We start from the raw sequence: 72,089 nt of genomic DNA, 5'->3' as shown, positions 1-72,089 counted from the left end.
TGTCTGTAAAATATGCCACAAATTCCAGAAAACACTCAGTAAATAAAATCTCTCTCTGTGCTGAAGAGGTGAAACTCTTCCTGTTAATTCTAACAAAGGGATTTTGAGGGTTGGTGTTCCCCAGTCTTGTCCCCCACCTCAGAATATGAAATAAACAAAATAATATGGTGCATTTCAGAGGCAGCAGCTGAAAGAGGGGCAGGGGAGGGAGAGCACCAGGCCTGGCACTATAATTCTGTTTGCGGGCCAGGAAGATATTAAATTTGCAAAGTACAGTTATGGGAATCTATATGATCCATCTTCCCAGTGAATCATTAGGAAAATAGCACATAACTGTTTCTTAATTAGTAATTAAGCATGGCTTTATATATATTTCTCTTTATCAACTAATAATGCAGTAGAAAAAGTATTTGACTGCAACCGAATCCTTTCCATTTTTATTCACTGTTCACAAAGCCACTACAAGTCATTTTGGTCCAGATCCTGCAGTTAGGTCTGTGTGGGCAGATCCCTGCTCTTATGAGGAGTCCAGCTAGTGTCTTTCTGGATCCTATTGCAAAACTGGGGCCTTCCCGGTGTGAAGGGTTTGTCTCACTCCTGATGCCTCCTTGGAGTGGTGTAGCAGTTCTCTCCCCACGGGATGTCTCCTGCTACCGGCTGCGGCACCTCTGCCGAGACATTTCTCTCCCTGTGGCTTGGCCCTCCAGTTAGGTCACTTAAAAGCCTTTGGTAGTCCATGAACAAAAGCCATGGGGAATTAATGCAAATAAACTCAGTTAATAAGAACTAGAGGGGAATGATTCCTGCTTGGGGCACATCAGCATCAGCCTCTCCCTTCTCTGGGCAGTGGTTATCTGGGAAGCACCTGCCTTCGGTCAGCCCTTTCCTCACGGGCTGAAGGTCTGCTCTCTTCCCTAGCCTTCACCCAGGGGAACTCCTCTGCTCCCCTTTTAACTCCTCCTCCAGCCCATGCAGACCGTGCAGGTGGGGTGGGGTGGGGCTGCCTGAGCCCAGAGCAGCTCCTTCACCCCTTGTTGTCCAGTGTGGGGTTTGCATATCCCAGCACACCTAACTTCAGAGTTCAGCCAGTCAGCACCTTGGCAGATTGGAGTTTGCCAGCTTCATGCTCCAAACCGAGAATAATTTTAAAAGACGAAGGAGTTCTTCTGTGCAGTGCTGCAGTTGGATAGGACACCTCCGTCTTAGAGTAGGGAGAACAAGGCCGACTTCACTTCTCGGTGTGTATCTCAAACTGTCTTGCGTCTCGTTTCAACGAAGCATCTCAGCATGTGGATAACTCTAAGCATGTACGCTGCTGCTTGAGCTAAAGTTTCCTTCACTGGGGCTAATCAGGTGCTTAAAGTTGCACAGGTGCCTAAGAGCTTTGGACTGAGTTCTTAATATGCTATTAAATGAAGCCCTATCCTGGCTGGCTGGCTTCTGGTTCAGTCTACAGCCTCTGGTGTAAATGTCACCAAAACCAAATTGGTCAGCTTCGCATGCTTTGGAACTTTGGATACACAAAGTGTGTGTGCTTGTACATGTCAAAATCCACATAGGATTGCCAGGTTTGCCACGGTTATGTGGAAACTCTGAAAACAAATCAGCACAATAATGGAAGCCAAGCGACAGGAATGAAATTTTTTTTTTCTTTTTAATCCATGACTAAGAAACATTCCCCTGCCTTGATCATTCTAGCCGCTCAAAAACCTCCATGCTTGGTGTGGATAAGCATAGAAAAGTTCAGACCCTAGACATTCCAGAACAGGCTTTCCTTTCCAGGTTTCCTTTACTCCAGGGCCACGTTGGAGCCCTTCACATGCTGCTTCACAGCTTCTGGAGCCAGGATGTGTTGAGGGGCACAAACGAACAGGAGAAGAGAAAATGTGACCAGATTGTTTGGAACGTACAGTGACTGTGAATTTTGAATGGAATCTCATCTCAGCACAGCGTCAAGGGAGCAGCAGAGCGAGACCAAGTAGATCTGTCTCCAGAAACCCAGCTGCAGGGGTGTTACTGCTATGGGTCAGGGAGATAAATGTATTGTCACTCTGGCATAGGTATGTTTCACCATGCTTCTTCTCCCTCTGTAGCACACCCTCCATCACCTGCAACCACATGTGTTGCTGGTTTCCATGACCATCTGTGGGTATAAAGAACATCTACACAAAGAACACTTTCTTTTGGAGCTAGTTCTGAAGTGACTTTTAACACAGCTGTCGCGGGGACACTCCAGAAGCAGTCACAGACTGCTGAATTGGAATTAATTTGCAAACTGGACACCATTACATTAGGCTTGAATAAAGACTGGGAGTGGATGTGTCATTACACAAAGTAAAACTATTTCCCCATGTTCATTCCCCCCACCCCCCCACCCCACTGTTCCTCACAGGTATCTGTCAACTGCTGGAAATGGCCCACCTTGATGATCACTACAAAAGGTTTTTTTTCTCTCCTGCTGGTAATAGCTCACCTTACCTGATCACTCTCGTTACAGTGTGTACGGTAACACCCATTGTTGCATGTTCTCTGTGTATATAAATCTCCCCACTGTATTTTCCACTGCATGCATCCGATGAAGTGAGCTGTAGCTCACGAAAGCTTATGCTCAAGTAAATTTGTTAGTCTCTAAGGTGCCACAAGTCCTCCTTTTCTTTTTGCGGATAGAGACTAATGTGGCTGCTACTCTGAAACCTCTTTTAGATTGTCATTATCTCAATTCTCCACCCTGTCACTACAAGTTTAATGGTAGCTCAAACCAGTTCTTGTAGCTTTGCAGTTACTTTATTTTTTCCCCTCACGCATATGATTACTCTGCAATTTCTTACACATGCACAACACCACTTATACTCCACGGCTCTTCTTTACCAGTCACTGTCTTAACGCACAGTCCTTGAGTGGCATCAGTACGATCCTTTCTGTTTACTTGCATTCAGATTGTTTCCTCCTAACCTCTTTTCTTAAACCATTTTGTATTGCAGGTCATTGGGACAGTTTATGAACTTTCATTTACTTCTGACAGCTGAGCCTACAATTAGGGTCAGTTTGCAGGCCCAGTTTTCACAACAGGGACCATGGACATCTGAGGTAGCCAGTGGTCTATAGGTTCGACCCAGTTCCATTGCTTCCTGCCTACACAATACAGTCTCCCAAGGTAGACCTGCCATTCCTCACAACATGGTCACTAACATGGAGGCTGCAGTTGCACAGAAAGGCCTAGCAGTGTGTTGAAGGGCCTGTGAAGGAGCGCACAAAAAACGCCTCCGTGGCAGCCACCACAACAAATGCTGCTCACGGGACATTACCATTTGCGTACTCGGACCTCCATGGCGTACGCTTGCCTCCTCACCGAGTCTGGTTCTGTGACACTGCACGAGAGAGTTGCCGTCAGCTTGGGAGAAGCAGCAAGAGCTCTTGTGTGACATGATGCTGATATGGAGCAGAGACGGAGCGCTGCAGCTGGGTGCAGAGATCTGTGATTTTCCCCCACCTATTCAAACATGGAAGTAGATAGGGGTAGGAATATGGAGCTGGGGAGCAGACATGACCCAGTGGTAGCTGTCTGAAACCCACAATATCTATTATTAATTATTAGCTATGAACAGGAATGTGCGGAGTGGGAGGATCCCATAGGAATCCTAGTGAAATGCTCTACAGGAGAAGATATAGAGAGTCTATTATTTAAATCATGGTTCGCTACAAGGATTAGCACAGGGGAGTGCGTTTTAAACGAAAGTTTATGCTCAAATAAATTGGTTAGTCTCTAAGGTGCCACAAGTCCTCCTTTTCTTTCTGCGAATACAGACTAACACGGCTGCTACTCTGAAACCTGTCAGGAATGCATCCAATGAAGTGAGCTGTAGCTCACGAAAGCTTTTGCTCAAATAAATTGGTTAGTCTCTAAACTAAAACATGTGCATAAGAAAAAGATAACACGCATTATAATCAGCCGAACAAAGAGAAGCTGAAGCTGTGTATGTGCAATGCTGGAGGCGACTGTGTGGTGTTGTCCTGATCTGCATCGCGCTTGTGAGTTAGTGACCATTGTTTGCTGAGTCTTTTTTGCCTCAATAAACTTTTGTTAAACCCCTCTGCTGAGCGAGCCAGCCAGTTTGCAAATTGAGATAACATCCAATTTCCCAGGGATTGCCATCTCCACCGCTTTTGGCTAAATCCTGAATACCACCTGGGAGGTGAGATATTGTTACTCCCCTTCCATCCCACCTTGTGTGTTCTTTTCCTTCCCCACCTTATTTCTTTTCTTTTCTTTCCTGTCCCTTGTCTTTTTGTCTAATAAGAGCTGGCCAAGACTGTGTATTTTTCAGCGGTGCTGTAAGCCAGTGACCAGAAACAGGCAGCTAAATTCAATATCCTCAGCTGGTCTCATAGTGGCTGATCAGACCACGTGCTGAGCCGGTGTTTTTCCAGCACTGAGGCTGGAAGTGAAAGTCAACACCCGCATTTTCTATCTTTGCTGTTCTTTTCTTCCCCCCCGGTGTGTGTGTGTGTGTTCTGGAAAACAGAATTGAATTTTAACAACAGCTTCAGCTCTTTCCCCCAAACCAAACAAGACAACCATTTTTAATACCATCTAAAAGACTGTCAGACAAGGGGCTTTTTCCTTCTAAAAACTCCCTCCAGCTAAAGGGAACAAGGGATGTTGTTACCATGAAAACCTTCCTTAATCATTTAGATTTCAAATGATGTAACTGTTTTTCCTTCTTTTCTGTATCATTAATAAAAGGTTTAAAACTACTGTTAATGGTGTGTTTGCCATGGTACTAAGCAGGCTGGAGACTCAATCCTTGAACCTTGTTTAAAATTGTTTAATGTTGAACCAGGTCATGTTAACCCCTTTGGCTCTTTGGGCCCAGACATTCCCTCTGTCACCCCCAGCCAAAACAATCAGACGTTTTCTGTACTCAAGGGGCAAGAGCAGCCACACACTAGTCTAGCGGGCAAAAGAGATTGATAAACTCACACTGGCCCCTCCAGGCCTCGTGTTCGCGGGGGTCCGTACCTCTGACAAACAGCTGCTGCTCAGCATATGCTGTAATAGGAAAAATATAGCACTACTTTGTGTGTCCATTACTCAGAGATTCAATGTCTTTTGGGAAAAAACCCACACCACAGTGTTGCTGAGTAGCTTTCGGCGAAAGCTTCCAAACCATGACTAGTGATTTTTGGATGCCTTCGTTATTAGATGCTATAGCCCAGAGGGCTGATTTGTCTTTATTATATTCACTGCCTGGCCTTCGTTATATTCTGCCTTTGTTATATTCAGCAATAATGCAAGGAATAATGAGAACATAAGCTAACATCCTCAGCTACCTAACTACAAGAGTGCCATGGTAACCCACACACCTCCTCGATGTGGTGTTCTGTCCCATCGAGAGGGGGTGGGGGGGCTTATGCACTAAGAAGCACCAGGTTCAATCCTGCCCGCCGATGACTGGGGTCTGCCAGTGTTACACCATGGCAATGAATTGATGTATATAATAAAAAGTTGAAACCATTAATATACTAACCTATAGGAGAAGGACACCCCAACATTAGTAGGGTGAGGAAATACAAATAAGGAGTAGGGGAAAAACCCTGACTGAATATGTATTGGATATAGTGGCATCAGTGTAAACATCATATAAAATTTGCATCCCAGCCTCTGGGCAGTAGGATAGAGAGATGTAGGTGGTGGCCTTAAACAGTCTATTTTCAGCTTCCCCAATACTTGGGGTTTTCCGTCAGGCCTTTTATCTGTGCTGAAGTCATAGGACTCAAGACCTATGCTAACTGCTGAAGATAATGTCTTACAGCATACAGGCCTCTAAGTTTCTTGCATGACTGCTGCATATAATAAAGGCAGAATATAATGAGGGCAAGGCAGCCCTATGGGCTACAAGGCCTAATCTGAGTCGTCTTAAAGGGCCCTCATTTTTCAGCAGAAATTGAGGCACCCGGAATCTCTAATCACTTTGGACAATCTTGTCTCTTGTTCCTGTGACGCCGAATAAGAGTGGTGGTCATTATAAAACCCAGCTGCACCAGTTCTGAGTGCTCCCAGCCCCTAGCCAGTGAGTCTAATACACTCAGTCTCTATTAACAGAACGGGATACTGCTAAAAAATGCAGATGTCCTTCTATTAATGAAGAAAACCCCCTGACATGCTCTTAACTGAGGGGGAAGCAATTATCATTTAATCAGATGAATCAGCTGGCATTCCAGCCCACCTCCTTCTCTCTCTGCAGCTAATGAAAACGTAATGCATGTTGAAGTCATCAGCAACAAATTTGTTTTTGAATTGCACATTGTACCCGGCTCACTTTAATACCATCTTCCTGGGAGATGACAGGCAGAAATAAATGTCCTTCAGGATGATTTATACCCTGGATTAGGTGCAGGTTGTAAAAATACACCAAGTTTAAATCACTGCCAACCTTGAAACAACAGCAGAGAAGGTGATGACCCCAGTTAAAAAAGAAAACAAAACTATGTTTCTCAACAGATTGAGCTGCGGGCTGTCTTTAAAAAATAAAGATCTGTGACTTCAATGTCATTTGCCTTTAAATTAAATTGGGAGTGGGGACAGAGTGTGCATTTCACCATTACAAATCAAAACAACTAGATGAGGAAGCATAAGAGACAACGAAGAATTGCAGCCAAGGCATATCATTAATACATAGCCATTATACCGCTGTTACCTGGAAAGTATAGATAAGTCAGGAAACAAACAGTGTTAGAGCTGGGTTTTTTTAATCTAGCCACTTGTCCATTATTTTCTCTCCCCCTCCCCCCCCCCCCCCCCCGCTTTTGGGGCCAGTTCTCAGACTATCGCTATTTACTGGAAGCTGGAGGAACTCGGTGTCTGTGATCTACATACCAAACAGTTCAACTGCAACGAATAGGTTTACAAGGATTCTCATTCTTCTTTTCTCCTAGGAAACTTATACCTGAATTTTTCTTCCTTACTATTCAGTGTGTGCCTACACAGGGTCCAACTGGGCCACGGGTAGGGGTCAGTTGTGCCACTCTTAGGTTGAGTAATATCTTATTCCATCAGTGGCCGTATCTGGCTTGCTATTCAGAGGTGCTGAGCAACCACAAGTGCAGTTGAAAGTGCTGAGAGCTGCTCTAAAAACCAGACATCTCAAGTTGGGCCACCAGAAATTGACACATCCCTGATTCTTGGACTCTTGACCTGATTTCCCAAGCTCACAGGGTGAGCAAAGGTCAAAGCTGGGACTCAAACCAATGTCTCCTGGCTTGGAGCCCCAGGCCTGATCCCCTTGGCCACACTGTCTCCCTGCATACCTAGAACTGCTAGTGTGTGTTATGTACTTTAATACCTCCAGTTTGTACTTGGGAATTGATTTTTGTAACTTGCCTGACTGTCTGGAGAAGTCTCTTCTCTTCATAATCCAGAGCCTCTGGCAATAGCCTATCATTGTGAATGCAAGAGTGGTACTCTCATAAGCTGCTTTCCATGGCCAGTCAAAGTGGAACAATCAGAATCTTCTTGCTATGGAAATGTAGTATCCCATGTCCCCTCAAACACAGGGGATTTGTTTGATTAAAACGTTTTCTTCTTACACAATTGGGCATAATAAGAGAGCCATTACTACCTTTCCTGGCAACTTCAAATTAATATTGTTTTGCAAGGTTCATTAATTTTATCATCACCATCAGAAGAAGGACAGCCTGAATACATTCCACGAAGTCTCTGCAAGTTGAACATTTCCAATTTTTAAGGATTTCATCACAGGGATGAGAATTCCCCAAAAATTATTCTGAGAGAGAAATGTTTAAAGTAGGGTACCCCTCATGCACCCACAAAAATAAGCACATGCACTGGCTGAGACTACAAAAGCCCTTATTTGCACTTACAAATCCAGTGATGACATGATACGTTGTCTTTCTCTGCGTGTATTATTACTTCATTTGCCCATGCATGCACAATTCCACATTTGCGTGTACACAAGAAAGGTTGGGGTGAGTTGCAGTCATGATGGGTGAATGTGCATTTTTATGATTGCGTCTGCTCAGTCCTCTGGAAAATGAGGCCCTTAGTGGCTGAAGAAAAATCATCCTCCTATTGCTATTAATGGTCACATTGTGGGAACAGATGGCAGGGTTCAACAATACTTGCACCCTCAGGATATGCCACCAATAGCTGGAATTGAAGAGAAACATCCTGAGACACCCTTGGCTTGGGTACTCGGATCTTAAATGAGATGTCTTGATGTCTTGGGACCCACTCATACAAGGTTTCAGTCATCATTTAGGGCCTGTGATCCTCCCATGAGAGTGGCGCTTTTGTCACCCATGCATCTGCCATGAGATTTGACCATACTTTAGCCGCTCTTAGATGGCTGTTTGTAAATGAAGGTGTGGACGTGAACATGGCCATGGAGAAGATGGTACAGAGAATCGGGCAACTGATTGTAAAGTAAGGAATTCATATGGCATGGGGAGCGTGTGTAACCCACATGCCTCCTGGGTGATGTGTTCTGTCCCATCTAGTGGCACCAAGGAGAGAGAGAGAGAGAGAGAGAGAGAGAGAGAGAGGAAAAAAAAAAAAGAGTCTGCTTTACAGCCTTAGCTAACAGGCAGCTGGCTTTTAGCTCACGCGGTAGAGGCTCATGCGCTAATCTCCAGAGGTCCCTGGTTCAATCCCGCCCACCGACGTTACACGTGGTTAGTAAGGGAGGGGTTTGCAAGGTGCCTCGCATTGTCTTGGCTCTTTTTGCACTGCAGTCAGTGAGGGCTTTACCTCTGACTCTGGTGGGAGAAGAGTTAGCCCGATGCTGAATGCTTTTGAAAATGTCGCCCAAGAACATGGGGAAATTATGAAGGTGCAGTGCCAAGTGACTCTGCATTAGATTATAATCTGATCCAGCATGATTTAACGATCCAGAAAATCCGTGAGTAGCATAGTCACTAACAGACTGACAGGAGGCTGCTCTTTCTATTCCAGGTATAACAAGCATCAGCGATTTAACACTGCGGTGCAGAATTGTGTTACTATGAGTGAACCATGGCACAGTCCTCCCTGCTGTTCCAGAAGTGAGCATAGGTTGCCATTTAACTTCTTCTCAGAAGATGACTGGTCCAGCCCCCATCTGTGTCATACATAGCTCGCCTCTCCAAGTGGAGAAAATGGTCAGTCATGTGACAGTCGGTGCATGTGGCTAAATTGGTCTTTAGGGATGGAGATAAAAGAGGAGCTTGTGGAGAGCCAAGAGGAAGAAGGGAGGGGCTGCAGGTAAGAAGCCCTGGGTGTTGCTGCTTGGTGGTGAGCTGGGAGATACTCAGAGTCTGAGGGGTGAAAGCAAAGCCCAGCAGGCAGGCTGAAGCGTGTCTGAAGTTTGATGAGGGAGAGAAGCCTGATCCTCAGGTCGGATGATCTGCACCCAACTTGAGACTGGGAGTAGGAGATTTATGTGTGGGGTTTGTGCTTGGATAGCGCTATATTTGGACCCAGCAGAGAAGGAGATTGACACGCACAGAGAGGGAGCTGATAGAAACTCAGCTCTCTGCTGTGGTAGCTTTTATTGTTCTTGCTGCAAAACTTGCACTGGAGAGGTGTGAGGGCTCAAACATTTAAAGGGACAGGACATCACATTCCTCCACCCTACTTTAAAGAAAATTTCCAAGCAGATATACATGATCGTTTATGTGGCTGACATGAAACACAATAGAACCTAACTAAAAGTTGCAGGTGGACTTCTGCAGACTCTTAAATTGCAACTATACATATAAAATGATGGGATCTAAATGAGCTGTTACCACTCAAGAGAGAGACTGTGGAGTCCATTGTGGATAGGTCTCTGAAAACATCCACTCAGTGTGCAGCAGCAGTCAAAAAAGTGAACAAAATGTTGGGAATCATTAAGAAAGGGACAAATAATAAGACAGAAAATATCATATTGCCTCTATGTAAATCCCTGGTACACCCACATCTTGAATACTGTGTGCAGATGTGGTCGCCCCACCTCCAAAAAGATATATTGGAATTGGAAAAGATTCAGAAAAGGGCAACAAAAATGATTAGGGGTATGGAACGGCTGCCATTTGAGGAGAGATTAATAAGGCTGGGACTTTTCAGCTTGGAAAAGAGATGACTAAGGGGGGGATATGATAGCGGTGTACAAAATCATGATTGGTGTGGAGAAAGTAAATAAGGAAGTGTTTACTTCTTCTCATAACACAGGAACTAGAGGTCACCAAATGAACTTAATAGTGAGCATGTTTAAAACAAACAAAAGGAAGTATTTTTGCACACAATGCAGAGTCAACCTGTGGAACTCTTTGCCAGGGGATGTTGTGAAGGCCAAGACTATAACAGGGTTCAAAAAAGAACTAGATAGTTCCTGGAGGATAGATCCATCAATGGCTATTAGCCAGGATGGACAAGGATGTTTGCCAGAAGCTGGGAATGGGCGACAGGGGATGGATCACTTGATGTTTATCTGTTCTGTTCATTCCCTAGGGCACCTGGCATTGACCACAGTCGGAAGACAAGATACTGGGCTGGATGGAACTTTGGTCTGACCCAGTATGGCCGTTCTTATGTTTTTTATATTCTAAGGGATTATTCTGCCCTGGAATAACAAATCTCTTAGTAAACAATTTATCAATTCAGGAGCACAACTGGTTTTCGCACTCTCTTGGGGGTAATGTGGGGATGCAGGTGTGGCAGTGAACAATAGGAACAGTCAGTGGTAAGGAATCAACTGGATCTGGTAACAAAGTTTCTCCCAAGAAGTAATCAAAATTAGGAATTGTAATGGAAGGAGGTTTAATTGGAGTAACAGAAAGTCCTACTGGAACCAACCTGGACTCCAGTACTAGTTGAGGCTACAAGTGGTTCATATATCATTTCCACAAAATACCATTGGACAGTTTTATCACAAATGAAATGGGCCCCATGAATTTTACAAGTTATCCAGGTACTCATTTCATGTCACACCCATAGTCGTAAGTCCACACCAAGTTTCCTGCTTGAAAATAACAGTGACAAGTCTCATATTTATCAATTTGCATAGCTTGGGATTTGGCGATATGTGAGACGATATCAGCATGCAGCCGTCCCAACAGATACACAAAGATCACCTCAGGAAAAGAGATGCAGGTGATTCTGGGGTGGTAGCAGATGGTGTTTTCCTGTAGACAAGCAACAAACTGTCCAGTCTCTGCTGATGGCTCAAAATAGACTGGTTAGCTTTTGAGGCATGCTCAAGTGTCTGTACAGAGTGTTCTGCTAGTCCATTCATAGCAATATGATATGGAGCAGAACATATGAGCTGAATCCCACTTGAAACTAGGAACCTCGGAAATTCTTCAGAACAGAATTGAAGTCCATTGTCACTCGCCAACTGTAATGGTAAACCCATTTGGCTAAACAAGGTATGAAGATGTCCAGTGGCCTTGGTAGCTGTAGTAGAAGTCATTCTGAAAACTTCTGGCCATTTTGAATGTACTTTGACTATGAACAAAAACATATAACCTTCTAATGATTCAGCAAAGTCCATGTGAATGCATTTCCAAAGAATCTGAGGCCACAACAAAGGGTATAGATGACCTGGGCCAGGGTCATTCTGAACTGCTAATATGTAATACTGCGCTTCACCTTCTTCTCAGTGTTGTTGTTGATGCCTAGCCACCAGATATGGAGTGTCCCATCTTGCGAGCATGGCCTACGTTCTTTGTTCCTAGGTGTATACATTTACATTTAGCTGTATTAAAATGCATATTGTTTGCTTGTGCACAGTGTCCCAAGCAATCCAGATCACTCTGAATCACTCTGACCTGTCCTCTTCATTATTTATCCGTCCCCCATTTTTTATGTCCTCTGCAAACTTTATCAGTGATGATTTTATGTTTTCTTCAAGATTATTGATAAAAATGTCCAATAGAGTAGGGCCAAGAACTGATCCATGTGGGACTCTAGGGGAAACAGACCTGCTTGATGATGATTTCCTGTTTACAGTTACATTTTAAGACCTATCAGTTAGCCAGTTTTTAATCCATTTAATGTGTGCCATGTTAAGTGAATATCGTTTTAGATTTTTAATCAACACGCCATGCAATCCCAGTCACATGGTTTACAGAAGGCTACATATATTGCATCAACACGATTACCATTGTCAACCAATGTTGTATTCTCATAAAAAACTATCCAGTTAGTTTCACAGGATCTATTCTCCATAAACCCATGTTGATTGACATTAATCATGTTTCCCTCCTTTAATTCTTTATTAATCAAGTCCCTTAAGTGCTGCTCCATTATCATGCCTGGGGTTGATGTCAGACTGACAGGTCTATAATTACCTGGGTCATCCCATTTACCCTTTTTAAATGTTGGCACAATATCAGCTTTCTTCCAGTCTTCTGGAATTTTGCCAGTGTTCCAAGACTTATTAAAAATCAACATTAGTTGTCCAGTGAGCGCCTCAGCCAGCTCTTTAAAAAAAAATCTTCCGGGTAAGTTTTCTGGATCTTCTGATTTTAAAGAGTCCAACTTTAGTTGCTGTGATTTAACATCCCTCAGAAATTTGAGTGGAATGGAAAGAAAGTTACCATCGCCATATGTTGAGATAATGTCTGCTTTCCCCCCAAATATTGAACAGATATTTATTGAACCCTTCTGCCTTTTCTGTATTATTATTGATAATTCTACCATTTCCATTCAGTGATGGACCCAATGTCAGGGTTCTTTTTGTTCCAATATATTTAAAAAACTCAGTCTGATTGTCCTTAACTCTAAAAAACTTTCAAAGGCTTTTTGAAAGTCCAGCTACAGTGTATGAACTGGATCACCGTTGTCCATGTGCTTGCTGACACCCACAAAGAATTCTCCTAGACTGGAGAGGCATGATTTTACTTCCCCAACATATCCTCTTTATCTATGTGTCTGATAATTCTGTTCTTTACGATTGTTTCAAATAGATCACCTAGCACTGAAGTTAGATTTACTGGCCTGTAATGGCCAGGATCGCCTCTGGATCCTTTTTAAAAAAATTGGCATTACATAAGATAGCTTCCAGTCATCTGGAGCAGAGCCTGATTTAAGCAATATGTTACATACCACAGTTAGTAGTTCTGCAGCTGTATATCTGAGTTTCTTCAGAACTCTTGGGTGAATGCCACCTGGTCCTGGTGACTTGTTAGTGTTTAATTTTTCAATTTGTTCCAAAACCTCCTCTATTGACACCTGTTTGGGACAGTTCCTGATTTGTCACCTAAAAAGAATAGCTTGGGTTTGGGGATCTCCCCCACATCTTGTGTAGTGAAGACCTAAGAAAAGATTTAATTTAGCTTCTCTGCAACAGCCTTTCTTCCTTGAATTTCCTTTAGTACCTTGATCATCTAGGTACACCGCACTGACTCTTTGGCAGGCTTCCTCCAACTGCCAGAAGCTGGGATTGGATGACAGGAAACGGATCACTCGATAATTGCCCTGTTATGTTCATTCCCACTGTGGTGGGGTGGCTTCCCCACACAGGAAGAGGTTAAAAGTAGCACCAGGGAGGCTGCGCAAACCCACTAATCAGGAAAGGGCTTATTGAGCCCACCAATAGGGGTAAGGCTTGCTGGAGCAGCCAATCAGGGCTTGCGAGGGCCATATATAAAGGGCTGCTCAGTGGAGCAGAAGGAAGTCTCGCCCTGGAAGGCAAGGGAGGAGGACTGGCTGTCTGAAGAAGTGCCATAGATACAGCAGTGCTGAGCAGGGGCAGCAGAGTGCGAGGGTGAGCTGCTGGCTGACCACTGCCTGGCTGGGGCCTTGCTACAAGGTCTGAGAGGATGCTAGGGCTATGGGGGAAGGGGCCCAGGGAAAATAGGCAGCAGGTTGGAGGAGGGCAGTAGGTGGCTGCCAGCTTTAGGGTCCCTGGGTCGGAACCCAGAGTAGCGGGCAGGCCTGCCCCACACACCAATGAAGAGAGTGGCTGGTATCCGAACTGCAGTTTGCCCCTGAGGCGAAGGGTGGGACTAAGGACAGCTGGTCCAGGGAATGACATGGGTTCAAACGGTGGAGATGGCAGTGGTGGCAAGCATGACACCACTAGCTGAAGGAGGACTGGAAGGGCTGAGAGCTAATTCCTAGGGCGGCCAGCAGGAGGCGCCGCAGTGGTGAGTCCCGCTTTGTCACACCCTCTGAAGCACTTGGCTTTGGCCACTGTCCAAAGACAGGATACTGGCTAGTTGGGCCATTGGTCTGACCCAGTATGGCCGTTCCAATGTTCTTAATGGAACTTTTCAGGCAGCAAACACAAATTAATCTCTTGGACCAGATCCTGTGTGCCACTTAGGACTAAATCAAGCATTGCCTCTCCGCTTGTGGGTTCCAGAAGTAGCTGCTCCAAGGAGCGGTCATTTATGCTGTCTACAAATTTTATCTCTACATGTACCCAGTCAATATGAGGATAGTTGAAATCCCCTGTTGTTATTGCATTTTCTGCCTTTATAGACTCTCTGATCACCCTGAGTATTTCATAATCAGCAGCAGCATCCTGGGCAGGTGGTTGGTAGTATATTCCCACTGCTTGGGACATGCCACCCTTTGCAGTCACTGGAGGAATTTTCTGCAGCAGCTACCTACACCCTTCCTCCCCAGTATTGTACCTGACATTATGGACCGCATCCCCACCCGTACCACTCGACACCAGGGGACATAGATTCACGTACATTGATCTATGAGAGCCTGGTTGGTGTATGTATAGTCAAAATAGACTGGAAAATGTTTTCTGCCTTTCTAATTTTAAAGTTCCATTACTTTGTGTTAGACATTTGTACTGTGTTGTTTATTTGCACATTGTTTTTTTTAGCGCTGTGTGACGGGATGTACCAGCTCCTCACTGGTGAGGCAAGGGTTAAAGAGCTCCTCTGGTCCCAAGAGGCCACACCCCCTCACCTCTGCTGGGCATACTTCCAGTGGCGGGAGCATTTAAATGGGAGCGACTCAGCTCAGCCTGGGCTGACCACAGAGGAGAGCAGTCAGGTGCAGTGGCCTCCAGCCGGGAAGTTGCCAGGGCTCCATGCCAACAGGATCGAGCCATGCCCAAGCTCTGGAAGCCACTGGAAGCCCATCAACGGTGGGAGCTGAAGGTGATGACTTGCTGTCGCCAGCACAAGAGACTCAGGAGACAGGTCAGCGGGAAACATTGGAGGGACCCCAAGTTCAGCCTGACACACCATCAGAGGGACTAGAAGAAGGGTAGGAAGTGACCTAAGGAGTGTATTTAGGGGTAGCCGGCCCTAGGCCCTGTACAAGGATTACTGTCTCAAAGGGCCCTGGGTCAGAATCCCCAGGTTCTCTTGTTCCCCCCTCACTTTCATTAGTGGGTAATACTACCCTGAGTTATTGCCACTAGGCAAGGCAGCCTTTGGACTCTTGCCAGTGGGCGACAGTATCCTGGGCCGTAACTGCCAAGGAAACTGACCCTGGGACTGTCACCATTCGGAGTTATGCCCTGGAGTATCGTCATTAGGTGATACTGCCAGCCAGGAGTGCATAGTTATTTCCCTGTTTGTGCTACACAATTTTTTTTTTTATTTTTTAAAAGAAACTCATCTTTATTAGTTCACAGACATACTGCAGAGTGTATTGCGGTACTCAAAGCACCCACTACTTGTAACTGGACAGGACCACAGAACACACAGGTCCAGTTAAGCACACAGTATACAATTATAAATGCACAGCAAGACCTGCAGAATTCAGAGGTTCAGCGACAGACACAGAGTAGTATTTATAAATGTACAACTAGCACGTCTAAATTCCTAAAACGTCCTGGCCAGACCACAGGGCAGTGCAGCACATTGTTGTGGCAGACTGTTAGTGTTCTTTTAAGGGCTCCCTCAATCACACAGTGCTACACTGAGCTCCTGTAGTGGTCCTTGTATCTGTTCAAAGTCAGCCAGCAGCTGCTCCATCTCCACCCTCCAACCTGGTGGCAACGTTTCCCCCTTTGCCTTACTGCTGTTATGCAGGGCACAGCAAGTAGCTATAACCGTGGGGTTATTTTTCTCACTGAGATCCAATCTAGTGAGTAAACATCACCAGCATCCCTTCACTCTACCAAAAAGCACATTCAACTGCTGAGCGAGTAGCAGAATCTTTCTTTGGTGCTGTCGTGGTGGCCAGTGTACGGCTTCATGTTGCAGAGGAGCAAGGGGTAGGCTGGGTCCCCCATGGCAAACTAGTGGTATTTCAATATCACCAGTGGCAATCCTCTGGTCAGGAAAGAACATCCCTGCTTGCAGCTTTATGAGCAGTCCTGTGTTCTTAAAGATGTGAGGATCACGCATCTTCCCTGACCAGCCTAGAGTGACATCATGGATACCTATCCCTGGTGCGCTGCACTGTGCATCAACACAAGTGCTTCTGGTGAGTACGTGCAGCACTTATGCAAGCAGCCAAGTACTCACGTGCTTGAGCAATATGCTAACTGTGGTGACCGTCCACTGCCGTAATGTGCATTGACCAAAATTTGTAGCGTGGACATGGCCTGAGAGATAACCCTAGGGGGACTGTGGGACCATTTGGAGGGCAGGCTTCAGAGGATCCCTCAAAGCCAGAAGCACCTATTGTTTATTTGGGACTTTTTGTTATGGACCTTTTTGAATGCGGGTTTATATTAAAACCAGCCCCAAGAAGAGGCTCATTGAGTCAAGCTTCAAGAGTGACTGAAGTGGGTTTTTTGCGTCCTGGGAAGGGAAACTGAGGCAGGGAGTATGTGCAGTTCCAGAATAGCTCAGTAGCGGGTGCTATGGGGCAGGCATGCCCTATGGCACTTTCCAAAAGAAATTAGATGAAAAAAACAACGTAGCAATTACATAATGGTTTTGATTTTTCGCAGCGCTCCACCAATACGTAGTGGAAAGTGGCAGCATTAACTACCTGAGATGGGAAATGTGAGAATGCAGGGAGCTTGTGACTGGCAAGGATTCACACACAATTCCCAGCAGAGCAGGGGTTAAACCTTTGGAGCTCCTGGCTCCTACACCTGTGCTCATCGTGCTGTGTCCCTAGAAAAAGTGAAAGAAAATGAGAAAGTTATTTGAAGCCTTAACATGGAGGGGGAGGAAGGATGAACGGATGGCCACTTTGCACCATATGTGGGACATTTGTGGGGTGGGGGAGGGGCAGAAGCATGAGAAATAGGTAACCATAACTGCTCTAACCATAATTATCTTTGACAGATTAGAGCAATCCTTAATTAATTAATGCAGCCTCCTTTATAAGAGGAGCTTTGTTGCCCACAAATAGAGTATTCTAAGATAACGTGCCTGTATTTTTACATGACTCTGTGGGTGCCTTTCCTTGAAGAAGGAGAATGAGAGCAGGCAGAGGGGAAAGGGGAGTGCTGAGGCTTTGTGGTGTGATGCTCCACTGAACTCGGACCATCAGATCCCTCTGAGGCAGTGCATTGGGCAGCTCTTTTGAACACTGGATGCGGTAGCTGACTGTATAACAGCTGCAATGAATATTAATATCCCACTTAATGATTTTTATTTTCCCATGGCACTTTCAGAAATTGTCTTAAATTAATTTTTAAAATTACTGTTCCTGGTTGCCTTTTCGCAGTTTTTGCACAGCATTAAGTCAGTTTACCGTGATGGCTAATGCTTTTATGAATGCTAATATGTAACTAAGCCCACAAATGAAAATTAAACATTGTCTTCTTGTTCTTATTATTTTAGCAATCAAGTCTTCATTGCACAGTCACCAAGAATGGGTGACATAGTTTTTATTTTTCTCATTCACATGAGGCACTGCCAAATTGCCAATCACAGTCCTTGAATGGCGAGTGGTTTGCAAACTGTTTTTCCTGTGTACATGCATCATTTCGAGACCCCTCTCACATGAAAGCACCTCCCACACGAAACTCTGTGAAATCAACAGGAGTTCTGTGCAAAGGGCCTAATGAAATGCCTGTTGAAGCTAATGGACATGACTTCCATTGACTTCAGTGGAGCCTGGGTCTAGTTTCAAGGAAGAAAGAGGCAGGTCCTTAACGGAGATGAGGCCTGGTATAGGAGGTCAATGGGACAGTCCCATGCTGGTTGTGACTTAATGCAGCCATGTTCATATGAGTTATATTTTTTCCTCTCCATTTTGAAAACTCTTACTTCCTGGACTGAGCAGATTTCTGTGTATACCCAACTAAACTCTTTCTAACTTCTCATTTTTGTTCAGTCAGAAGAACTTTGGGATGTTATCAAAAGTTTTTTATCACAATTTATATGCAGGATGACTGCCACAGTGTAGACGAGTCAAGTCTATAGTGTCCTGTCACAAATTAAGCTGCTATAGAAACATGATTCGCTAATTGCAGTTAATTACTTTGAAAACATAACACCCAGTCCAAACAGCAAGTATCATAAAGAAATGATTTTTGCCACTTCCTGTCTGACATGGTAACAGGGACATGATTATTTTCCTACAACTAATTCTTTGTTTGCTTAACAGGCTGATACCTGCTGATAAGATGGCTTTACTTTCAAGTGATAAATTATCTTAATTAACTTTAATTGTTTGCAGACAATTTCATGCAAATTGAGACATTTAAGGAACAGAAGCAAGGAGATTTAGCTGAAGTTTGGAAGGAGCCTAGGGAGTAGTAAACTCTGCTTACATCTGTGGTCTTCCTTCTCTGGAAAATAAGAACGTGCATCCTAAGGTCTAAAATGCTAAAGATTACTGCATTGAGCCATGCATACGGCTTTCACTGCGGACAGTGGAGGAGACTGAAATAAAAACTTCTGGGTGTCCTGTCATAAATATAAAGGGAAGGGTAAACCCCTTTGAAATCCCTCCTGGCCAGGGGAAAGCTCCTCTCACCTGTAAAGGGTTAAGAAGCTAAAGGTAACCTCGCTGGCACCTGACCAAAATGACCAATGAGGAGACAAGATACTTTCAAAAGCTGGGAGGAGGGAGAGAAACAAAGGGTCTGTATATCTGTCTATATGCTGGTTTCTGCCGGTGATAGACCAGGAATGGAGTCTTAGAACTTTTAGTAAGTAATCTAGCTAGGTATGTGTTAGATTATGATTTCTTTAAATGGCTGAGAAAAGAATTGTGCTGAATAGAATAACTATTTCTGTCTGTGTATCTTTTTTTGTAATTTAAGGTTTTGCCTAGAGGGGTTCTCTGTTTTTTAATCTAATTACCCTGTAAGATATCTACCATCCTGATTTTACAGGGGGGATTTCTTTATTTCTATTTACTTCTATTTTTATTAAAAGTCTTCTTGTAAGAAACTGAATGCTTTTTCATTGTTCTCAGATCCAAGGGTTTGGGTCTGTGGTCACCTATGCAAATTGGTGAGGCTTTTTATCCAACATTTCCCAGGAAAGGGGAGGTGCAAGTGTTGGGAGGATTGTTCATTGTTCTTAAGATCCAAGGGTCTGGGTCTGTAGTCACCTTGGCAAATTGGTGAGGCTTTTTACCAAACCTTGTCCAGGAAGTGGGGTGCAAGGTTTTGGGAAGTATTTTGGGGGGAAAGACGCGTCCAAACAGCTCTTCCCCAGTAACCAGTATTAGTTTGGTGGTGGTAGCGGCCAATCCAAGGACGACAGGTGGAATATTTTGTACCTTGGGGAAGTTTTGACCTAAGCTGGTAAAGATAAGCTTAGGAGGTTTTTCATGCAGGTCCCCACATCTGTACCCTAGAGTTCAGAGTGGGGGAGGAACCTTGACATGTCCGTTCACCAAATTTCTCTTTAGAAAGATAATTCATTTCTGTTAAGCAAAACTGTGTACTGGCAGTTTGTTCTAAGTGGCTAAAATTACTCGCATGATCAAATAAAAGGCCCACACAATCAGTGCAGTGTTCCTTTGCAACTTTGTTTTATGCCACAAACTTTGCTGAATTCCTTTAGTCGTTTGAATGCTGGTTTATTAGCTGAAAGAAAATTCTTATCCCAACACTTGTTTTCATCCCTAACAGGAACAAAAGGTCGAAATATCAATTTATTTAATGGAATGAAAGGATCTGAAAAATTTCAATTTGGAGCTATCAAAATGTTTTGAGCTAATTCAGCTTTAAATAGTACCTGTGTAAGGTGCCGTGGTGCTTTGGGACCTGTGGTTGAGATATCTCCATGCTCTCCTCCTTCCATACAGACGGGACCCTCCCTGGCCAGACTACATTTCCCAGAGGACACCATGGTCATGTGACTCCCATGATGCATGATAAAACTCAGTTGTGGGGGGGTTTCTCTGTGCATCATGGGAAATGTAGTCTGGCCTGGAATCCAGCCCCTATGACAGAATGAGGACATGAGGCACCTGAACAAAAATGCCCAGGAAAAATTGGGGCACCATATGAATGCATTTCAATATCAAAGCTATCCAAAAGCGAAATACTGCATTTAGATTTTCTCAGCAGCTAATGAGAAATTTTTGATTTAGCTGAAACTGCATTTTCCATTGAAAAACAACTTCGACAGAAAATTCCAGACCAGCTCTACCGTTTTTATTTCATACAGTGATGCTGCAAAGGAAACTTTAGTAGGTTTATTTATTTATTTATAGTTAGGATGTGCTCTTGTCTTACACAGCTGTGCAGAGATGCAAGGAGGAATTCAGGGCCCCTCCCCCCCAACTGGGCATTGCTTGGTGTATACTCAAATCTTGGGTTGTGATGTGGAGCATAGTCCCAGCATTCTGGACAGTGCCCCTGGGGAGCAAGGGAGGAGGTACTTGCCTTTGCCCCCCAAATACCAGCCCGTGTATGGAGGAGAAAGCTGCACCTTTTCAAGGGCTAGAGTGACTTGCCCTCTGGGCAGCTGTTCCTTCCCAGGGCGGGGGCAGTGCAGCTATGGTTACTCCCTTATTCAGGGCTGAGACTAAAGTCCCCATATAGCTCTGAACCGCTGACGGACATGCTTGGGTGTTAGCCCCATTCTAATTTTGGCCTTTTTTAAAACAAGTTCGTAGCCGTTTGTGTTCTTTAGGCATTTTAGCTGCCACCTCTACTAAGGGTCCACTGAGCTGCAGCCTCAGCTTCACCATATACTGGTCTGTAGAGATGTTGTACCCAAGGCAGGCCCTTTCGAAATTTTCTAAGAAGGCCTCTGTATCATCGCCTACCTTGTAGGTGGGGAATTTTTTGGAATGGGGAGCAGTACCTGGAGAAGGATTGTTAGGGTTATCTGGTAGACACAGCTTAGCCCTTTTCAGATCTAAGCGCTTTCGCTCTAACTCTGTATCCAAGCATTTTGCCTTCATTTCCGTCTCCAAGCATTTCACCTGATTTCTCTTCTTCGCTTCTAACTCCAACCGCTTTAAGGCCATCTGTCTTTTATGTTTTTTTTTTGTCTTTTTTCAGCTTCCAATCTGGCTAATTCTAAGGGGTTTTTGGACCTTACTTTCCATTATTCTAGCCTTCCCTCGCTTAGCCTAGCCTAACCAGAGAGCTAGAAAAAACAACAACCCAGTTTGTGAATTCCCTTGCAGGAACTTAACTACTCTGCCCTTGGGCAAAGAAAAAACTCCAGCTCCTCTTAGTGTCCTTTTAATATCCTGAGGTCTGTGCTTCTGGTTCAAAATGATCCCACCCTACCACCATGTCAGGGTTCCCTCCCCACTCTGAACTTTAGGGTACAGATGTGGGGACCCACATGAAAGACCCCCTAAGGTTATTTCTACCAGCTTAGGTTAAAAACTTCCCCAAGGCACAAATCCTTTCCTTGTCCTTGGATGGTATTGCTGCCACCACCAAGTGATTTAGACAAAGATTCAGGAAAAAGACCACTTGGAGTCCCTATTTAACCAAAATATTCCCCCAAACCCCTTCACCCCCTTTCCTGGGCAGGTTTGAGAATAATATACTAATCAATAGGTTAACAAAGTGAGCACAGACCAAACCCTTTGGTTTTTAGGACACAAAATCAATCAGGTTCTTAAAAGAAGAACTTTATTATAAAGAAAAAAGTAAAAGAATCACACCTGCAAAATCAGGATGGAAGCTAACTTTACCGGGTAATAAAAGATTTAAAACAGAGGATTCCCCTCTAGGCTCAACTTTAAAGTTACAAAAACAGGAATAAACCTCCCTCTTAGCATAGGGAAAATTCACAAGCTAAAACAAAAGATAATTTCATGCATTTCCTTGCTATTACTTACAATTTTTGTAATTTTAGATGTAGCATTTCAGGATCTTTTTAGGAACTGGTTTACCTGCTTGGTCTCTTTCTCTGTCCTGAGAGGGAACCAACAAAGAGAGCACAAACAACCCCCCCCACCCGATTTGAAAGAATCTTCTTTTCCCATTGGTCCTTCTGGTCAGGTGCCAACTAGATTAATTGAACTGATTAACCCCTTACAGGTAAAATGATTTTGTACCTCTGTCTGTATCTCTGGTCAGGACGGATTATATGTTACTGCATACATAAAGGTTGTTTCCCTTCCCTTTATGTTTATGACATAGCCCCTCGCTATTAATTACTTGGGGCAATATCTTCTGACTGATCCTTGCTAAGCACAACTCCCCCACTGATGTTGGCGGGAGTTCACTTTAACAGTGGACGGCACATAGTTTTCAATTCGATGAGACCTTATCCGCCTGATGAATGAGACAAGCATTGCCAAAGAGTCAGAAAGAGATGGTTCCCTCTGGTATCTGTCTGGTGGCACTCAGTATTGGGTCACCCGCCATGGATGGGGTTCAATTCTCTGTGTGCATTCACCACTGCTGTGGATTATGGCCCTAGTAAGCATTACAACAGGGTCACATTTCTTACATTTTCCCCCCTCTTTTAGTTTTTGCCACCCCATGTCTGGAATTTTAACTTTCACACTTTTCAGAGTAGCAGCCGTGTTAGTCTGTATCTGCAAAAAGAAAAGGAGGACTTGTGGCACCTTAGAGACTAACCAATTTATCTGAGCATAAGCTTTCATGAGCTACAGCTCACTTCATCGGATGCATGTGTGTGTGTGAGAGAGAAAATAAATGACTAGGTTTAATGCTGATAGGCTTAGCTCCCTTGGAACTTGCCTGCTATTGCACTAGGTAGGTGGTTTTAGCACCGGATTAGATGCCATTTGGGTATTACAGCTGATTCTCTGAAATTGAAGTCAGGCAGCTAGGAATGCTTTCTGCTGTGCTTTTTTTTTAAATGTCAGATTACAAAATGTTAATCAGTTGAGCCCACGGTGTATTACTACCCAGGGACTGACTGCACTCTTCAGGAGATAAACCTTCTAATAATAATTTCTGCAGAGTGAGAATGTATCATCATTTCATAATTCAAGAAGAAAGTACAATATTAGAATGGGAAAAATAAATGTCAATTGATAAGGACAGTCCAAAAACTGACATTGAACATTGCAGAGAAATAACATTGTCGTCTTCCCATGGTGAATTAGAATCAGTTTGCAACCGCAAGGGGAGGTGCATAGAGGAAAATGGGCTAATAAACTGCCATTAAATCTGAGCTTAAGTGTACAAACAATTTGTATATTAATATATGTAATTAGAGGGCCTTTACAGACCTTTTGCTAGTCACAATGTAGCAGATAAAATGTCTTTGACTTCAAGGAACGTGGCAGTTGTCTGTGTTTCATACAGAGAGTAATTTGGCAGAGCATGTATAGAACGGAGACATGGCACATGCTTTCAGAAACCAGCATCACTCGGCACAAGCTGCTAATTTGGGCTTGAACCTGCAGTTGTCATGCTCTTATCATTCTCATTGACGGTGTGACTCCCCAGGCTGGTAGGGCCAATGCGGCTGAATAGGCAAGCGTGGATCTGCTTTTCCTAAACATTTCTTGGTGCCTAATACCAGTCTTCCATCTTGTCTGACAATACCACTGTCACAGACATAGCTCAGTGCTTGGATGAGATCAATCCATGCATGAAGAGCAGCCAGCTGAAGCTGAACCCAAGCAAGATGGATGATATGCTGGTTCACAGAGGAAAGCACTTGGAGTAATTTGCAGCTGAAATGCAGTCTTCTTTGGTTGAAGGTTCATGCCCACAACTGCTCCATTCAGCCTGTCATTTCAGGAGATCCAGGATTCCTCACTGATCCTGAGCTTTCATGGTGCAGCAGCCCCAGGTAACACTTTCTACCATCTTTGGCTGGCTAAGTGCCTCTCTCTCAACCTGGCAGTGAGTGATCTGGCCTGGATTATTCACCTCTGTCTCGCCTCTCAGCTGGACTGCAGCGGTCCGGTGTACCTGGGCATGAAGCCATCAGCACCTAGGAAACTCCAGCTAGTACAGAATGCTGCAACGCCCCTCCTCAGCAGCACCGGCTACCGGCTTCACATCAAGCCTGTCCTCCGCTCTCTACCCTGACTTCCCATGGAATAGCGAGTGAAGAGAAAGGTCTCTGTTCTTATCTTAAAGGCTCCCACTGGCCTGAGCACCTATCAGATCGACTCAGAGAGCAGAGTTATCAACCATGCTCCTCCTGGCACAATGGAATTGTCCACCTCAAGGGTGAAACTCAATTGTGCAGGAGATGGAGACTTCTTGGGGACTAGTCCAAGGCTGTGGAATGAACTCCCACAGAAATGAAGGGCCATTACCACCTCATCACCTTCCTCTCCAAGATCAAGGCCTGTTTCTTCAACCTCGCCTTTGCTACTATAAACATCTGATGAAGTGAGCTGTGGCTCACGAAAGCTCATGCTCAAATAAATTGGTTAGTCTCTAAGGTGCCACAAGTACTCCTTTTCTTTTTGCGAATACAGACTAACACGGCTGTTCCTCTGAAACCTATAAATATAGAGCAGCAAGTAAGTATAACTTATATGTACATAACCCCCACCCCCCACAGCACACAACAAAACACTCCATTGCACCCATACGACTCCTCTTCTGCCAGGGAAAGGATACAATACAGAATAAACCACACATGGCAGATATTAGTCATGTAATTTAATGCACTCCTGAAAGGTCCTCAGATACTCTGGTTATGATGGCAAGATAAGAACCTGAGCCAGTATAGAATAGTCTAGACAAGGCTTATGTGAACCAAACCCAGTCAGCAAGAGAGACTGGTTTTGTTAGTGGGACTTGAGTGGTAGAATCATAGGGTTAGAAGGGACTGCAAGGGTCATCTAGTCTAACCCCCTACCAAGATGCAGGATTTGTTGGGGCTAAGACAGATGGCTATTCAGCCTCCTTTTGAAAACCCCCAGTGAAAGAGATTCCACGACTTTCCTGTTTTCTGTTAAAAGAAGAGAAAAGTGTTTGGTAGCCCTACGTTAAGTAGAGGAGCAAATCCTACAGAATTTCTTTCTTTGTACCACCACTATGGATCTCTCTCCATAACTGCCTTCTCAGTGAGAGCAGAAATACTTGTTGAACTGACTTTACATAGGGTAAAAATCAAATGAATTAATTATTTCATTATTTATTTGGATTGAGAAAACAATAATAAAAAATACCCACGCAAAAAAAGCTGTGAGTGCTCTAATTATTAATGTGACTTACTGTCAAAAACGATGAGCATCCAGCAGTTTCTTGTAGGATCTTTACCTAAACTTCTAGCACACGAGGAAGGCATTTGCCAACTGTTCCATGATGATAAATTGTGTGTGCAGCAAAACACCTGACTCTCACTCGTCACCTAGTCACTTCCATTTACCCAGCAGAAAAATGAAAACCAAAACTCCAGCCAGCCAAACAGGGCTGCAGGCTAGCGGCCAAACTGTCTTGTGCGGGCAGGCTGGTGCTTCGATAGCCAGAGGGTCTGTTCTTGGCTCTTCCAGAAGCTAGCAGCTTTTGAATCTGGCCTTTGCTGCTGACATTACCGGGCAGAAGGTTTGCATATGTTTATTCAGCTCAGTGCTACCAAGCATGGGGCTTTTATATGGTGGACACACTCCTTGTCAGTGGTGGGGTAAAAACCAGTCTCCCTTCCCTAGCAACTGGCAATGTGCACACACCATTATGGAGCTACAGCTACACTGCAAGCGAGGGGTGTGATTCCCAGCTCGCATTCGCTCTCCTCGGAGCTAGCTCTCTAAAGATAGTAGTGTAGCTAGCACCGCGGGGGCATGGGCATGGGCGCGTGGTGACACAGGTCAGCCCCCTGTGTGTAAACCTGCCTGATCCCCCTGGCCACACACTTGGGGTGGCTAGTGTGTCCTGCTGCTTCCCGTGCTACCTCGGCTACACTAAAAATATCCAGGTGCTAGCTCAGAGGAGAGCCAAAGCAAGTACATCTAGAGGAGCTGGGACCCTGACCCCGAGTGTGGACTTTGCCTGAATCTTTCTTCAGGCTGAGGTGGGCTAGTTAGCTTTTAGTTGGGTCGAAATTCATTACACGCTGCTTGAGCTGTCGCTAAGGTGACTTTGCTGGGGGTATCAGCACCTCGCCCGAATGACTGAAGTGTAGAGGAATGAAGATGAACCAGTAAAGGGTGAGCTTTTTAAACTAGTCCGTTTAAAGAGCTCTGTAATTTTCCAGGAGCCAGTAACATTTAAAAAAAAAATCAATGGGAAGCAGAAAGATTAATGTGTTTCTGGGAACATAGTGGAGATGCTGAGCTCTGTGGTTGTTTTGGTTACATTACCAAAATGTTAATGAACAGATTTTGATAACTGGGATAGGCCAATAAACAAACCATCAAATATTATTGATGGCAGCCCATTCACGTCCAGTTAAATACCCATCTGAAATGCAGCACGATAATGGTATATAATCTCCTAGCCCTGGTCTACACTAGGACTTTAGATCGAATTTAGCAGCGTTAAATCGATTTAAACCTGCACCCGTCCACACAATGAAGCCCTTTATTTCGACTTAAAGGGCTCTTAAAATCGATTTCCTTACTCCACCCCTGACAAGTGGATTAGCGCTTAAATCGACGTTGCCGGCTCGAATTTGGGGTACTGTGGACACAATTCGATGGTATTGGCCTCCGGGAGCTATCCCAGAGTGCTCCATTCTGACCGCTCTGGACAGCGCTCTCAACTCAGATGCACTGGCCAGGTAGACAGGAAAAGAACCGCGAACTTTTGAATCTCATTTCCTGTTTGGCCAGCGTGGCAAGCTGCAGGTGACCATGCAGAGCTCATCAGCAGAGGTGACCATGATGGAGTCCCAGAATCGCAAAAGAGCTCCAGCATGGACTGAACGGGAGGTACGGGATCTGATCGCTGTTTGGGGAGAGGAATCCGTGCTATCAGAACTCCGTTCCAGTTTTCGAAATGCCAAAACCTTTCTGAAAATCTCCCAGGGCATGAAGGACAGAGGCCATAACAGGGACCCGAAGCAGTGCCGCGTGAAACTGAAGGAGCTGAGGCAAGCCTACCAGAAAACCAGAGAGGCGAACAGCCGCTCTGGGTCAGAGCCCCAAACATGCCGCTTCTATGATGAGCTGCATGCCATTTTAGGGGGTTCAGCCACCACTACCCCAGCCGTGTTGTTTGACTCCTTCAATGGAGATGGAGGCAATACAGAAGTAGGTTTTGGGGACGAAGAAGATGATGATGAGGAGGTTGTAGATAGCTCACAGCAAGCAAGCGGAGAAACCGGTTTTCCCGACAGCCAGGAACTGTTTCTCACCCTAGACCTGGAGCCAGTACCCCCCGAACCCACCCAAGGCTGCCTCCTGGACTCAGCAGGCGGAGAAGGGACCTCTGGTGAGTGTACCTTTTAAAATGCTATACATGGTTTAAAAGCAAGCATGTGAAAGGATTACTTTGCCCTGGCATTTGCGGTTCTGCCTTTGCAAAAGGTTTCTGGGGAGGGCAGCCTTATTTCGTCCTTCATGGTAGGACACTTTACCACTCCAGGCCAGCAACACGTACTGGGGAATCACTGTAGAACAAAGCATTGCAGTGTATGTTTGCTGGCATTCAACCAAAATCCGTTCACGCGGTGGGAGGAGGCAAAATGCGACCTTGTAACGAAAGCACATGTGCTATGTATGTAATGTTAACAGCAAGGTTTACCCTGAAAGAGTGTAGCCACTGTTTTATAAAATGTGTCTTTTTAAATACCGCTGTCCCTTTTTTTTTTTCTCCACCAGCTGCATGTGTTTCAACGATCACAGGATCTTCTCCTTCCCAGAGGCTAGTGAAGCTTAGAAAGAAAAAAAAACGCACTCGCGATGAAATGTTCTCCGAGCTCATGCTGTCCTCCCACACTGACAGAGCACAGACGAATGCGTGGAGGCAAATAATGTCAGAGTGCAGGAAAGCACAAAATGACCGGGAGGAGAGGTGGAGGGCTGAAGAGAGTAAGTGGCGGGCTGAAGAGAGTAAGTGGCGGGCTGAAGAGAGGGCTGAAGCTCAAAGGTGGTGGCAGCGTGATGAGAGGAGGCAGGATTCAATGCTGAGGCTGCTGCAGGACCAAACCAGTATGCTCCAGTGTATGGTTGAGCTGCAGCAAAGGCAGCTGGAGCACAGACTGCCACTGCAGCCCCTCTGTAACCAACCGCCCTCCTCCCCAAGTTCCATAGCCTCCACACCCAGACGCCCAAGAACACGGTGGGGAGGCCTCCGGCCAACCAGCCATTCCCCCACAGAGGATTGCCCAAAAAAAAGAAGGCTGTCATTCAATAAATTTTAAAGTTGTAAACTTTTAAAGTGCTGTGCTTAAAGTGCTGTGTGGCATTTTCCTTCCCTCCTCCACCACCCCTCCTGGGATACCTTGGTAGTCATCCCCCTATTTGTGTGATGAATGAATAACGAATGCATGACTGTGAAGCAGCAATGACTTTATTGGCTCTGCAAGCAATGATTAAAGGGAGGAGGGGAGGGTGGTTAGCTTACAGGGAAGTAGAGTGAACCAAGGGGCGGGGGGGTTCATCAAGGAGAAACAAACAGAACTTTCACACTGTAGCCTGGCCAGTCATGAAACTGTTTTTCAAAGCTTCTCTGATGCGTACCGCGCCCTCCTGTGCTCTTCTAACCGCCCTGGTGTCTGGCTGCGCGTAACCAGCAGCCAGGCGATTTGCCTCAACCTCCCACCCCGCCATAAACGTCTCCCCCTTACTCTCACAGATATTGTGGAGCACACAGCAAGCAGTAATAACAGTGGGAATATTGGTTTCGCTGAGGTCTAAGCGAGTCAGTAAACTGCGCCAGCGCGCCTTTAAACGTCCAAATGCACATTCTACCACCATTCTGCACTTGCTCAGCCTGTAGTTGAACAGCTCCTGACCACTGTCCAGGCTGCCTGTGTACGGCTTCATGAGCCATGGCATTAAGGGGTAGGCTGGGTCCCCAAGGATACATATAGGCATTTCAACATCCCCAACAGTTATTTTCTGGTCTGGGAATAAAGTCCCTTCCTGCAGCTTTTGAAACAGACCAGAGTTCCTGAAGATGCGAGCATCATGCACCTTTCCCGGCCATCCCACGTTGATGTTGGTGAAACGTCCCTTGTGATCCACCAGAGCTTGCAGCACTATCGAAAAGTACCCCTTGCGGTTTATGTACTCGGCGGCTTGGTGCTCCGGTGCCAAGATAGGGATATGGGTTCCATCTATAGCCCCACCACAGTTAGGGAATCCCATTGCAGCAAAGCCATCCACTATGACCTGCACATTTCCCAGGGTCACTACCCTTGATATCAGCAGATCTTTGATTGCGTGGGCTACTTGCATCACAGCAGCCCCCACAGTAGATTTGCCCACTCCAAATTGATTCCCAACTGACCGGTAGCTGTCTGGCGTTGCAAGCTTCCACAGGGCTATCGCCACTCGCTTCTCAACTGTGAGGGCTGCTCTCAGCTTGGTATTCATGCGCTTCAGGACAGGGGAAAGCAAGTCACAAAGTTCCATGAAAGTGCCCTTACGCATGCGAAAGTTTCGTAGCCACTGGGAATCGTCCCAGACCTGCAACACTATGCGGTCCCACCAGTCTGTGCTTGTTTCCCGAGCCCAGAATCGGCGTTCCACAGCATGAACCTGCCCCATTAGCACCATGATGCATGCATTGTCAGGGCCCATGCTTTCAGAGAAATCTGTGTCCATGTCCTGATCACTCACGGGACCGCGCTGACGTCGCCTCCTCGCCCGGTATCGCGTTGCCATGTTCTGGTGCTGCATATACTGCTGAATAATGCGTGTGGTGGTTAATGTGCTCCTAATTGCCAAAGTGAGCTGAGCGGGCTCCATGCTTGCCGTGGTATGGCGTCCGCACAGAAAAAAGGCGCGGAACGATTGTCTGCCGTTGCTCTGACGGAGGGAGGGGCGACTGACGACACGGCTTACAGGGTTGGCTTCAGGGAGCTAAAATCAACAAAGGGGGTGCCTGTACATCAAGGAGTATTTCAGGCAGGACTGCACGGAGGGTTCCAATAAGAAATGGTGCACCTAAGTTATCGTTGTTATTGGAACAAGGAGGTTAGCCTGGCCTCTGATTGATACATGGCTAGATTTACCTCGCTGCACCTTCTCTGTGAGTGACTGCAGTGTAACCTAGAGGAATGAGTCCCCTAGACAGGGGAGGAGGCAAATGAGTACAAAACAAATCTGGTCTATTTCTTGTTTTGACCCACTCCATCTATCTTTTACATCTTTGGCTGGCAGCAGACGGTGCAGAAGGACTGCATGCCATCCACATCTCATGGCTGCTCGGCAGAAGATGGTACAGTACGCCTGCTAGCCATCCCCATCTCTTGCCTGCCTGGCAGAAGATGGTGCAATACGACTGCTAGCAATCCTCATCTCTTGCCTGCCTGGCAGAAGATGGTACAGTACGACTGCTAGCAGTCCGTATCGCCTGCCTGCTCACCATAAGACGGTTCAATAGGACTGACTGCAGGACTAAAGAGAATGACCTGGTCAAGTCACTCCAAATGTAGTCCCTGCGCCCATGTCTGCCCAGGCGCTCCCAGCCGACGCGGCCAGGAGCACCTCGGACACGATGAGGACGACTACCAGTCGTATTGCACCGTCTGCTGCCAGAAGGCAAGGGGTTACTGCTACTGTGCAGCAAAGCCGTACCGCGTCTGCCAGCACCCAGGAGACATAGGGTGACGGTTACCTGAGCGGGCTCCATGCTTGCTGTGGTATGGCGTCTGCACAGGTAACTCAGGAAAAAAGGCGCGAAATGATTGTCTGCCCTTGCTTTCACGGGGGGAGGGAGGGAACGGGAGGCTGACGATATGTACCCAGAACCACCCGCGACAATGTTTTAGCCCCATCAGGCATTGGGATCTCAACCCAGAATTCCAATGGGCAGCGGAGACTGCGGGAACTGTGGGATAGCTACCCACAGTGCAACGCTCCGGAAGTCGACGCTTGCCTCGGTACTGTGGAAGCGCTCTGCCGAGTTAATGCACTTAATGCACTTAGAGCATTTTCTGTGGGGACACACACACTCGAATTTATAAAACCGATTTCTAAAAAACCGACTTCTATAAATTCGACCTTATTCCGTAGTGTAGACATACCCCTAGACAATATCCCATAGCTTACTAGGAAAGAAATTTCTCTCTGTTCCCTCTCCCCATGCCATCCCTCCACAAAGCTTGAATGAGGAGTCACTCCCATCAGGGTTGGGAAAGGGGAGTTCACCCCCGACCCCTGAAAACCCTTGGCCAGGCTTGGGAGGAGGAGAAGGGGTGTGTTTTCAGTGCAGCCACTATGCCAGTCAATGGGCTTAAATAGCAGCCAGTGCCCCTCTGTGCTCCTAGGGTGAGAGCACTCGGTCATTGGAGCCATGCAATGAGATTGCATGGCCTGGCCCCCAGCCTATCTTAACCTACCCTCCATGTGGCCTATTTGGATCCTGAGCATGCAGGGCTCCCTATGTGGGATGCAGGAGCTTCATGGTGTAGTGACTGTATCCTACAAAGTCCCTTCCTTAAGTGCTGGCAGTGAAAGCGGGCTTTGGCCTTCCACCTCAAGGGGGAATTACACCCTCTATGAATGCTGCACACTTGAGTCAGTAGAACAGCGAAGGAAAAGCTCAGAACTCTGGCTGTTTAACTTCCCCTTGTTTACCACCACTGGCAATGAGCCGCCGATTTGAGAACTGAATTCATGATTCTCGCATAAGAAAAAGCCTATCAATGCGTTTCCATGATGTCCTTTCGGCTTAGTCATTTTGATGAGTTGACTAATGACTAAGCCATGGGGATTGCTAAAGTATTTATGGATCACTTCAGCAGACTAGTATTTGAAAAGGCGTGTGGCATCATACTGACTTGCCATCCTTACACAAAACAACCTCTCTATTGCCAAGAGATCTCCCATTCATATTAGAGTATATAAATGGAATAACAATCTGCTAAAGACTGATGTAAAGGAATCAAAGATGTAAGGATAGGTGTGAGTATTGGACCTTGCCTTGCTGTCTAAAGTTCCAGAAGGTCACAGGAAAACCACTACAGAAGCCAGATGAATGTGATCAGCAACGTTTTGGGGACAATTATCTATGTATAAAATAGTCACACGTAAAAGCACTTGTACTGAACAGCATTTATATCTATAGGTTATTTTTATGCATGTGCCTTCCGAGGTGTCAAACAGTGGTAAATTCAACAAAGGGTTATAAAGGTGCAAATAAGGTGCCTGCTCAGATATGTTGGTCACTCATAAAAATGACAAGTTTTGCTGCAGAGCTGTACAAAGCTTAGGGGTCTTGGAAGTGTCAGTCATTAGCAGCGTGTTGGGTACGTTGAGTTGGAAATCCAGTCCTAGCTTATTGGTAATGGGCTTGTGGGGGATAAACCTCTGAACTGATGCAAAATGGTTCATAATAAAATTAAGGTTATTACAAGTCAATCTTTCATAGAATATTAGGGTTGGAAGGGACCTCAGGAGGTCATCTAGTCTAACCCCCTGCTCAAAGCAGCACCAACCCCCAATTTTTGCCCCATATCCCTAAATGGCCCCCTCAAGGATTGAACTCACAACCCTGGGTTTAGCAGGCCAAAGCTCAAACCACTGAGCAATCCCTCCCTCCTTTCCCTCTTGTCAATGTTTGTAGATATTGACAGATACATGATGCTTGGAGAGCAGCATTTCTCATCCTCTTTTTAAGGCCTGGTCTACACCTAAATATTCGATTGACATAGCTACATCATTCAGGGCTGTAAAAATTTTGCACCCTGAGCACATAGTTAGGTTGACCTAACCTCCACTGTGGATACAGCTCGGCTGACAGAAGAATTCTTCTGTTGACCTAGCAACCGCCTCTTGGATAAGTGGATTCCCTAAATTGCTGGAAAACCCCCTCAGCCAATAAAGGAAGCATCTGCAATACAGTGGAACAACTGCAGGGAGGTAACTCTGCTGCTATAGTGTAGACACATACTTAGTTGCTTGTTTGATCAAATGAAATGTTCAGACCAATTAAAAGAACTCCCGGGGAATCTCCGCTTTCTCCCACTAAGCGACAGGTTCAAAGAGTTTCAAAGAGAATACTTCCTCCTTGGCCATAAATCTGCACTTAGCACCTCTCAGTCCAATTGCAGACTCTGCAATGCAGCGTTATCACTCCTATATTGCTGCAATGGTCTATATACACCTTTATTTTCCTTCGTGTTAGAAAGATATTTAAATGTTAATTATTGTGATTTTTGTCAAGCATCGGTAGGAGTTTACAACTGCAAATTGGGGGAGAATGTATTGAAGAGACTGTACTCTTCAGCACTGTTTGGTTAAATGACAGACACCCAGCAGCAGTGTCTTCTCTAAGAGCTGGACACCTCCCCTTTGTTGAGAGACAAAACTATTATCCTTCGAGGGGAGCAAAGAAAAGTGATGTCTAGTGCCTGGTTTATTAAAGATGCAAAAGCCAAGCCGGGAGACTCTTATCACCCCTTCTCTCCCCCTGGCTCTTTTCCCAGGGAAAATCCTCAGTTTTATGCCTACACAAAGAATTCTTGAAATGATGTCTTTGGACTCATGATGACCTTCTGACTACAGTCAAAGTTCCTCCCAACCAAGCCATCTTGACATTGTACAAATCAAAATGGCAATGCATCATGTGGCAAAGTTGTCATCCCAACACACCCCCTCCTGGTCAGCTGTGGAGCTGCAGCAAATTTTGCCTCCGTTTGCCCCACTCTCCTCCAGCTGTGAGAGTGTCCTGCCCCTCCAGCCAGACCACGTCAGAGTCCACCTTCTTCTCAGGCTTCAGAATCTTTTAACAAAGTGCAACAAAATGATCAAACCTTCAGCCCCACTGGGCAGAGCAGGCCACCTCTTTCTCACCAGCACGTCTTGGCTGCTGTAGTCTTTTTCCCCACGTCTCATCCCACAGCTCCAAAAGCCCCACTGTCTGGGGGCTGGTGTGCTCCTCCCCTCGCTCAGGGCTGCAGTTTATCAGGGTTCCTGCCTCAGTCAGACTTCCAGCTAGCTTGGGAGAATCCTGTCTGCTCAGCTCTCCTTCTCAGTCGCCTTTCAGACCATTTCCCAGCTCCTCAGCTTTGGTGGTCTCTCCTTCTCTCAGCTGGGCTCACCCAGCTCTTTATGGAAACAAGCCCTGCTCTCCCCTACCTGGGCTTTACTACTAATTAGTCCTGGCCCACCCTCCAGATCTGAGCAGACATGTTAATTGGCCACTCAGGCCCATATTAACCCTGTCATGGCATGTGTGGGGTGAACACCCCATCACACTTCTAAGCTCAGTAGCAGCACAGATATCAAAATCCCCACTTTCCTGTAGGTTTCTGCTATGCCTGGAGACATAAGCTCTCCACAACTGGCAAACTCTGGACCATCTGAAATGCATCTGATAAGAAACATTTATCTACATGGTAAGTATCTCTTTTCCTCAGATGTTTTGACTGCAGGAGATTTAATTTCTATCTGCCACACTCTCAGCTATTTATTATTCTAGTTGCTGGCAATACAAATCTGCATCAGAAGTGGGGACTATTAATGCAGTCCCATTCTCTCGCTTTGCAAAACACGAAAGTAAACTTTTTCAATTTTTTCATCTAATTGAAATCTAATTGAAATCTCAGTTTCAATTTGAATTGATCAAAATGTTTTGAGTTGACTTGAAATGAATTTTTTTCACTCAGATCAATTTTGAGTTGATGTAAACACTTTCAGCTGACTCTAAATGACCTCCTCTGTTTCACTTCAGTCGCTTTGGGTGTGTGTTCACTGTTTTTGTGGGCTTTAAAAAAAATTGGCAAAATTTGATATCAAAATATCATTTCGTATAGAAAAATTGAAACAAACCATTTAAACTGCTTCAAAAGGAAATGTTTAGAAACAAAATAAAATACGTAGACTCTTTTGACATTTTTTTTAAACCTGAATTTGATGTTTTGTGGTCTGAAAGATACCTTTTTCAATGAAGAAAACAATTTGTTGAAAACCTGAACAAATATACTTCAATCTGAGTGGAAAATATACCTACTATGATTCAGTTTGCATGATGATTATGAACAAAAACCCAGAAGCTGATCGCATATTTTCCATCATGACTCATTAAGGAGGATGTCTGTCTATCCAAAACAATTAGCATTTCACTGTGACCATCTAGTGCTCTCACAATTTCCCTTTTCTCCTCTGTCAAAGGGAAAGAATGAAGCAAGTTAAAGACTTGTGTGATTTGCAGAGTGTGAAACTTGTTCAGAGCTGTCATGGGTTGGGGTTTCCAGGTGTGAATGTTTGCAGTGACAGCGGGCTTACTATCACAGATGTCATTATCAATGGGTCTGTGTAGCAGGGTGGTCACCCGCTCCTGTCTTAAGAGGCTTAAAACAGCCCGGGGAGAGGGCTGTGGCAGGGAAGGAAAAGCGGGGCTGATTGGGAGAAGCAGCCTCAGCTGGGGGCCATGCCCCAATCAGGCCGCGGCTGGCTTAATCAGGGCCCAGCTGGCCCTTATAAGGGGGCAGTGTACTAGGAGCATACAGAGTCTCCTCTAGCTGCAGAGGGAGATGGGCCAGGCTGCTGGGGAGTGTACCAGGGTACCTGAGGTGGAGCAGGGCTGGGGGAAGGCCAAGGGAGCTCTGGCCTAGAAACCCCCCGGGGCTGCAGGCCTAGTGTAAGGCTGGATAGGTACTGGGGTTGCAGGGGGCAGCCCACGGGTAGGCAGAGACAGCAGGTCCAAACCCCCCTTGCCTGTGATGATTGGCTTATACACTGCAGTGTGCCCCAGTGTTCAGGGGCTCAATGGTGACTGGCAGTAGCCAAAGACTGAGGAGAGGTGGGGCTAGTGGGTGGGGGTTCCCGGGGAGGGGAGACCCAGAGACTGTGGGGGTACTGCCAGGGGGCAGCACCCTCGGTAAAAGGGGCACCGGGGTCCCGGAGGGACATGGGGGCCAGCGGCAAGCGAGACACCGGCCTGCAGAGGGTGCTGCGGAGGCCGGGAAGAGCTAATTTCCTGAGAGACCGGCAGGAGGTGCCGCAGGGATGAGTCCCTGCCCCATTACAGTATGTCAAACCTAGATTGTCATAAATATAAAGGGAAGGGTAAACCCCTTTGAAATCCCTCCTGGCCAGGGGAAAGCTCCTCTCACCTGTAAAGGATTAAGAAGCTAAAGGTAACCTTGCTGGCACCTGACCAAAATGACCAATGAGGAGACAAGATACTTTCAAAAGCTGGGACGAGGGAGAGGAACAAAGGGTCTGTGTCTGTCTGTGTGCTGCTCTTGCCAGAGACAGAACAGGAATGGAGTCTTAGAACTTTTAGTAAGTAATCTAGCTAGGTATGTGTTAGATTATGATTTCTTTAAATGGCTGAGAAAAGAATTGTGCTGAATAGAATAACTATTTCTGTCTGTGTATCTTTTTTGTAACTTAAGGTTTTGCCTAGAGGGGTTCTCTATGTTTTTGAATCTAATTACCCTGTAAGATATCTACCATCCTGATTTTACAGGGGGGATTTCTTTATTTCTATTTACTGCTATTTTTATTAAAAGTCTTCTTGTAAAACACTGAATGCTTTTTCATTGTTCTCAGATCCAAGGGTTTGGGTCTGTGGTCACCTATGCAAATTGGTGAGGCTTTTTATCCAACATTTCCCAGGAAAGGGGGGGTGCAAGTGTTGGGAGGATTGTTCATTGTTCTTCAGATCCAAGGGTCTGGGTCTGTAGTCACCTAGGCAAATTGGTGAGGCTTTTACCAAACCTTGTCCAGGAAGTGGGGTGCAAGGTTTTGGGTAGTATTTTGGGAGGGAAGACGCGTCCAAACAGCTCTTCCCCAGTAACCAGTATTAGTTTGGTGGTGGTAGCGGCCATTCCAAGGATAACGGGTGTAATATTTTGTACCTTGGGGAAGTTTTGACCTAAGCTGGTAAAGATAAGCTTAGGGGGTTTTTTCATGCAGGTCCCCACATCTGTACCCTAGAGTTCAGAGTGGGGGAGGAACCTTGACATGGTGGCACAGTGGTGGGATTAACCTGAAATCATCTGAGATCCAGTTGAGATTTTTTGAACTAGAAATACAGATTTTAAAAAGGAAATTTTTTTTTCTTTGGAAAGAAAGTCCAGAAAGCAGCTTTGAAACTGAAAGCAGCTTGGTTTCTCTCTGCTTTGTGGCCAAGCAGAGACAAAAGGGGATTATCTTGTGAATTGCAGGTTTTTTTGCCTGGAGGCAGGGTACTTAACTCCTGCAGCGAAATTCACAGTCTTCCAACCCATTGTTTTTTTTTTTCTTTTCTTCCTAAAAGTAAATAGGGGGTGTGTGTTCTACCCATTTGCTTTTTCTTTGGGCTGGGTAAGCAGGTTTCCAAGTAGCTGGAGGTTTTTTGCTTTAATTTGGGCCCAGAGCAGAGACAAGGGAATTGTCTTTTTCTGTAGGCTGACAATCACTATCAGAGAATAGGTATTCTATTGCAGCACAGCAAAATTTTACAGCCAAGTTTTGTTTGTTTATTTCTAAACCTCAGGTGTAAAGTTAGTTAAAAACAGAAAGGTTAGAATGACCAAATCCTCAGCTCAACTACAGCTGGAATTAGCCAAATTTCAGGCTGAGGAAAGACAAAGGGAACATGAAAGACAGATAGAACTCATGCGGCTGGAGAAGGAGGTACAGGAGGCTGCCCACAAGAGGGAAATGGAGGCAAGGAAGCATGTGGAGGAGGAGAAGGAAAAAGAGAGGAAGCATGTGGAGGAGGAGAAGGAAAAAGAGAGGAAGCATGTGGAGGAGGTGGAGAGGATAAAGGCCCAGCAGAATATACCAACAAACCCTAGCAATCCTTCTCCAGGTACCACTTCCCATCCCAGAAAGTTCCCCACCTACAAGGCAGGTGATGATACTGAGGCCTTCTTAGAAAACTTCGAAAGGGCCTGCCTTGGGTACAACATCTCTACTGACCAATACATGGTAGAGCTGAGGCCGCAGCTCAGTGGACCCTTAGCTGAGGTGGCAGCTGAAATGCCTAAAGAACACATGAACAAGTATGAACTGTTTAAATCCAAGGCGAGAGTCAGAATGGGGATAACACCCGAGCAGTCTCGTCGGAGGTTCAGAGCCCTAAGGTGGAAACCAGACATGTCATTTACCCGACATGCCTACCACATTGTAAAACATTGGGATGCCTGGATATCAGGAGCAAGTGTTGAATCTCCAGTAAATTTGCCCTTCCTAATGCAAATGGAACAATTCTTAGAGGGTGTTCCTGAGGAAATAGAAAGATACATCCTAGATGGGAAACCCAAAACTGTAATTGAGGCAGGAGAGATTGGAGCCAGATGGGTGGAGGTGGCAGAGAAGAAGAAAACTGGTCGCAGTTGGAGCGGAGACCAGAAGGGACCACCCCAGACCACACCCTATTACCGGGGGCCGCCCAAAGCCCCACCTACCTCCCAAAGAACCCTCCAGACCCCTTATCGTCCCACCACCCCGTTCTCCAGCAACCCTCCTCGCCCCAGTGACCCGTCAGCTGGACGATGTTTTAAGTGTAATGAGCTGGGGCATGTAAAGGCCAACTGCCCCAAGAACCCCAACAGATTACAGTTCATTGCACCGGAATCACACCAGAGGTCCACAGGCCCAGATACCTCCCAGATACCCTTGGAGCGGAGGGAAACTGTGAGTGTGGGCGGGAAGAAGGTCACCGCGTGGAGGGACACCGGAGCACAAGTGTCAGCTATCCATGCTTCCTTAGTGGACCCCAATTTAATCAACCCAGAGATCCAAGTGACGATTCAACCCTTCAAGTCCAACTCTTTCAATTTGCCTACAGCCAAGTTGCCTGTCCAGTACAAGGGCTGGTCAGGAATGTGGACTTTTGCAGTCTATGATGATTATCCCATCCCCATGCTGTTGGGGGAAGACTTGGCCAATCATGTGAAGCAGGCCAAGAGGGTGGGAATGGTCACCCGCAGCCAGGCTAAACAAGCCGTGAGGCCTAGCTCTGTTCCAGAAACTTCTATCAGGACCCAGTCAGAGGTGATGGACCTGGACCCCAGGCCAATGTCTGCAACAGCAGTAGTGGATCCAGTCCCAGAGACCCAGACGGAACCAGTCCCAGAACTGGAACCAGCCGAACAACCAACACCAGACCCCGTGCCAGCACTGAATCCAGTACTTGCAACCTCAACACCAGAGGGCCCCACTGAACCTGAACTGGCAGCAGCCGATAACCCTACACAAGAGGCTCAGCCGGAGCCTGAATCCCAACATAGTGCACCAGCGGAGAGCGGTTCACAGTCAACAGAAACAGCTCCATCCCCTATATCGCTTCCAGAGGGACCAAGCCTAGGTCCACAATCCCATGAGGAACTGATGTCTCCAGCATCAAGGGAAGAGTTCCAGACCGAACAGGAAGCAGATGAAAGCCTCCAGAGAGCTTGGACGGCGGCACGGAGCAACCCACCGCCTCTCAGCTCTTCTAATCGATCCAGGTTTGTTATAGAAAGAGGACTTTTATACAAGGAAACTCTTTCTGGTGGACACCAGGAAGACTGGCATCCTCAGAGACAGTTGGTAGTTCCAACTAAATACCGGGCCAAGCTCTTGAGCTTAGCCCATGATCACCCTAGTGGCCATGCTGGGGTGAACAGGACCAAAGACCGTTTGGGGGGGTCATTCCACTGGGAGGGAATGGGCAAGGATGTTTCTACCTATGTCCAGTCTTGTGAGGTGTGCCAAAGAGTGGGAAAACCCCAAGACCAGGTCAAAGCCCCTCTCCAGCCACTCCCCATCATTGAAGTTCCATTTCAGCGAGTAGCTGTGGATATTCTGGGTCCTTTTCCGAAAAAGACACCCAGAGGAAAGCAGTACATACTGACTTTCATGGATTTTGCCACCCGATGGCCAGAAGCAGTAGCTCTAAGCAACACCAGGGCTATAAGTGTGTGCCAGGCACTAGCAGACATTTTTGCCAGGGTAGGTTGGCCCTCCGACATCCTCACAGATGCAGGGACTAATTTCCTGGCAGGAACTATGAAAAACCTTTGGGAAGCTCATGGGGTAAATCACTTGGTTGCCACTCCTTACCACCATCAAACAAATGGCATGGTGGAGAAGTTTAATGGAACTTTGGGGGCCATGATACGTAAATTTGTAAATGAGCACTCCAATGATTGGGACCTAGTGTTGCAGCAGTTGCTCTTTGCCTACAGAGCTGTACCACATCCCAGTTTAGGGTTTTCCCCATTTGAACTTGTATATGGCCGTGAGGTTAAGGGGCCATTGCAGTTGGTGAAGCAGCAATGGGAGGGATTTACACCGTCTCCAGGAACTAACATTCTGGACTTTGTAACCAACCTACAAAACACCCTCCGAACCTCTTTAGCCCTTGCTAGAGAACTTACAGGATGCTCAAAAAGAGCAAAAAGCCTGGTATGATAAGCATGCCAGAGAGCGTTCCTTCAAAGTAGGAGACCAGGTCATGGTCTTAAAGGCGCTCCAGGCCCATAAAATGGAAGCATCGTGGGAAGGGCCATTCATGGTCCAGGAGCGCCTGGGAGCTGTTAATTATCTCATAGCATTCCCCACCTCCAACCGAAAGCCTAAGGTGTACCATATTAATTCTCTAAAGCCCTTTTATTCCAGAGAATTAAAGGTTTGTCAGTTTACAGCCCAGGGAGGAGACGACGCTGAGTGGCCTGAAGGTGTTTACTACGAAGGGAAATGTGCTGGTGGTGTGGAAGAGGTGAACCTCTCCATGACCCTTGGGCGTATGCAGCGACAGCAGATCCAGGAGCTGTGCAATAGCTACGCGCCAACGTTCTCAGCCACCCCAGGACTGACTGAACGGGCATACCACTCCATTGACACAGGTAATGCTCACCCAATTAGGGTCCAACCTTACCGGGTGTCTCCTCAAGCTAAAACTGCTATAGAACGGGAGATCCAGGATATGTTACAGATGGGGGTAATCCGCCCCTCTGAAAGTGCATGGGCATCTCCAGTGGTTCTAGTTCCCAAACCAGATGGGGAAATACGTTTTTGCGTGGACTACCGTAAGCTAAATGCTGTAACTCGCCCAGACAACTATCCAATGCCACGCACAGATGAACTATTAGAGAAACTGGGACGGGCCCAGTTCATCTCTACCTTGGACTTAACCAAGGGGTACTGGCAGGTACCGCTAGATGAATCTGCGAAGGAAAGGTCAGCCTTCATCACACATCTCGGGCTGTATGAATTTAATGTACTCCCTTTCGGGCTGCGAAATGCACCCGCCACTTTCCAAAGACTTGTAGATGGTCTCCTAGCGGGATTAGGAGAATATGCAGTCGCCTACCTTGACGACGTGGCCATATTTTCGGATTCCTGGGCAGACCACCTGGAACATCTACAAAAAGTCCTTGAGCGCATAAGGGAGGCAGGACTAACTGTTAAGGCTAAGAAGTGTCAAATAGGCCTAAACAGAGTGACTTACCTTGGACACCAGGTGGGTCAAGGAACTATCAGCCCCCTACAGGCCAAAGTGGATGCTATCCAAAAGTGGCCTGTCCCAAAGTCAAAGAAACAGGTTCAATCCTTCTTAGGCTTGGCCGGTTATTACAGACGATTTGTACCGCACTACAGCCAAATCGCTGCCCCACTGACAGACCTAACCAAAAAGAAACAGCCAAATGCTGTTCAGTGGACCGGAAAGTGTCAGAAGGCCTTTAACAAGCTTAAAGCGACACTCATGTCTGACCCTGTACTAAGGGCCCCAGACTTTGACAAACCGTTCCTAGTAACCACAGATGCATCCGAGCGGGGTGTGGGAGCAGTTTTAATGCAGAAAGGACCTGATCAAGAATTCCACCCTGTAGTGTTTCTCAGCAAAAAACTGTCTGAGAGGGAAAGCAACTGGTCAGTCACTGAAAAAGAATGTTATGCCATTGTCTACGCTCTGGAAAAGCTACGCCCATATGTTTGGGGACGGCGTTTCCACCTGCAAACCGACCATGCTGCACTAAAGTGGCTTCACACCGTCAAAGAAACTAACAAAAAACTTCTTCGGTGGAGTTTAGCTCTCCAAGATTTTGATTTCGACGTCCAACACATCTCAGGAGCTTCTAACAAAGTGGCTGATGCACTCTCGCGTGAAAGTTTCCCAGAATCAACTGGTTAAAATCGTCCTTGAGATGTGGAAAATATTGTTAGTCTTTATGTACTTGGTAGTATATTTAGAGATGCATGTGTCTTATTAACTCTGTTTTTCCTAGAGCTCCAGGAAGAAATCCCAGCCAGTGTTTCACCCTAGCTGAGATTTGGGGGGCGTGTCATAAATATAAAGGGAAGGGTAAACCCCTTTGAAATCCCTCCTGGCCAGGGGAAAGCTCCTCTCACCTGTAAAGGGTTAAGAAGCTAAAGGTAACCTTGCTGGCACCTGACCAAAATGACCAATGAGGAGACAAGATACTTTCAAAAGCTGGGACGAGGGAGAGGAACAAAGGGTCTGTGTCTGTCTGTGTGCTGCTCTTGCCAGAGACAGAACAGGAATGGAGTCTTAGAACTTTTAGTAAGTAATCTAGCTAGGTATGTGTTAGATTATGATTTCTTTAAATGGCTGAGAAAAGAATTGTGCTGAATAGAATAACTATTTCTGTCTGTGTATCTTTTTTGTAACTTAAGGTTTTGCCTAGAGGGGTTCTCTATGTTTTTGAATCTAATTACCCTGTAAGATATCTACCATCCTGATTTTACAGGGGGGATTTCTTTATTTCTATTTACTGCTATTTTTATTAAAAGTCTTCTTGTAAAACACTGAATGCTTTTTCATTGTTCTCAGATCCAAGGGTTTGGGTCTGTGGTCACCTATGCAAATTGGTGAGGCTTTTTATCCAACATTTCCCAGGAAAGGGGGGGTGCAAGTGTTGGGAGGATTGTTCATTGTTCTTCAGATCCAAGGGTCTGGGTCTGTAGTCACCTAGGCAAATTGGTGAGGCTTTTACCAAACCTTGTCCAGGAAGTGGGGTGCAAGGTTTTGGGTAGTATTTTGGGAGGGAAGACGCGTCCAAACAGCTCTTCCCCAGTAACCAGTATTAGTTTGGTGGTGGTAGCGGCCATTCCAAGGATAACGGGTGTAATATTTTGTACCTTGGGGAAGTTTTGACCTAAGCTGGTAAAGATAAGCTTAGGGGGTTTTTTCATGCAGGTCCCCACATCTGTACCCTAGAGTTCAGAGTGGGGGAGGAACCTTGACATGGTGGCACAGTGGTGGGATTAACCTGAAATCATCTGAGATCCAGTTGAGATTTTTTGAACTAGAAATACAGATTTTAAAAAGGAAATTTTTTTTTCTTTGGAAAGAAAGTCCAGAAAGCAGCTTTGAAACTGAAAGCAGCTTGGTTTCTCTCTGCTTTGTGGCCAAGCAGAGACAAAAGGGGATTATCTTGTGAATTGCAGGTTTTTTTGCCTGGAGGCAGGGTACTTAACTCCTGCAGCGAAATTCACAGTCTTCCAACCCATTGTTTTTTTTTTTCTTTTCTTCCTAAAAGTAAATAGGGGGTGTGTGTTCTACCCATTTGCTTTTTCTTTGGGCTGGGTAAGCAGGTTTCCAAGTAGCTGGAGGTTTTTTGCTTTAATTTGGGCCCAGAGCAGAGACAAGGGAATTGTCTTTTTCTGTAGGCTGACAATCACTATCAGAGAATAGGTATTCTATTGCAGCACAGCAAAATTTTACAGCCAAGTTTTGTTTGTTTATTTCTAAACCTCAGGTGTAAAGTTAGTTAAAAACAGAAAGGTTAGAATGACCAAATCCTCAGCTCAACTACAGCTGGAATTAGCCAAATTTCAGGCTGAGGAAAGACAAAGGGAACATGAAAGACAGATAGAACTCATGCGGCTGGAGAAGGAGGTACAGGAGGCTGCCCACAAGAGGGAAATGGAGGCAAGGAAGCATGTGGAGGAGGAGAAGGAAAAAGAGAGGAAGCATGTGGAGGAGGAGAAGGAAAAAGAGAGGAAGCATGTGGAGGAGGTGGAGAGGATAAAGGCCCAGCAGAATATACCAACAAACCCTAGCAATCCTTCTCCAGGTACCACTTCCCATCCCAGAAAGTTCCCCACCTACAAGGCAGGTGATGATACTGAGGCCTTCTTAGAAAACTTCGAAAGGGCCTGCCTTGGGTACAACATCTCTACTGACCAATACATGGTAGAGCTGAGGCCGCAGCTCAGTGGACCCTTAGCTGAGGTGGCAGCTGAAATGCCTAAAGAACACATGAACAAGTATGAACTGTTTAAATCCAAGGCGAGAGTCAGAATGGGGATAACACCCGAGCAGTCTCGTCGGAGGTTCAGAGCCCTAAGGTGGAAACCAGACATGTCATTTACCCGACATGCCTACCACATTGTAAAACATTGGGATGCCTGGATATCAGGAGCAAGTGTTGAATCTCCAGTAAATTTGCCCTTCCTAATGCAAATGGAACAATTCTTAGAGGGTGTTCCTGAGGAAATAGAAAGATACATCCTAGATGGGAAACCCAAAACTGTAATTGAGGCAGGAGAGATTGGAGCCAGATGGGTGGAGGTGGCAGAGAAGAAGAAAACTGGTCGCAGTTGGAGCGGAGACCAGAAGGGACCACCCCAGACCACACCCTATTACCGGGGGCCGCCCAAAGCCCCACCTACCTCCCAAAGAACCCTCCAGACCCCTTATCGTCCCACCACCCCGTTCTCCAGCAACCCTCCTCGCCCCAGTGACCCGTCAGCTGGACGATGTTTTAAGTGTAATGAGCTGGGGCATGTAAAGGCCAACTGCCCCAAGAACCCCAACAGATTACAGTTCATTGCACCGGAATCACACCAGAGGTCCACAGGCCCAGATACCTCCCAGATACCCTTGGAGCGGAGGGAAACTGTGAGTGTGGGCGGGAAGAAGGTCACCGCGTGGAGGGACACCGGAGCACAAGTGTCAGCTATCCATGCTTCCTTAGTGGACCCCAATTTAATCAACCCAGAGATCCAAGTGACGATTCAACCCTTCAAGTCCAACTCTTTCAATTTGCCTACAGCCAAGTTGCCTGTCCAGTACAAGGGCTGGTCAGGAATGTGGACTTTTGCAGTCTATGATGATTATCCCATCCCCATGCTGTTGGGGGAAGACTTGGCCAATCATGTGAAGCAGGCCAAGAGGGTGGGAATGGTCACCCGCAGCCAGGCTAAACAAGCCGTGAGGCCTAGCTCTGTTCCAGAAACTTCTATCAGGACCCAGTCAGAGGTGATGGACCTGGACCCCAGGCCAATGTCTGCAACAGCAGTAGTGGATCCAGTCCCAGAGACCCAGACGGAACCAGTCCCAGAACTGGAACCAGCCGAACAACCAACACCAGACCCCGTGCCAGCACTGAATCCAGTACTTGCAACCTCAACACCAGAGGGCCCCACTGAACCTGAACTGGCAGCAGCCGATAACCCTACACAAGAGGCTCAGCCGGAGCCTGAATCCCAACATAGTGCACCAGCGGAGAGCGGTTCACAGTCAACAGAAACAGCTCCATCCCCTATATCGCTTCCAGAGGGACCAAGCCTAGGTCCACAATCCCATGAGGAACTGATGTCTCCAGCATCAAGGGAAGAGTTCCAGACCGAACAGGAAGCAGATGAAAGCCTCCAGAGAGCTTGGACGGCGGCACGGAGCAACCCACCGCCTCTCAGCTCTTCTAATCGATCCAGGTTTGTTATAGAAAGAGGACTTTTATACAAGGAAACTCTTTCTGGTGGACACCAGGAAGACTGGCATCCTCAGAGACAGTTGGTAGTTCCAACTAAATACCGGGCCAAGCTCTTGAGCTTAGCCCATGATCACCCTAGTGGCCATGCTGGGGTGAACAGGACCAAAGACCGTTTGGGGGGGTCATTCCACTGGGAGGGAATGGGCAAGGATGTTTCTACCTATGTCCAGTCTTGTGAGGTGTGCCAAAGAGTGGGAAAACCCCAAGACCAGGTCAAAGCCCCTCTCCAGCCACTCCCCATCATTGAAGTTCCATTTCAGCGAGTAGCTGTGGATATTCTGGGTCCTTTTCCGAAAAAGACACCCAGAGGAAAGCAGTACATACTGACTTTCATGGATTTTGCCACCCGATGGCCAGAAGCAGTAGCTCTAAGCAACACCAGGGCTATAAGTGTGTGCCAGGCACTAGCAGACATTTTTGCCAGGGTAGGTTGGCCCTCCGACATCCTCACAGATGCAGGGACTAATTTCCTGGCAGGAACTATGAAAAACCTTTGGGAAGCTCATGGGGTAAATCACTTGGTTGCCACTCCTTACCACCATCAAACAAATGGCATGGTGGAGAAGTTTAATGGAACTTTGGGGGCCATGATACGTAAATTTGTAAATGAGCACTCCAATGATTGGGACCTAGTGTTGCAGCAGTTGCTCTTTGCCTACAGAGCTGTACCACATCCCAGTTTAGGGTTTTCCCCATTTGAACTTGTATATGGCCGTGAGGTTAAGGGGCCATTGCAGTTGGTGAAGCAGCAATGGGAGGGATTTACACTGTCTCCAGGAACTAACATTCTGGACTTTGTAACCAACCTACAAAACACCCTCCGAACCTCTTTAGCCCTTGCTAGAGAACTTACAGGATGCTCAAAAAGAGCAAAAAGCCTGGTATGATAAGCATGCCAGAGAGCGTTCCTTCAAAGTAGGAGACCAGGTCATGGTCTTAAAGGCGCTCCAGGCCCATAAAATGGAAGCATCGTGGGAAGGGCCATTCATGGTCCAGGAGCGCCTGGGAGCTGTTAATTATCTCATAGCATTCCCCACCTCCAACCGAAAGCCTAAGGTGTACCATATTAATTCTCTAAAGCCCTTTTATTCCAGAGAATTAAAGGTTTGTCAGTTTACAGCCCAGGGAGGAGACGACGCTGAGTGGCCTGAAGGTGTTTACTACGAAGGGAAATGTGCTGGTGGTGTGGAAGAGGTGAACCTCTCCATGACCCTTGGGCGTATGCAGCGACAGCAGATCCAGGAGCTGTGCAATAGCTACGCGCCAACGTTCTCAGCCACCCCAGGACTGACTGAACGGGCATACCACTCCATTGACACAGGTAATGCTCACCCAATTAGGGTCCAACCTTACCGGGTGTCTCCTCAAGCTAAAACTGCTATAGAACGGGAGATCCAGGATATGTTACAGATGGGGGTAATCCGCCCCTCTGAAAGTGCATGGGCATCTCCAGTGGTTCTAGTTCCCAAACCAGATGGGGAAATACGTTTTTGCGTGGACTACCGTAAGCTAAATGCTGTAACTCGCCCAGACAACTATCCAATGCCACGCACAGATGAACTATTAGAGAAACTGGGACGGGCCCAGTTCATCTCTACCTTGGACTTAACCAAGGGGTACTGGCAGGTACCGCTAGATGAATCTGCGAAGGAAAGGTCAGCCTTCATCACACATCTCGGGCTGTATGAATTTAATGTACTCCCTTTCGGGCTGCGAAATGCACCCGCCACTTTCCAAAGACTTGTAGATGGTCTCCTAGCGGGATTAGGAGAATATGCAGTCGCCTACCTTGACGACGTGGCCATATTTTCGGATTCCTGGGCAGACCACCTGGAACATCTACAAAAAGTCCTTGAGCGCATAAGGGAGGCAGGACTAACTGTTAAGGCTAAGAAGTGTCAAATAGGCCTAAACAGAGTGACTTACCTTGGACACCAGGTGGGTCAAGGAACTATCAGCCCCCTACAGGCCAAAGTGGATGCTATCCAAAAGTGGCCTGTCCCAAAGTCAAAGAAACAGGTTCAATCCTTCTTAGGCTTGGCCGGTTATTACAGACGATTTGTACCGCACTACAGCCAAATCGCTGCCCCACTGACAGACCTAACCAAAAAGAAACAGCCAAATGCTGTTCAGTGGACCGGAAAGTGTCAGAAGGCCTTTAACAAGCTTAAAGCGACACTCATGTCTGACCCTGTACTAAGGGCCCCAGACTTTGACAAACCGTTCCTAGTAACCACAGATGCATCCGAGCGGGGTGTGGGAGCAGTTTTAATGCAGAAAGGACCTGATCAAGAATTCCACCCTGTAGTGTTTCTCAGCAAAAAACTGTCTGAGAGGGAAAGCAACTGGTCAGTCACTGAAAAAGAATGTTATGCCATTGTCTACGCTCTGGAAAAGCTACGCCCATATGTTTGGGGACGGCGTTTCCACCTGCAAACCGACCATGCTGCACTAAAGTGGCTTCACACCGTCAAAGAAACTAACAAAAAACTTCTTCGGTGGAGTTTAGCTCTCCAAGATTTTGATTTCGACGTCCAACACATCTCAGGAGCTTCTAACAAAGTGGCTGATGCACTCTCGCGTGAAAGTTTCCCAGAATCAACTGGTTAAAATCGTCCTTGAGATGTGGAAAATATTGTTAGTCTTTATGTACTTGGTAGTATATTTAGAGATGCATGTGTCTTATTAACTCTGTTTTTCCTAGAGCTCCAGGAAGAAATCCCAGCCAGTGTTTCACCCTAGCTGAGATTTGGGGGGCGTGTCATAAATATAAAGGGAAGGGTAAACCCCTTTGAAATCCCTCCTGGCCAGGGGAAAGCTCCTCTCACCTGTAAAGGGTTAAGAAGCTAAAGGTAACCTTGCTGGCACCTGACCAAAATGACCAATGAGGAGACAAGATACTTTCAAAAGCTGGGACGAGGGAGAGGAACAAAGGGTCTGTGTCTGTCTGTGTGCTGCTCTTGCCAGAGACAGAACAGGAATGGAGTCTTAGAACTTTTAGTAAGTAATCTAGCTAGGTATGTGTTAGATTATGATTTCTTTAAATGGCTGAGAAAAGAATTGTGCTGAATAGAATAACTATTTCTGTCTGTGTATCTTTTTTGTAACTTAAGGTTTTGCCTAGAGGGGTTCTCTATGTTTTTGAATCTAATTACCCTGTAAGATATCTACCATCCTGATTTTACAGGGGGGATTTCTTTATTTCTATTTACTGCTATTTTTATTAAAAGTCTTCTTGTAAAACACTGAATGCTTTTTCATTGTTCTCAGATCCAAGGGTTTGGGTCTGTGGTCACCTATGCAAATTGGTGAGGCTTTTTATGCAACATTTCCCAGGAAAGGGGGGGTGCAAGTGTTGGGAGGATTGTTCATTGTTCTTCAGATCCAAGGGTCTGGGTCTGTAGTCACCTAGGCAAATTGGTGAGGCTTTTACCAAACCTTGTCCAGGAAGTGGGGTGCAAGGTTTTGGGTAGTATTTTGGGGGGGAAGACGCGTCCAAACAGCTCTTCCCCAGTAACCAGTATTAGTTTGGTGGTGGTAGCGGCCATTCCAAGGATAACGGGTGTAATATTTTGTACCTTGGGGAAGTTTTGACCTAAGCTGGTAAAGATAAGCTTAGGGGGTTTTTTCATGCAGGTCCCCACATCTGTACCCTAGAGTTCAGAGTGGGGGAGGAACCTTGACATAGATGCAATGGAGGGTTGGGGGGAAGCGGGTGATTTCAAGGATCTTTTAGAGAGGTACTCCATGGAATGCATGTATGTGTCAGATTTTATCTGTGCGGTGGCTTTTTGTGGTTTTACTGCTCTGCATGCAACCTTAGCTCAAATGCATCAGTCTTCTTGTAGCATCTCCATCACTCACAACACACTTCAGCTAGCAAACCTGCTCCTCGCTGTGCTTCTAACTCACTGGAAACTAATGAGTCTGTCAGAGAGAAAACAATTTGCATTTGTCAATTTCTTATCTGCTGGGCCTGCATGTAGCCAGCTCTGACACTGATTTCCTTATGGGGGTGGGGAGGGTCAAGGACAAGACGCAGGCGGAGGCCAAGCTTAGCCTGCTACTCGGCTCAAGCTGGACTCTTCAATCATACAATGTTTATTTCAGTGCCGGGGCAGGTGTGTTGCTAAATGATCCTTGCAGTGGTGCTTACTGTAAAAGCATGGGGGCTGGAGGTAACATTACATGTTTGTTATAAAGCTGCACAGTGTTATCCGCTGGCAAATGTCAGCTCAGGGTAGTTACCATGATTAATAGAAGCCATCTGTTACATTTGACTCCCAGTGCGTGTCACGGCAACACGGTCATTTCTTTCTCTTTGGCGCTGTAGAAAATGTGCAGTACCTGGCACATTGCTCCTTGCCCACCTGGGCAGGGTGAAAGCAGATCCAGTGCAAAGCAACCTCCGTGTGTGCCCCCCCCCCCACCTTTGCAGCGTCTGTATGAAAAGACTGTGGGCCCAGGCCCTCTTTCAGCAAAGCACTTAAGCTCAATTGACTTCAGTAGGATTTAAGCACATACTTAAGTGCTTTGCTGAATTGGTGCTTTAGTCCTGATGCCCTTAATTAGCCCTGCCCTTTTGGAGACTATGTGCCTGAGTAACTACTTCAGGACGGAGCCCAACAAGACGAGTTCATGACACAGATTCATAGCATATTGTGTGGGAGACTGAGTCCAGTCTGGTCAATGCTACCACCTTGCCACGACAGTGCCAGAGTGCTGGGGCTACTCTTGCCTTTCCTGCTTTCCGCACCCAAGGATTTCCACCGCTGCGAAGACCTTTGCACCTCCGGTGAGGGCAGCAACAATGGTAGCCCTAGTGTAGGGGAATAGCGGGTGGCCGTGGGGATTTTTACCACCAGGTTGTCTCCCCCTGCTCAGCATCAGGCTACACGGCACGGGGTGGAAAAGCCCTGATGCTTTGTCTACGCTGGAACTGGCTGCAATTTTTTGGACAAAACTTGTTTTCATTGAAAAATGCAGACTCAGGTCAAAACGTTTTGTGAATTCACCAAATTATTCTAGTTGGAAACCTCCCAGCTCCTTCCAGAAAAGACTGAGAAAACCTGAAACATTTTATTTTGACATTTTCAAAATGAAATGTTTCAGGTTTTTGGTTTTATTTTTTTTTTAAATTCTAAATGACATGTTTAGGTTTTTAATTCAATTTTATATGTATATAAAAAGGTTACATTGAACTGAACTGTTTCATTTCAGGTGGGAAAAAAGTCTTGTGCAACCTGAAAGAAAATGTGTTTTACTTTTTTTGGTTCACTGAAAGGTTTTCATATCGGGTCAACCCGGAAGGATTTCGGTTGGGTTTGGCCACTGAGCCAAAAAATTGGTTATTTGCATGGCTCTAGGCTACCCTAGAGCACCCTTCTTTGCTATTGCATTGGTGAGTCCTCAGTTGCCCACTTAGGAAGCTTGACAGGGCATTGGTAGTACTCTGGTGACACAAAGAGGCCAAAGCATGGACCACGAGGTGACTGGCTATTTTCGGGGATAAGAAGATGTCATTTTCATGCAGTCACTTCCTGTAAAAGAGAGAACAATGGTGAATAGAGCCCAGTAACATGTGGTTGAATGAGGCCATATCTCTTAAAAAGACACCTAGGGAAGATCTTCAGCGAATGTAAATTGTCAGAGTCCCACTGAAGTCAATGGAGTTATGACAATTCACACCAGCTAAATATCTGCCCCCCTACCCTTGATTTAAAGATTCCAAATAATGAGGAATTCACCTCCCTTGGTAACAAGTTCCAATTGTTAACTGCCCCCTCTGCCAACATTTTGCATCTTACTTCCCCTTGGAACTTCGCAGATTTCAACTTCCAGCCGTTGGAACTTGTTATGATTCTGTCTAAATAAAATGTTACATATTTTTTAAAAAAAAACACATACAATCTTTTTAGTGTTTTCAGGAGGTATCAGTCATTGGAAGATGCATTGATACCTGTATTGTGTTGAGTGGGAGATGCATCCTCTGTATTCGTTGACAGTTTTTCATATAATCCCAAACAAATATTTCAAATTTTCAATCTATCCAGAAACAGATCCTCAGAGCACCAGTGGGAGCACTTGCAGTCACATTCCAGCTGTAGCACAAAGAGTGATGCCCATGTCACTCTTAGAGACTTCCCCAAGGAAATGTAAGAACGTCTTTCCACCAAAAGCCTTGTAGGCCTCATGCAGTCCCCAATGAAGTCACTGGGAAAGTTTGAGCTGGCCCTTCTTGAGTGGGACAAGGAACTGAACTGGTGTATGTCCACGGAATATCAACACCTACCCCATAGAGTGAAAGTGAAGGCACATGGAGCTCTGTGGTGGCTTTCCATTATGACAATGCTGATATTAATATTTTGCTCTTTCTATAGTACTTTTCATCTGAGTCTCAAAATACCGTGCAAGCAGGAATTCCGTTTTCACTGATGGGGAAAATGAATCTCTGGGACCTTAAGGGATACATATTTGGGTTCAAATAATTAGGAGCAAAACTTGATGGAACGACGAGGTGAGATAGGGTGGCGCTATTTATCATGGCTTTAGGAGTCAGAATGCAGGGATTTTGTATAAAGGGCCCATTTTCAAACTTGGAAGCCCAAGCATTGGGGTCTCAAATTGCCATTGTAGGTGTCTAAATTTCACATTGAGTAATTAAACAGGGAAATGGGTGCCCTAACCTAGGCCCACAAGTTTGAAAATTGATCTCTGCATAGCTAGTGAAATCCATGAACAGCCACTAAACAGAGTTAGTGCACAGCTAATCAGAGAGCAGGGATTTGCACACAGTGCAGTTTGTCAGTAATTTTATAGCATCCCTACCGTCTTCTTTTTAGTTTAAGGTGTCAAGCGGAACAAGGTAAGCTGACCAAGTAGCCTTCACTGCACAGGTAACCTTTGCAGCAGCATTATGATTAAAGGCTGCATGTAGCACTATGATTTCCGTTCTTTCAAAGTGTGCTGATGGGAAATCAGAAAAGGAAAGAGGGAATTATAACATGATAAAGACCGTGCTTCCTTGTCAAGTCATCACACTTCTCTCACTCAGACCCAAATCTGACAGCTTGAAAAAAGCCATTCAGTGATAGTTTATGTTCCATAAACACCTAGATAAAATGGAAGCATTCATTTAACACTTGAATAACTGAGTAACACTTAAAAACTTCATAAAGCAGCAATACCAAGTTAAAACATTTATCCAAGAACATACTTTGTGCTTTTTCCAAATGCTGAAATCAAACAAATTAATTTAGAGAAATATTAACGAAGAACTCTCTTGCTTGGAATATCTCCTGGCCCTGAGTCTACTGAAGGGTTATTAGACATAGGGCCTGATCTTGCACACCCTTACTTAAGTGGGTAGCCCGATTGGCTTGAATGAGACTATTCACCAGTTATGCTTTGCACCACTGGTCTCACAGCCAGATGGGCTCTTCCTTCAACAGGTAACGTGCCTAGATAGCTACCCTCCTGTTTCTCCCTGTGGTAGTCTGACTTTGATGGAAGATAGGTTCAAAACTGAGACTAGATAAAAGCCATGAAACTGATTAAATGATGAGAAAACATGCCTCATAGTGATATACTTAAAGAGCTCTATCCATTTAGATTAACAAAGAGAAGGGGTGACTTGATTACAGTCTATAAATACCTACATGGAGAACAAATATTTAACAATGGGCTATTAAATCTAGCAGAGAAAGATATAACACAATCCAATGACTGGAAGTTGAAGCTAGACAAATTCAGACTGGAAAGAAGGCATACATTTTTAACAGTGAGGGTAACTAAGCATTGGAACAATTTACCAAGGGTAGTGGTGGAGTCTCCATAACTGGCAACTTTTAAATCCCAATTGGATATTTTTCTTAAAGCTCTGCTCTAGGAATTATTGTGGGCAAGTCCTGTGGCCTGTGTTATTCAGGAGGTCAGACTAGATGATCACAATGGTCCCTCCTGGCCTGGGAATCTACAAAATGAGGCTTCCAAAAAGTAAGACAATTTCAGGTGTCACTGGGTTAATGTGGTGGTTTCCTTAATCTGGGTTCCTGCTTCCAGCATGTAACTAATTATTAATTCTGTAGCTCAAGTTTCGAGCCATTGGGAACCCTTTAAATAGTGCTTTGGTCATCCCCTGCCTTCTATCCCTGGTTGCACTTATTGAATTCAGACATATGCTCAGTGAGATTACAAAATTTGCTTCTTGGAATACTTATTCTAGGACATCCTCATGTCCCAGAAAACAAGAAGTCTCTGGCCCGTGCTTGACCTCAGATTTCTATCTGGTTTAAAAAAAACAAACAAACCCCAAGATGGTGTTTCTGGGAACAATTGTGTTCTTTCTAGGGGTAATGTATTCTTTAGCCTGCAGTTGTTTTTGCACATAAAGGCATATCTCATCTACAGGATAGTTTTCAGACTTATGAGAAGATCACTAAGACTCAATCTGTGCCATCATAGCAATGCTGGAGTCAATAAGGTTTATGAGAAACTAGCCAAGTCCCAGCTGGTCCCTAAAAGACAACTCGAAGATGTACAGAGTTGCTCTGCCGGGCACATCTGAGTTCCTAGCCTTCCTTCTCTAGGATCGGGTTCAGGACATTCTGGGCCTGGCAGTAAGGCTTTGAAAAAGCTGGAAAATATTGCAAAAGACCATGCGATGAATGTTGGGTTAGAAGACTACAGATCTGTAGTATCCATAGCTTGTCTTCACCTGGGTCAATGTCAGTGGGCTGTGTGGTCTTTGGCGTAAGGCACATTGGGGACTTTCACACGCTCTTTGTTTGTACAACCTAATAGGCTCCTGCGACAATCAGGGTGTAGACGTGTACAGGGAGACTTTGGCAAATCGGTAAAGTGCCTGAAACCACTATGGCTTATTGCTAAAACCAGCCAAGTCAGCAGGCTGTAAATTGGCCAAATCAGCAGGCTTAGCTTAACCAAGGCAGGAGGGGAGGGGGGGTCTTTGGGTGCCACAGAGAGGGCAGCTTGACCCTGCGTCCTTCCTGATAAGAATTGTATTGAAGTGGCTGCATTTTAGAAGAGCAGGATGTGCCCCAGGAATGTCTACTGGGGGCCTCAAGGCTGCAAACTCTGGAAAAACCCACACCTGGTTAATCAATAATCAGAAGGAACCTTTTGCTGGACCACTGAAACTGCTTGTAACAAGTATTCTTTAAAGGACATGTCATTCTATTACTAATGTATAAATAAGGAGAAAAAGTTTGAGGTAGTTGGACTCTTTCTGGACTCTCCCTCTGGATACATCTTGCAGGCCCCACCGGTGGACAGAAGATTTGGCCACTGGAAGCCTGCCGCTGTGTCACTCGAGAGCCACACTCAGCTTTGGTAATGATCAAGGGTTGGGCTGTTTTACTAACCTTTTGCAGACGTGTGTAAGTGCTTGAGACTAAGTAAAGTTGAGCTTTAAGCGAAAGCATTCTTGTGTTGTCCTGTTTGTGCCAGCCATCGATCGGTCAGACGGCCGTGTCTCCCCTGATTTGTTTCCTGACACCACCTCGCACAGAGTAAAAGTTACCAAGAGCTTTGGGTTGAAAGAACCCCGGGTAACAGATGTGGCAGGGGAAGAAGAGGAAGTCTGAACCTCAAAGAATAACCAATTGAACCAGCTGATTGTATACACTATTATTGTACTACAAAAGTGCATCAGGAAAGGTCTTTTACGAAAGCTGGTGACACATCAGTTATGAATATCATTAGGTGCTGCATAGACAGGTGTGTGAGGCCACACAGGTCTAGCACCCAGGCCTGTAGGGGTCCTAGGCACGTAGCAGCTGTAACCTGCTTACACGCCACTTCTTATGACCCCCTGTGGACAGAGACTATGGAAAAAACAGCTCAATGGGTCTGGCAGGCAGCAGCCCCATGGCTCCTGATTGGCTCCCTGCCCTCTATAAACCTAAAACGGACATTCCAGGAAGAGTCCAGGCAATAGTTTGGATTTCTTGTAGTCTTTTGTGCCTTGCCTCCTTAACTCTTAGCTTTGACCTTGGCTTGATTTGAGCTTGTGCTCCTGATCACCTCCTAGGTTATGAGCGAGGTCTGGAACCTGACTAGGCCCTCCTCTGCTACTCCCTGCCTCAGGTTTGTCCTTGCTCTGACCCTTGATCCTGACTGTTGGGATCTGGATAGAATGATGTGTAAAGGATTATGAATGTTTGATAGTCATAAAATATGTGGAGAGAGCTGATAGACCAGCCTACCTTCGGCAAAAGAATGTAGATTTACCGTCTAGGTCAAGCTTTGTAAGCCAGATGACAGTGAAGGTACACTTACATATAAGATAAACAAAGCAATCAAGCTAACAAGCTGCAGCTTGGTGAACATATCACCTCTCCAGGCAAATGGGGGCTGCGGGAAGCGGCGCGGGCCAAGGGACGTGCTGGCTGCCCTTCCAGCAGCCCCCATTGGCCTGGAGCAGTGAACCGCGGCCAGTGGGAGCCGTGATCAGCCGAACCTGTGGACAAGGCAGGTAAACAAGCCGGTCCGGCGCGCCAGGGGCTTTCCCTGAACAAGCGGCGGACCGGCTTTGAGAACCACTGACTTAGAGGACATAGAATACAGCAATCTCTGAGCCTGTGAAAGTTGGATTCCCTAGTCTGGAGAGCTAGGGATACTGGTAACTTGATTTTTGCCATAAGCTCTGGAAATATCAGTTAGAAGTGATGGAAGAGAAGAAAGACCTGAGTATATTGGCTGATGTTAGGATATAGATATTCAGGTCTGTCTGTAAAGGCCTATACTCTAAGAATTTAGGTGTATTCTTATCACTTGGCTAGTTATAGAGGTATAAAAGAAAGAATCAAAATCACTGTCTGCCGGTGTAAGGTCCTTCTCTTACTGTGACAGTCTGAGGCCCTGTTCTTAGGCTAAGGCCTTTGGCTAAGCCGCAAAGGCAGCCATAAGCTGGGAAGCGACCGGTCACCTCCTCACATTCCAACCTAGTCACATTGAAAGAAGGTGCTATTGGGCTGTTAGGATACAATCCTGTCCTGATAGTACCTATCACCTCCAGAGAAAGGGAAGTGCCTAGAAAATGTAAAAGGAAACTTAGTTTGATAGCATCCTGTCTGGCAAGAACTCACTTATCAATAGCTGGGATGTGAAATCCTTACTTCTGTATTGTTTTGTCATTATCGTTTCCACTTTGCTGTTGTTTATTTGCATGGTCTTTGTCTGGTTCTGTGATTGTTTCTGTCTGCTGTATAATTAATTTTGCTGGGTGTAAACTAATTAAGGTGGTGGGATATAATTGGTTAAATTATATTACAATATGTTAGGATTGGTTCGTTAAATTTCAAGAAAATGATTGGTTAAGTTATAGCTAAGCGGAACTCAAGTTTTACTATATAGTCTGCAGTCAATCTGGAAGTGAGTGGGTGGGGGTGGAAACTGGAACAGGGAATGAGTGTGGGGAAATTGGAATCATGTTTAGCTAAGGGCAGGAATGGAAACAGGGGCACAGGTAAGGCTCTGTGGTTTTAGAGCTGGGAAGGGGGACACTGAGGAAGGAAACTGGAATCATGCTTGCTGGAAGTGCACCCCAATAAACATTGACTTGTTTGCACCTTTGGACTTCGGATATTGTTGCTCTCTCTTCATGCGAGAAGGACCAGCGAAGTAAGTGGATGAAGGAATAAGCCTCTTAACAGTTGATCACAGGATAACTGAGCCACTGATGTGAAGCGGCCATGAAAAAGGCTAATGCAATCCTTAAATGCAGCAGGCAAGGTATTTCCAGTAGATATAGGAAGTGTTTGTGCCATGACACAAGGCACTGGTGAGACCTCATCCGGAATAGTGTGTGCAGTTCTGGTCTCCCATGTTTAAGAGAGATGAATTCAAACTGGGACAGGTGCAGAGAAGGGCTAATAGGATGATCCTAGGAATGGAAACTCTACCTTATGAGAGGAGGCAGAAGGAGCTTGGCTTGTTTAGCCTAACCAGATGAAGGCTGAGGGGAGATAAGTTTACTCTCTCTAAATATACCAGAGGGATAAACAGGGAGGGGGAGGAGTTATTTAAGTTAAGCACCAATATTGACACAAGAACCAATGGCTATAAACTGTCCAACGAGTTTAGGCTCGGAATTAGGCGAAGGTTTCTACCCATCAGAGGAGTGATGTTCTGGAACAGTTCTTCCAAGGGGAGCAGTGGGGGGCAAAACACCTAACTGGTTTAAGACTGAGCTTGATAAGTTTATGAAGGAGATGGTATGGCTAGAGGTGCCTACACTGGCATGTGGCCAGTGATGAGCTGGAGCCGGTTCACACTGGTTCATGAGAACCGGTTGTTAAATTTTGAAGCCGGTTTAGAACTTGTTGTTAAGGGGTGGGCAAACTCCGGCCCGCGGGACTGTCCTGTCTGGCCTGTCTGAGCTCTCGGCTGGGGAGGCTCCCCAAGAATCCCTTTTTAATTTGTACTCACCCGGAGGCGCTCCGGGTCTTTGGCAGCACTTCAGCGGCGGGTCCTTCAGTGCCGCCGAAGACCCGGAGCAACTGAAGGAACCGGTTCTTCAGCTTTTGCCAGCTCATCACTGCGATGTGGCCCATCTGCTAGTAGCAAATATCCCCAATGGCTGGATGGGGAGGGCTCTGAGGTTCGACAGAGCATTCTTTCCCTGGTATCTGGCTGCTATCAAATCCCCCCTCACTCTTCTCTTCTGCAGACTAAATAAGCCCAGTTACCTCAGACTCTCCTCATAAGTCATGTGCCCCAGCCCCCTAATCATTTTCATTGCTCTCCACTGGACTCTTTCCAATTTGTCCACTTTATTTCTGTAGTGGGGGGCCCAAAACTGGATGCAATACTCCAGATGTGGTCTCACCAGTGTTGAATAGAGGGGAATAATCACTTCCCTCGATCTGCTGGCAATGGTCCTACTAATGCAGCCCAATCAGCTGTTAGCCTTCTTGGCAACAAGGGCACACTGCTGACTCATATCCAGCTTCTCATCCACCGTAATCCCCAGGTCCTTTTCTGTAGAACTGCTGCTTAGCCAGTCAGTCCCCAGCCTGTAGCAGTGCATGGGATTCTTCTCTCCTAAGTGCAGGACTCTGCACTTGTTCTTGTTGAACCTCACCAGATTTCTTTTGGCCCAATCCTCCAATTTTTCTAGGTCACTCTGGACCCTATCACTACCCTCCAGTGTATCTACCTCTCCCCGCAGCTTAGTGTCATCTGTGAACTTGCTGAGGGTGCAATCTACACCATCCTCCAGATCATTAATAAAGATGTTGAACAAAACCGACCCAAGACCGACCCCTGGGGCACTCCGCTTGATACCGGCTGCCAACTAGACATCGAGCCATTGATCACTACCCATTGAGTCTGACAATCTAGCCAGCTTTCTATCCACCTTATAGTACATTCATCCAGCCCATACTTCTTTAACTTGCTGGCAAGAATACTGTGGGAGACCGTATCAAAAGCTTTGCTAAAGTCAAGAAATATCACATCTACCCCTTTCCCCATATCCACAGAGCCAGTTGTCTCATCATAGAAGGCAATCAGGTTGCTCAGCCATGACTTGCTCTTGGTGAATCCATGCTGACTGTTCCTGATCACCTTCCTCTCATCCAAGTGCTTCAAAATGGATTTCTTGAGGACCTGCCCCATGATTTTGCCGGGGACTGAAGTGAGGCTGACCGGTCTGTAGTTCCCCAGGTTCTCTTTCTTCTCTTTTTTTAAATATCATCTGCCACTAGGTTGCCTTCCCTATTCAGTAGGGGTCCCACACTTTCACTGACCTTCTTTTTCATGCTCTGGGGGAACTTGGGAACTGGGATTCACTGGTTGTTACCTTCAAGGCAGGGTTTAGGCTGGCAGAGTCTCAGAGTTTGCTGGTAAGGAGGACAGCTTGGTGTGGCAGGGAGCTGACCCACAGTTTAATCTCCAGCAAAGTTCCCTCTTACTGAGGCAGAGAGGTAACCCACTGGCTCATGGTTCTAGGTGTCCTGAGCAGAATGTCACAGCTGCCTGGCTCATGGTTCAATTAAGCCTGCACTTATAAATACCTATGACTTAACTTGTAGTCTCATTGGATGTATCATGCCTGGGATATGGTGTACTTATGCCCAGCCCCTCGAAAGAATTTAGAGCCTAACTCCCCTTGAAATCAATGAGACTTGAGCACCTAAATACCTTGAGAGGATCTCTCCAGCAGAGGTGACTGTCTAGTTTTGTTCTTGTGTCTGATCCAGAAGGCAAGCCCTGTACATAGAAAAGTAGACGGGACTTTTCTATAGAAGGAATTTTAGCCCTTATTGCTGCCACTTGAAGGGACTAGTGATAAACCTAAATGACCATGGTCACTCCCAAAAGAACAGCCCATTAGCATCAAAGACAGTATGGTCTGTTTTTGTACTGGATATTGGCACATAATCATCATGTTCCAGATTGTCCCTGTCTGTGATGAGGCTGTGTAGGGGTGTGTCTTGTGCTGCCTAACTCCAACTCTCTGTGTGGTTTGCTGGGCTCCCAAGGGCTAGACCAGGCTGTGTGGGAGGGGAATGGGCAGGGTCTTGGCTCCATCTTCCACCCCAACACACCCGCAGGCATTGCTGAGTTGGCATGAGGGCAGAAGTAAGGCTCATCTTGTATAGGGTGACAATAAATTACTTTTCCCCCAACCCATGAACAGGGTAGGTGCAGAGTGACAAGTCCTCTCCATGCTGCTCTAGGGGTTGGGGAAGGGCTTTGAGTCTTAAGGCTCAGTGTAGCTGCAGATTGAATGAACACAGTGTACAAAAACAAGAGGCAAATGATGATATCAACTTGCACTTTCTCTAGCAGAAAACAATTTCTGAGCAAAGCTTATTTTAATGTTAGATGCAGAGAGTCTCCAACCTCTGCCTGAAGCTTGTTTCTCAACAATGCAAGTGACTTTGAATAATTGGAAAACCAAAGTCAACGTTTGTTCTGTTGTAGCTGTAATAAATAATAGAAATTTTCCATATATATAATGTTTATTGATTATCATGGGTTCTTTCAAGAGGCAATGTACACCAAAATTTCTCTTGGAAATTCTTCTTTCTTTAAGCATTGACATAACTTGAGACAGCAAGATACACCCTTAATGCTGACTTTATATATGTACCAAATAAATATACTAATTAATATAACTGTACAGCACCATGATATAAAGTGAACAAAAGCTTTAAAGCTATAACCTATCACTGAATACTTATAATGCCTGGAAGAAATAAAAAGATGTATACAAAGTCAGTGGAGCACCTCAAAAGTCCAGTTGACACCATTCAGGAGCCAAAAGAAGCCAAAAATAGGGAACTAAACTGAATAACATATACTCCACTTTCATATACCCTGTTGGATATGTAACCATATTTGAGTACGTTTTGTGACTATAACAAGATTGACACCTGCCCATTATCCATATGTGGACTTTTCAATGTTCATAACTGCAATGTATTAATACTAATAAACTATATATTAATATTAACATTAATATTAATAAACTATATATCACAGATTTCTTAAGAAATTCCTAATCATTCCTTCAGTGAATGCAGTCTAACTGCCTAGTTACTGCCTAGCAATGATACTGCTAAAGCTCTCCAAAACTCCCTTCTTAAAGAATCCTGCAGTGCCCAGTCCCACTTATGATTCCTTGTTTATCTTCTCAGAATGGGTGACCTGGGGTTATCTTTATATGCTTAGCACATCTTAGCTAAAACTCAACCTTTAGCATAACTACTTCCACAAGGCCTCACAATAATACAATAGGCCCTGAATCACAGCAAGTTTAATAACCCAAAAAGAAAAGGAGTACTTGTGGCACCTTAGAGACTAACCAATTTATTTGAGCATGAGCTTTCGTGAGCTACAGCTCACTTCATCAGATGTATACCGTGGAAACTGCAGCAGACTTTATATACACACAGAGATCATGAAACAATACCTCCTCCCACCCCACTGTCCTGCTGGTAATAGCTTATCTAAAGTGATCAACAGGTGGGCCATTTCCAGCACAAATCCAGGTTTTCTCACCCTCCACCCCCCCACACAAATTCACTCTCCTGCTGGTGCTAGCCCATCCAAAGTGACAACTCTTTACATAATCAAGTCGGGCTATTTCCTGCATAAATCCAGGTTTTCTCACATCCCCCCCACCCCCATACACACACAAACTCACTCTCCTGCTGGTAATAGCTCATCTAAACTGACCACTCTCCAAGTTTAAATCCAAGTTAAACCAGAACATCTGGGGGGGGGGGTAGGAAAAAACAAGAGGAAACAGGCTACCTTGCATAATGACTTAGCCACTCCCAGTCTCTATTTAAGCCTAAATTAATAGTATCCAATTTGCAAATGAATTCCAATTCAGCAGTTTCTCGCTGGAGTCTGGATTTGAAGTTTTTTTGTTTTAAGATAGCGACCTTCATGTCTGTGATTGCGTGACCAGAGAGATTGAAGTGTTCTCCGACTGGTTTATGAATGTTATAATTCTTGACATCTGATTTGTGTCCATTTATTCTTTTACGTAGAGACTGTCCAGTTTGACCAATCTACATGGCAGAGGGGCATTGCTGGCACATGATGGCATATATCATGGCATATATTGGTGGATGTGCAGGTGAACGAGCCTCTGATAGTGTGGCTGATGTTATTAGGCCCTGTGATGGTGTCCCCTGAATAGATATGTGGGCACAATTGGCAACGGGCTTTGTTGCAAGGATAAGTTCCTGGGTTAGTGGTTCTGTTGTGTGGTATGTGGTTGTTGGTGAGTATTTGCTTCAGGTTGCGGGGCTGTCTGTAGGCAAGGACTGGCCTGTCTCCCAAGACTTGTGAGAGTATAGGGTCATCCTTTAGGATAGGTTGTAGATCCTTAATAATGCGTTGGAGGGGTTTTAGTTGGGGGCTGAAGGTGACGGCTAGTGGCATTCTGTTATTTTCTTTGTTAGGCCTGTCCTGTAGTAGGTAACTTCTGGGAACTCTTCTGGCTCTATCAATCTGTTTCTTTACTTCTGCAGGTGGGTATTGTAGTTGTAAGAAAGCTTGATAGAGATCTTGTAGGTGTTTGTCTCTGTCTGAGGGGTTGGAGCAAATGCGGTTGTATCGCAGAGCTTGGCTGTAGACGATGGATCGTGTGGTGTGGTCAGGGTGAAAGCTGGAGGCATGCAGGTAGGAATAGCGGTCAGTAGGTTTCCGGTATAGGGTGGTGTTTATGTGGCCATTGTTTATTAGCACTGTAGTGTCCAGGAAGTGGATCTCTTGTGCCAGCAATGCCCCTCTGCCATGTACAGTGGTCAAACTGGACAGTCTCTACGTAAAAGAATAAATGGACACAAATCAGATGTCAAGAATTATAACATTCATAAACCAGTCGGAGAACACTTCAATCTCTCTGGTCACGCAATCACAGACATGAAGGTCGCTATCTTAAAACAAAAAAACTTCAAATCCAGACTCCAGCGAGAAACTGCTGAATTGGAATTCATTTGCAAATTGGATACTATTAATTTAGGCTTAAATAGAGACTGGGAGTGGCTAAGTCATTATGCAAGGTAGCCTGTTTCCTCTTGTTTTTTCCTACCCCCCCCCCCAGATGTTCTGGTTTAACTTGGATTTAAACTTGGAGAGTGGTCAGTTTAGATGAGCTATTACCAGCAGGAGAGTGAGTTTGTGTGTGTATGGGGGTGGGGGGGATGTGAGAAAACCTGGATTTATGCAGGAAATAGCCCGATTTGATTATGTAAAGAGTTGTCACTTTGGATGGGCTAGCACCAGCAGGAGAGTGAATTTGTGTGGGGGGGTGGAGGGTGAGAAAACCTGGATTTGTGCTGGAAATGGCCCACCTGATGATCACTTTAGATAAGCTATTACCAGCAGGACAGTGGGGTGGGAGGAGGTATTGTTTCATGATCTCTGTGTGTATATAAAGTCTGCTGCAATTTCCACGGTATACATCTGATGAAGTGAGCTGTAGCTCACCAAAGCTCATGCTCAAATAAATTGGTTAGTCTCTAAGGTGCTACAAGTACTCCTTTTCTTTTTGCGAATACAGACTAACACGGCTGTTACTCTGAAACCTTTAATAACCCAGTTACTTACCTTCACCTACTTGCCCCAGGCATGTTCCAAACAAATAAAGAATACACATCTTATAGCCCCTATAGTGCCGTTTCTACCTATAGCAAGCATCAAATCACTCTGAAAACATGAGACATGGTCATAGTCAAAGGGACTATGCAAGAAATTATAGTCAAAAGGAATAGTTGCAAAATCCGCGGTGCATTTTAATAACTGCTACAAGTAAGAGGATAAATACAATATTAATTTTGACTTATTTTTTACACTCCAGTAAACATAAATTTCTGTAATTATATTTGCAGGACTTGGCTGCGTTGAAAGATAAGGGATAATTACATTTTTGCCTGATGGGAAAGAGCCTGCAGAAATTACACATTTTGTGTATGTTAACAATAGTATAATATTAGGGGATTCAACTGGATGTTAATTAATAACAAGGGGAAAATGAATAAGTTACAACGGAATCTATCGAATTGAAGAATTGAAAATTTTTCATTTTTTCGCTGTAATTAGAATGTTGCTTCTCATACATAAAAAATGGCACAATTAGATTGTTACAGCCACTGAATCAGTATTGTTTATGCAGCCATCTCTTTGATGAGAACTTGTAAATATAGGCTATTTTGCAGTGTTAGAATCAAGAGTTAGTTTACTCCAGTTTGTGTAGTCTGATCATTTTCCTACACTCTTCCTGAGCTTTTGTCTGTGCTAATTCTCAGTTCTTTTCTGAATATTTACAGTAAAAAGCCTGGGAAATTATCCTACTCTCCAGGGTTGGAAAATTGGATTAAAATGATAGTTTTAATCTACCTGTAAAGCAGTTGGAGCTTAGTCCTGATATAGGTCAATACTTAACCCTCCCCCTTAACATGTGCTAGGCACTGCACATACATGTAATACATTACAGTCCTGCCCACAGGGCTTGCAGTCTAACTAGATAAGGGGTAGTAGAGGAAACAGACACAAAGTGGCTTTTCCCAAGTCCACAGAATAATTCACTGGCAAAGCTCGGAACAGAATCCAGCTCTCCTATGCCCCACTCCCGTGTCCTGTGTAATGGATCATGCTCTGTTTCTGCACTTTAGGGGGAGTTTTGCACATGGAACAATGGCAGGATTTGGGTTAGTAAGTAAAGAGAGCTACTAAATTCTGAATGCTGCCTTACCACTAATAGGGATGCACTCTGTCATCCCTGTGGTTAGGTATATCTAGGCTATTTTGGCTGTACGTTTACCGCTGCAGGCTCACCAGCATATCGTGCCTCCTTCCGTGCGCCACGGACACCAGGGTCACATTTTGAGTGCCGCTGAAAGACAAACCGGAAGCAGGCCAAAGTAGCTTCAGTAGCAGTGGGGGGCTGGCTAGGGCAGAATGGTGGGAGACACTCGCATGGAGGCAGAGCATGGGGATAGTCTGCCGAAGAGGAATATAAATCCTAAATTAGCTGGTAGAGAACAGTAACAAAGAGAAACTTCAGGCCTGAACTGCTGAGCAGGGCCTGGATTCTCTCCGGCCCTGAGATCCATGCAGCACAGGAGGGGTGGGAAAGATGCAATTCACAACCAGCTGCAGCCCTCTGATTCTCAAGTCCAGGCTGCTCCAACCCATCTCTGTGTAAGTGTGAGCAGAGTTGGGGTTGCTGTAACTTTAGACAGCTGGCTATGGCTCCCAGAGGACCATGCACCTGCTGAGAACTGATGTCTACCCCACCTCATCCTTCCCCTTTGGCAGTATGTGGTGAGTGGCTGGCTGGAGCAGGAGCCAGCTCTGCAAGTTATACACAAGCTGAGATCTCACCTCCCTGGGGAGATTCTCTGCTGGCCTGTTATCGTCAAGTTCTGGTCTCTCTGTGCTGCCTCAGTGGCTCAGAGAAGCTTGGATCAGAATACAGAACCTGCCCTCTGTGATGGGTAGGGTTGCCAACCCTCCAGGATTGGCCTGGTGTCTCCAGAAATTAAAGATTAATCTATAGTTAAAGATTATGTCATGTGATGAAACCTCCAGGAATACATCCAGTCAAAATTGGCAACCCTAGTGGCGGGGTGTACCAGGCCCTTTGAGAGGATACCTCCTTGTCCTACCATGCCCCTTCCCAGAAAAGGAGCAGTAAGGGTGGGTCCTCCGGGCCTGCCTAGAAAGGCTGCAAGGAAACAGCCAATCAGAGCCCAGCAGGCTTCAATTAAAAGGAGCTGCAGGGCCTGAGAAGGTTAGTTGCTGGCTGGGGTCAGAAGGGGGAGGATGGAGTCTAAGACAGAGAAACTCTCTAGGCAAGGAGGCCATGGGAGAGACCTTGCTCAACCAGGGAACAGACAGAATCCGAGAAGGTGATGGGTCTGAGTGGGAAACAGCCCAGGGAATAGCAGCAGCAGCCACTGTTAAAGGGAAGCAGTATGTGGTTGCTGTTTTTAGGGATCTTGGGTTGAAACCTGAAGTAGTGGGTTGACCCAGGTCTCCCTATGGGCCACTGAGGAAGTGGCCTAAGCCCCAAGAAGAGGACAAGACTCAGTACTAAAAGCCCAAGAAAGGGGCTAGAATTTAAACAGGCCTAGAGATGGGGCTGAAGACACAAGAGAGGGCCAACCACTTGGGCTGTATTACCCTAGAAAGGGGCCCTTTCTCTGTTTTAGACTGTGTCTCTTAGCTGGAGGGATGAGCCACTAAAGACCTGCCTGATGAGGGCAACAGCCGATAGGGGCCACTGAGAGCCAAGAGAGAATGCAGGTTTGCACCTAGCCAACAGGAGGTGATCACAAGAGGTGAGTGTGCCCCATCATAAACCATATCTGTAAATGTCCTGAAGGAAAAAACTTCATCAACTTTAAAGTTTGCTTTCCCCAGAGAAATACAGGAATCTGAATAGAATGGTTTGTTAGGTCAGTATGAGATGGTAGTGACTGGGTTAAATGCAAGTACAACAAACATTCCTCTGGTGAGACAACCGCTGCGTGATACTCACTGATTCTTCCACCCTCTCTTACCTTGATTAAGCGCCATTTGATTTCAAAGGGATGAGTTGGAGTAAGATATAACTTGACTTGAGGAAGGGGGCTTGAATCGGGGAGTGTCTTTCTATTACATTCTGTCCTGTACTTGTTCTTATACTGCCCTCATCATGGTAGTATCTGAGATCCTGCCAGTAGTGCAGTAAGCAGCGTAACTAACTTCTGTCACATGTGGGTACTTTATTGGAAATTGCTCTTTCTCTCCTCAGCAGGAGAACTGTGTGTGCCATAGGATGTCTTGGTTTTTCGGTGGGGTTCTGTGCAGTGATGAGCTGCCAATATCTTAACAACGGGTTCCCTCCTCACCCCACATGGGGGTTGTTGCCCACCCATGCCCCATCCAACTCCCCTGCATTCCTTGATGCCCCCCGCAGGACCCCTGCCCCATCCATCCCCCTCCACTGTCCCCTAACTGCCCCCAGAACCGGGCAGGAGGGTCTCATGGGCCACTGTAGTGGGTGCTCACCCCTAAGAGCCAGAGGCACTTGCCGGGGGGTGAATCATAGAATCATAGAATATCAGGCTTGGAAGGGACCCCAGAAGGTCATCTAGTCCAACCCCCTGCTCGAAGCAGGACCAATTCCCAGTTAAATCATCCCAGCCAGGGCTTTGTCAAGCCTGACCTTAAAAACCTCTAAGGAAGGAGATTCTACCACCTCCCTAGGTAACGCATTCCAGTGTTTCACCACCCTCTTAGTGAAAAAGTTTTTCCTAATATCCAATCTAAACCTCCCCCACTGCAACTTGAGACCATTACTCCTCGTTCTGTCATCTGCTACCATTGAGAACAGTCTAGAGCCATCCTCTTTGGAACCCCCTTTCAGGTAGTTGAAAGCAGCTATCAAATCCCCCCTCATTCTTCTCTTCTGCAGGCTAAACAATCCCAGCTCCCTCAGCCTCTCCTCATAAGTCATGTGTTCTAGACCCCTAATCATTTTTGTTGCCCTTCGCTGGACTCTCTCCAAATTATCCACATCCTTCTTGTAGTGTGGGGCCCAAAACTGGACACAGTACTCCAGATGAGGCCTCACCAATGTCGAATAGAGGGGAATGATCACGTCCCTCGATCTGCTCGCTATGCCCCTACTTATACATCCCAAAATGCCATTGGCCTTCTTGGCAACAAGGGCACACTGCTGACTCATATCCAGCTTCTCGTCCACTGTCACCCCTAGGTCCTTTTCCGCAGAACTGCTGGCTAGCCATTCGGTCCCTAGTCTGTAGCAGTGCATTGGATTCTTCCATCCTAAGTGCAGGACCCTGCACTTATCCTTATTGAACCTCATCAGATTTCTTTTGGCCCAGTCCTCCAATTTGTCTAGGTCCTTCTGTATCCTATCCCTCCCCTCCAGCGTATCTACCACTCCTCCCAGTTTAGTATCATCCGCAAATTTGCTGAGAGTGCAATCCACACCATCCTCCAGATCATTTATGAAGATATTGAACAAAACCGGCCCCAGGACCGACCCTTGGGGCACTCCACTTGATACCGGCTGCCAACTAGACATGGAGCCATTGATCACTACCCGTTGAGCCCGACAATCTAGCCAGCTTTCTACCCACCTTATAGTGCATTCATCCAGCCCATACTTCCTTAACTTGCTGACAAGAATACTGTGGGAGACCGTGTCAAAAGCTTTGCTGAAGTCAAGAAACAATACATCCACTGCTTTCCCTTCATCCACAGAACCAGTAATCTCATCATAAAAGGCAATTAGATTAGTCAGGCATGACCTTCCCTTGGTGAATCCATGCTGGCTGTTCCTGATCACTTTCCTCTCATGCAAGTGCTTCAGGATTGATTCTTTGAGGACCTGCTCCATGATTTTTCCAGGGACTGAGGTGAGGCTGACTGGCCTGTAGTTCCCAGGATCCTCCTTCTTCCCTTTTTTAAAGATTGGCACTACATTAGCCTTTTTCCAGTCATCCGGGACTTCCCCGGTTCGCCACGAGTTTTCAAGGATAATGGCCAATGGCTCTGCAATCACAGCCGCCAGTTCCTTCAGCACTCTCGGATGCAACTCGTCCGGCCCCATGGACTTGTGCACGTCCAGCTTTTCTAAATAGTCCCTAACCACCTCTATCTCCACAGAGGGCTGGCCATCTCTTCCCCATGTTGTGATGCCAAGCGCAGCAGTCTGGGAGCTGATCTTGTTAGTGAAAACAGAGGCAAAAAAAGCATTGAGTACATTAGCTTTTTCCACATCCTCTGTCACTAGGTTGCCTTCCTCATTCAGTAAGGGGCCCACACTTTCCTTGGCTTTCTTCTTGTTGCCAACATACCTGAAGAAACCCTTCTTGTTACTCTTGACATCTCTTGCTAGCTGCAGCTCCAGGTGCGATTTGGCCCTCCTGATATGATTCCTACATGCCCGAGCAATATTTTTATACTCTTCCCTGGTCATATGTCCAACCTTCCACTTCTTGTAAGCTTCTTTTTTATGTTTAAGATCCGCTAGGATTTCACCATTAAGCCAAGCTGGTCACCTGCCATATTTACTATTCTTTACTATTATTTACTATTGAAGTGGGGAGTCCCGGCAATGCTTACCTGGGGCAGCTCCCAGGAAGCATCTGGCAGGTCCCTCTGGCTCCTAGGGGCGGGGGAGCATAGCTGGGGGGGAGCAGGGGGAGCGGCCGCTCCCCAACTGATCACATCAAAAGTGGTACCTTAGGCGCCGACTCCCTGGGTGCTCTGGGGTTGGAGCACCCACAGGGAAAATTTAGTGGGTGCAGAGCACCCACCAGCAGCTCCCCACCTCGCGCCCGGCCCCAGCTCACCTCCGCTCCGCCTCCTTCCCTGAACGCACCGCCCCACCCTGCTTCTCCGCCCTCCCCCCTCCCCGGCTTCCCGCGAATCAGCTGTTCGGTGGGAAACCGGGGGAGGGGCCTGGGCTGAGACGCAGGCGGCAGCTTCCCACTTAGGCTGAGGGTGGCGGAGGTGAGCTGGGGCTGGGAGCGGTTCCCCTGTGCCCCCCCTAACCCCTGGGTTACCAGCTGCGGTGCAGGCGGCCATCCTCGCCCCCCCCATCCCAGCTCACCTTCCTGGGCCTGAGCGGGAAGCCGCTGCCTGCTTCTCAGCCTGTCCCAGCTTCCCACGCGACCAGCTGATTCGCGGGAAGCCTGGGGCGGAGAAGCAGAGCGGGGCGCCGCGTTCAGGGGAGGAGGCGGAGTGGAGGTGAGCTGAGGCCGGGGGTGGGCTGGGGAGCTGCCGGTGGGTGCTCTGCACCCACCAAATTTTCCCCGTGGAGTCGGTGCCTAAGGTGCCACTTTTGGCCAGTTAAATTTAGAAGCCCTTTTAGAACCGGTTGTTCCGTGAGGGAGAACCGGTTCTAAAAGGACTTCTAAATTTAACAACCGGTTCTAGCGAACCGGTGTGAACCAGCTCCAACTCACCACTGGTTTTGTGGGGTCTTTGTCTTGTTCCCTTAATTCTGACTTGGTGACGTACCTTCTGAAAGCCAGAACTATTTTTTTCCTGATTAAAATGTGAAAATTCTTGTCCCTGAACCATGTCCTCAACGCATTAAGCATCTCTTCAATGGAGCCTTCAACTCTAAACTGAAGAATGCTAGAAAAGCCGCCTTTATTTTGTCTCTTGTAAAGCTATTTCCTGCTTTTTCATAATTAAAGTGTTTACTCAATAAAGTGGCTAACCCGGAGTAATCTTTCCAAATCAGCACTTGACTGAACATGATCAAGACTAGGAACAAAAAGTACACAATCTCTTCACTCAGAAAAGAAAAATTTCTCTTCCATTATTCATAGAATCATAGAATATAAGGGTTGGAAGGGACCCCAGAAGGTCATCTAGTCCAACCCCCTGCTCGAAGCAGGACCAATTCCCAGTTAAATCATCCCAGCCAGGGCTTTGTCAAGCCTGACCTTAAAAACCTCTAAGGAAGGAGATTCTACCACCTCCCTAGGTAACGCATTCCAGTGTTTCACCACCCTCTTAGTGAAAAAGTTTTTCCTAATATCCAATCTAAACCTCCCCCACTGCAGCTTGAGACCATTACTCCTCGTTCTGTCATCTGCTACCATTGAGAACAGTCTAGAGCCATCCTCTTTGGAACCCCCTTTCAGGTAGTTGAAAGCAGCTATCAAATCCCCCCTCATTCTTCTCTTCTGCAGGCTAAACAATCCCAGCTCCCTCAGCCTCTCCTCATAACTCATTTTGCAAATACCACCCACACTGAGCATCTCTTAAGAGAGTTAGTCCCACTGACTCAGCGCAAATAAGAGTTGCAGAACTGGGCCATATGATATTATCGGGGATGTGTCTCCATCCTCATAAAGGGCATGGTGTGTCTTGAGACGGCCCTGTCTTGGCTCTAGGTGGCAGTACGCCACCCTACCTGGAACATTTATGCATGAAGTCGGCCAGCCCTTCCTGGAGCAGCAGGGATCACAAGCATGCGCTGAAGGACCTAAATTGCCATCATAGAAGAAATGCCGCTCCCTTCTGTGCAAGGCCAGCTGTGCTGATAGATAGGGGATGGGGGGATGGTCCTGCCCACTTTGGAAGGGTATTTGCCAGCATTGGCACTTACGTTACATAGACCCTGATCCAAAGCTCACTGAAGGCACTTGGAATCTTTCTGTTGATTTAGTAGTCTTTGGATTAGGCCCATATTCCTGGTACCAAGTACCATATTGCATTCGGTCCCTGTGAGGGGACTGTGGGGTGAAGGCTCCTTGTGCTTTTTCCCCGTCCCCTTAGACACCTGTGTAGGACAGGGAACAGTCTTGCCCTGAGGTATTTAGCTACAGGTGATGTGATACACTAGGAATGCTGGAATTATTTGTCCTAAAAGTCCAGCTGGATAGGACACCTTTTGTTACATACTACAATTTGTTGCATTTCTGGCAGACAGTAAACAATCCCTATGAAGATATACATAAAATGCTGGGCTAACGAAGTAAAGCTCTCGCACCATGAGCCTCTGGCTGGGTAGCGTCCTAAGGTGGTTATCAGTATGGAAACTCTGTGCCCTATTCCAA

This window comes from Caretta caretta, chromosome 6 (assembly GCF_965140235.1).
Source record: "Caretta caretta isolate rCarCar2 chromosome 6, rCarCar1.hap1, whole genome shotgun sequence".
Classification (NCBI taxonomy): Eukaryota; Metazoa; Chordata; order Testudines; family Cheloniidae; genus Caretta; species Caretta caretta.
This window is presented reverse-complemented; position numbering follows the sequence as displayed.